At 46.4% G+C, this 70783-nt stretch overlaps 3 protein-coding genes and 1 long non-coding RNA gene across 4 annotated transcripts; all 4 read right to left on the reverse strand.

Moving 5' to 3' along the window:
- Positions 1-16092: 16092 nt before the first annotated feature.
- Positions 16093-22543, reverse strand: LOC122496465 (signal-regulatory protein beta-1-like). The gene is made up of 3 exons (XM_043602720.1): positions 22426-22543; positions 17502-17828; positions 16093-17386 (listed from the first exon to the last, which is right to left on the reverse strand). The coding sequence occupies exons 1-3, from the start codon at positions 22475-22477 to the stop codon at positions 17280-17282; spliced, it is 486 nt and encodes a 161-aa protein (XP_043458655.1). The 5' UTR covers positions 22478-22543; the 3' UTR covers positions 16093-17279.
- A 4263-nt stretch (positions 22544-26806) lies between these two features.
- Positions 26807-39453, reverse strand: LOC122496464 (signal-regulatory protein beta-1-like). The gene is made up of 5 exons (XM_043602719.1): positions 39254-39453; positions 31721-32074; positions 28224-28250; positions 27910-28047; positions 26807-27437 (listed from the first exon to the last, which is right to left on the reverse strand). Exons 1-5 carry the CDS (start codon positions 39417-39419, stop codon positions 27418-27420), a joined length of 705 nt encoding a protein of 234 aa, XP_043458654.1. The 5' UTR covers positions 39420-39453; the 3' UTR covers positions 26807-27417.
- Positions 39454-41630: 2177 nt separating this feature from the next.
- LOC122496466 lies at positions 41631-46645 on the reverse strand. Its single transcript, XR_006300818.1, has 2 exons — positions 45042-46645; positions 41631-41786 (listed from the first exon to the last, which is right to left on the reverse strand). It is a non-coding gene; the product is annotated as an uncharacterized LOC122496466 (long non-coding RNA).
- A 6343-nt stretch (positions 46646-52988) lies between these two features.
- On the reverse strand, positions 52989-58259 carry LOC122496467 (tyrosine-protein phosphatase non-receptor type substrate 1-like). The gene is made up of 3 exons (XM_043602721.1): positions 57346-58259; positions 55032-55343; positions 52989-53496 (listed from the first exon to the last, which is right to left on the reverse strand). Exons 1-3 carry the CDS (start codon positions 57467-57469, stop codon positions 53018-53020), a joined length of 915 nt encoding a protein of 304 aa, XP_043458656.1. The 5' UTR covers positions 57470-58259; the 3' UTR covers positions 52989-53017.
- Positions 58260-70783: the final 12524 nt, after the last annotated feature.

Below are 70783 nucleotides of genomic sequence, written 5' to 3' on the forward strand. Positions count from 1 at the left end.
CATATGCAATCTCAAGGGACCCAAGATCACCAAACAATCCTGGAAAAGAGTGTAGTTGGAAACCTCACATTTCTTGATTTGAAAACCTACTACATAGTATATTAATTAAAGTACTATAGTACTGAAAAGAATAGAGGGATAGAGCAATGAAATAGAATAGAAAGCCTAGAAATAAACCCTCACATATATGGTCAAAAGATTTTCAACAAGAGTGCCAAGACCATTCAATGGAGGAAAGAGTAATCTTTCCAACATGAGACGCTGGGAAAACTGGATATCCACATGCAAACAAAGGAGTTGAACCCTCACCTTACTCTATATAGATAAACAAGCTCAAATTGGATAAAGGGACCTAAATGTAAGAGCTAAATCAATAAAATTCAGAGACAAAACTCTAGGCAGAATTTATGATGTTGGGTTTGGAAATGATTTCTTTAATTTTTTAATTTAATTTTTTAATGTTTATTTATTTTTGAGAAAGAGAGAGAGAGAGAGAGAGCCAGAGCCTGAGCAGGGGAGGGGCAGAGAGCGAGGGAGACACAGAATCTGAAGCAGGCTCCAGGCTCTGAGCTGTCAGCACAGAATCTGACAGGGCTCGAACCCACAGACCACGAGGTCATGACCTGAGCTGAAGTCAGATGCTTAACCGACTGAGCCACGTAGGCAAATATGGCAATGATTTCTTGGATAGAAACCAAAAGTGCACAAAACAAAATAAAAATATATATGACTTGGACTTCGTCAAAATTAAAAACTTTTGTGCGGGGCTCTTGGGTAGCTAATCAGTTATGTGTCTGATTCTAACTCAGGAAATGATCCCATGATTCATGAATTCAAGCCCCACATAGGGCTCTATGCTGGCTATGTGGAGCCTGCTTGAGATTGTCTCTCTGTCCCTCTCTCTCTGTCCCTCCCCTGCTCCTATGCTCTCTCTCTTAAAATAAATACTTAAACTTAAAAAAAAAAAAAACAAAACTTTTGTGCAGCAAAGGGCAATATCAAAAGTGAAAGAGAACTCAGAATGGGAGAAAATATTTGCAAAGCATGTGTCTCAGAAAGGATTAATAGCCAGCATATATAAAGAACTATAATTCAACAACTAAATAATGAACAGCCCAATTAAAAAAAGGACTTAGGACTAGAATAGGCATTTCTTCAAAGAAGATATTCAAATGGTGAGTAAGCACATGAAAAGATGTTGAACATCACTAGTCATTAGAAAAATGAAAATCCGAACCACAATGAGATACCCCTTCATCCCTGAGAATGGCTTTTATCAAACACAACAAAGCAAAACCAAAATACAAGGAAATTAAAAAAATCAGAAAATAAGGATTGAGTAAGCTGTAGAAATTGAAACTCTTGTACATGGTTGGTAGGAATATAAAATGGTGCAGCCACTGTGGAAACAGTGGGTTTTTTTTTCATGAAAATTTAAATATAGAATTACCATATGATCCAAATATTCCAATCTTGGGTAAATACCCACCAAATTACAGGTATGTAATCAGACATTTGTACATCCATGTTCATAATAGCATTATTCATAATAACTGAAAGGAAGGAGGAAAAACTCATTTCTTCTTTTTTTTAAGTTTATTTATTTTGAGAAAGACAGAGAAATCACCAGTGGGGTGGGGAGCAGAGAGAGAGACACACACAGAATCCTAAGACAGAATCCTAATCCACACTGTCAGCACAGTGCCTGTCATGGACCTCGAACCTACAAACCTGTGAGATCATGACCTGAGCCGAAACCAAGAGTCAGACACTTAACTGACTGAGCCACTCCAGTGCCCCAGAAAAAGAACTCATTTCTATCCATAGATGAGTGCATACACAAAATGTTGATAGATATATACAATGGAATTATATTCAGTCTTAATAGTCTGATATGTACTATGATATGGATGAACTTAAATGTCATTCTATGTGATATATGCCACATACAAAAGGACACATATATGATGCCACTTACATGAAGTACCTAGAAGAGACAGATTCATAGATACAAAAAAGTAGAACAGAGGTTACCAGTGGCTGTGGGGGAAGACGGAATGGAGAATTCTTGTTTAATGGATGCAAAGTGTCTGCTTCGGTTGTTGAAAAAGTTCCTGAAATGCACAGTGGTGTTGACTTCCCAACTTTGTGAATGTACGTGAGGCCACTGGCTTATACCTTTAAAAATGGTGAGAGGGCAGATTTTATGTGGTGTGTAGTTTAGCATAATTAGAAATATGGCTTCAGAGAAGGTGATCGCCCCATGTAGAGCCTTTGAGTTGGACTAAATGGCTCGAGGACAAAGAAAATGTGTTGTTCCAGGGACTGGTAGATTTGAGAAACCTGTCCTTGAAGGAGGACATAGCACCATGGGAACACCTAAACAAAGGAAATAGTAGTCTGCAAATTTTTCCATGTTCTGAAAAGAGTTGTGGGAGGTGGCCTATGTCGGGACATTGAGTTATACATTGAAGGGACACAGTCATTTTGGGGGCATTCATTTCACTGCAAGGGCAAGATTTTACAGTTGGATTTCACTGCCTAAGTGACTAGCCAATCTCTCGAGACATAGAGAAATACAAAATATTTCCTTCCTTTTGAAGTGTCCTAAAAACTAGGCAGGCATATACATCAGAGGAGAGGGCTACTGGAAACCACACATACATACATCCTGTGTTCTTTTCTATTTCTTAGCTACTCAGGGAGAAAAGGTGTGGTTCGCTCTCACAGAGTGTGAGCTGGTAAAACCCTGCGCTTAGCACAATTTGAAACCAACCATGCCTCCTAAGGGGGGTACATGCTATCACAGGCAAGTCTTGGGTGTGCCAAGAGCATCAGGTGGTTTGATCTGTAAGTCTGGAGAGGAAAGTTGGGGTCAGGAAGCCGAACTGCTAAGACAAATGGGAAGAAATAGGCATGCATCTTGGGGAAGGAAATGGAGGGAACAGGGGAGGGAGGAGGTGAGAGGGATTAGAGGGTCAAGAGGAGCCAGGGAGAGGTGTAAACTCTGCCATCTGTGTATCTGTAATCCTCATATTTCCATGTCTGGCCCAGGCCTTGCCCTTGAACTCTGGATTTGTATGTCTGACCAGCCACTCACCACTTTACTTCGATAGAGGTAAACTTCTCACAGTTAACTCGTCCCAAACTGAACTCAGTTTCCAACACGTCCTTGTACATCTCAGCTGAGGCACCTTTATTCTCCCAGACGCTCAGGTCCAAAGCCTCGGGAGCCTCTCTTTCCACCCCAAATCCTGTGTGTCAGGAGATCCTGTGGTCTCTCCTTCTGCATGCACCCACAATCTGACCTCTTTCCCTTTCTGTCCTGGCTGCAGTCCTGGTGCACACCATATGTCCTTGTTTGCACGAATGCGGGAAGCTCTTGAATGCTCTAGTTCCTTCTATGTATGCCATGTGATAGTCTAATCTCAACCAAATCCTAGAATAAGTTAAAACTCATGTCGCATCATGCCACTTGTGTCTTCAAAACTGCAATGGCAACCGTTTCACTCAGAGTAAAAGCCCAAATCCTTGAACAGAGCGGGAGGTTCAGGGCATGTGCACATGCTGTTCCCATTTTGTTCAGGAAGGCTTTTCTTCCAGAAGATCACATGGCCCACACCCCCACCTTCTTATAACCTTGCTCAAATCTCCCTTCTCAGTGATGCCCACCCAGGCTGCCTCTTTAAATACATCCCACCCTAAAGAGTCTCTCATTATCTTAGCCAGCTGTACTATCATGTTTTTTTCCTCACACTCACCACTTTCTAATATACCGTTATTTACTTATTTGGTATGTCTATTGTTTCCTGTCCTTTCTTCTGCTACAATATAACTGCGTCGAGGGCAGCTACTTTTCTCTTTTAATAACCAGTATGCCTTAAGTTCATAGCAGCTCCTGACACCTAGTAAGTAGTTGTCTAGTAAATATTTGTTCAATGTGCAAGTTTCCCAGTGCGCCCCTGTCTGAGACATGAAGTCCATTTTCAGTGGAGAATTTCTCAGGAAATTATGAGAAACTGAGTTTCTAATGAAGATGATGTGGGGGGAAACAGTCACTTGCATATGCCCAGTAAGAAGAAGAGCCTGAGAGAAGCAAACTACAAACGCTCTTCCCTACACTGCAACCCACCGCCTCTCCCTGCCCCGCCTTCCCTACACCCACTGGCAGATCTGCAGAAATCTCATGGGATTGATGTGGGGCCATAGGGTTTGAGAAGAGCAATGGTTAGACCCATGAGATCTAGAATCAGACTGCCTGAGTTCAAACCATAGCCCTACTGCAATCCCTATCAAAATAACACCAGCAGTCTTCACAGAGCTAGAACAAACAATCCTAAAATTTGGATGGAACCAGGAATGACCCCAAATAGCCAAAGCAATCCTGAAAAAGAAAGCCAAACCTGGAGACATCACAACCTCAGATTTCATGATGTATTACAAAGCTGTAATCATCAAGACAATATGGTAGTGGCACAAAAACAGACAGACCAATGGAAAAGAATAGAGAACCCAGAAATGGACCCACAAACGTATGACCAGCTAATATTTGATAAAGCAGGAAAGAATATTCAATGGGATACAGTCACTTCAGCAAATGGTGCTGGGAAAACTGGACAGCAACATGCAGAAAAATGAACCTGGACCACTTTCTTACAACCATTCACAAAAATTAACTCAAAGTGGATGAAAGACCTGAATGTAAGACAGGAAGCCCTCAAAATCCCAGAGGAGAAAACAAGCAAAAACCTCTTTGACCTCGGCCACAGCAACTTCCTACTCAATACATCTCCAGAGGCAAGGGAAACAAAAGCAAAAATGAACTATGGGACCTCATCAGAATAAAAAGTTTCTGCACAGTGAAGGAAACAATCAGCAAAACTAAAAGGAAACCGACGGAATGGGAGAAGATATTTGCAAATGACATATCAAGTAAAGGGTTAGTATCCAAAATCTATAAAGAACTTATCAAACTCAACATCCAAAAAACAAATAATCCAGTGAAGAAATGGGCAAAAGACATGAATAGACACTTCTCCAAAGAAGACATCCAGATGGCAAACAGACACATGAAAAAATCCTCCACATCACTCCTCATCAGGGAAATACAAATCAAAACCACAATGAGATACCACCTCACACCTGTCAGAATGGCTAACATTAGCAACTCAGGCAACAACAGATGTTGGCGAGGATGCAGAGAAAGAGGATCTCTTTTGCATTATTGGTGGGAATGCAAGCTGGTGCAGCCACTCTGGAAAACAGTATGGAGGTTCCTCAAAAAACGAAAAATAGAACTCCCCTGTGACCCAGAAACTGGACTACTAGGTATTTATCCACGGGATACAGGTGTGCTGTTTCGAAGGGACACACGCACCCCGATTTTATAGCAGCACTATCAACAATAGCCAAAGTATGGAAAGAGCCCAAAGGTCCATCGGCAGATGAATGGATAAAGAAGATATCATATTACATATACATACATACAAAAGAGTATTACTTGGCAATCAAAAAGAATGAAATCTTGCCATATGCAGCTATGTGGATGGTAGAGAGTACAATGCTAAGTGAAACTAGTTAGTCAGAGAAAGACTTCACTCATATGAGGAATTTAAGATACAAAACAGATGAACATAAAGGAAGGGCAGCAAAAACAATATAAAAACAGGGCAGAGGACAAAACATAAGAGACTCATAAATGTAGAGAACAAACATAGGGGTGCTGGAGGGATTGTGGGATGGCGGATGGGCTAAATGGGTAAGGGGACATTGAGGAATCTACTCCTGAAATCATTGTTACACTATGTGCTAACTAACTTGGATGTAAATTTAAAAATTAAAAAAGAAAAAAATTTGTAGCCCTACCATTCACTACTGAGTGACCTTGGATTTTCTGTGCTTCCTTTTTCTTATCTGTAAGCCAGGGGGAAGAAAATGTTTACCTTGCGTGCAAAGTTCACAGGACATAACAGACACAAGTGTTTCTAAGTGTGTGTGGAACATGGTGAGTGCTCAGGAAATTGGAAAGTGATTACGCATGAGATTTCCTGAGGCCTGGAGGCCTAGGATGGTTGGGATCAGGAAATAATTACAGGTGCAGATCATACAGGCAGGATCCTCGGTATCTTGTACCCCCTTTTATCCTCCCCACTCTGGTCCAGCATGGAGGACCTCCAAGGTAGTAACGCACAAAGTTCTACTCCTTCTACCCAGAGAGAAGTTTGCTTGTCTTAAGAGCTTGGTGGATAGTGAGCAGTACTTTAGAGAAATAGAAAAAGTGGGTGAGGAGCTGAGAGACAGGGAACCAAACATCTGTTCACTGTGCATTTCACGTAGAGTGGACGTGGCGTGAAGAAATCAATAAGAAAGCGTTTTCAGATATCCCATACCCACGTGTGCACCCTTCCTCATGCCCAAACATGTACACACACACACACATACACAAGTGCATTCCCAAGTATACATGAAGTGTGGCCCAGCATGCTAGCATACAGATCACTTTGAGGATTCCATGAAATTGTCATACATGTTAAAAGCCGAGTAAAAGATTTGGCGCATAGGAATCACCCAACACATCGTTAACCAAAGTCTGGGAGGATACACAGCAGAACTGGAACTCTGGAGACCTCGGAGTGTGCAAAGTGATGCCTCTTCTTCTGTTTCCCTCTCTGTATTTTCTGATGTTTGTTTAGTTAGCCTCCACCGAGAAGCCGAGCAGCATAACACGGTGAAAAGAATGAACCGTGGCGCTGGGTGGCCTGGACGTGAATCCCGGCAGATGCACTGACTTAGGTAGCTGACATTGGGCCATTAACTAACTCTGCCTGAGTTTCTCCATCTGCCAATCGGGAGTACAGTCCTAGCTATCAGGCAGGGGTGTTGTGAGAATTAGATCATTTAATACCTACAAACTTGTCCTTGTGACAGATTGAAGCCTCCACTGTCTGGATGCCTCTGGTAACAAGCTGTAGGTGACAGATGCTCAGATCCCCGATTTCCTGCTCTCAGATGACACCCAGTCCTTGGTCTTCTGTGGCAGCCCTGGGTAGCACACCTGTGCTTACCTGGAGGCCCTCCCTTCATGTCCAGGGACATGGGTGAGGTTGAAGGGGTAGGGAAAGGGGATTGTACCCAAGGCAATGCTTACCTATAACTCCCAACAGCAGAGCCAGCAGCAGGTAAGGAGGAGAGTGCGGCCGGGAGGCAGGGTCCGACATTGTGGAGGCCTGGGGACTCTGCACTGTGCAAATGTGTGTGCTGGGGAGAATTGGCCTCTGTTCTGTAGAAAAGAAACCCTGCCTCCTTCCATGATTAAGAGGAAGTGCCTATGATGGGGTGACGTGGCCGTGAGGCAGCAATCTGCTTCTAGATTGTGAAATAGAAGTCAGGCAGAAAAGGCCTCACTTGGTGAGGGGTCCTCTTCTCTTTTTCAGAGAGAGTGGAGAGGCCCAGTAGAAATAATGCTTCCCTTCTGCATGGGGCCTCTGCCCCCCCCTCCAGTGGGCCCTCTCCTCATCTTGAGGCCCCAAATTGGGTGTAAAGATTACTGAAGTCAAATGGATCAATGTTTTCTTTTATAGATTGTGCTTTTCACATCTTATCTTAAAATGCCTCTTTTTTTATATGAAATATTTTATTTCTTGATCAATAGATTTATGTTTCCAAATTAACTAGACAATTATTAGCTAAATGCTCTTTCAAGCATTTGTGCTTTTTCTTTTTCTTTTTTTTTAATATATGAAATTTATTGTCAAATTGGTTTCCATACAATACCCAGTGCTCATCCCAAAAGGTGCCCTCCTCAGTACGCATCACCCACCCTCCCCTCCCTCCCACCCCCCATCAACCCTCAGTTTGTTCTCAGTTTTTGAGAGTCTCTTATGCTTTGGCTGTCTCCCACTCTAAAATGCCTCTTTTTAAAAATTTTTTTTAATGTTTTTATTTTTGAGACAGAGACAGACAGATCACAAGCGGGGGAGGAGCAGAGAGAGAGGGAGACACAGAATCCAAAGCAGGCTGCAGGTTCTGAGCTGTCAGCACAGAGCCAGACACGGGGCTTGAACTCACAGACTGTGAGATCATGACCTGAGCTGAAGTCGGACGCTCAACCAACTGAGCCACCCAGGCGCCCCAAAATGCCTCTTTTTAAAAAAAAAAATTAATGTTTATTTATTTTTGAGAGAGAGAGAGAGAGATAGAGTGGGAGCAGGGGAGGAGCAGCGAGAGAGGGAGACAGAATCTGAAGCAGGCTTCAGGCTCTGAGCTGTCAGCACGGAGCCCGACGCGGGGCTCAAACTCGCTAACTACACAGATCCCGACCTGAGCCAAAGTCAGACGTTTAACTGACTGAGCCACCCAGGTGCCCCTTAAAATGCCTGTTCTAATCCCAGATCATTAACATTTAGGTTTGGGTTTTTTCCTACAGTTTCTTATAGAATTTTTATAGTCTTAGGCTTTAAATGTATGTCTATGATCCACCCGATCATATTAATTTGTCTTAGTATTTTTGTATATATTCTACAGTAATATTTGTATAAGTTAATATATTTTTAGATAATACCAAATTTTGTGTATGTTATAAGGAGATGGTCTTGATTCTCCTTCTCCACCTCCTTTTCCGTCTTCTTCCCCTTCTTCTCCTGCTCTTTCTTCTCATTTTTTTTCCTTGTCTTCCTCATCCTCCTCATCCTCGTCCTTGTCCTCCTCCCCTTCCTCCTCCCCCTCCCCCTCCCCTCCCCCTCCTTCTCCTCCTCCTCCTCCTCCTCCTCCTCCTTTTTCTTCCTCTTCTTTCCTTCCTCTTCTTTTAACATGAATATTGTTCAACACCATTTGTTGAAAAGACTATCCTTTCCACATTGAATTGCTTTGGCACTTTTGACAAAACTCACTTGGCCAAATATGTATTATTTATGGGTCCATTTCTTTTGTTTTTCATGCCAGGGAAAATTCTATTTTTTAATATTTAAACAAATTATTATTAAAGTGACATACAGTGCTCTATAGTTTTAGGTGCACAACATAGTAATTGATTTGACAATTCTGTGCATCTTGCAACACTCACCATGGTAAATGTGGTCACCATCTGTCACCATACAATGTTATTCCAATACCGTTGACTGTATTTCCCTGTGCTATATGTTCACCCCTGTGACTTATAGGGCCGGGTAGTTTTTTTTTTTTTCCAAAGTTTTATTTAAATTTTTGTTAGTTAACATACAGTGCAAGATTGGTTTCAGGAGTAGAATTCAGTGATTCATCAATTACATTTAACTCCCAGTGCTCATCAGAGCAAGTGTCTTTCTTAATACCCAAAACCCATCTAGCTCATCCCAAGCTACCTTCCTTCATCAACTCTGAGTTTGTTCTCTGTCATTAGGAGTTTCTCGTGGCTTCATCCTCTCTCTTTTTCTTTGTTCTCTCCTCCCATATATGTTCATCAGTTTTGTTTTTTAAATTTCACATATGAGTGAAATCATATGATATTTGTCTTTCTCCGACTGACTTCTTTTGCCTAGCGTAATATACCTAGCTCCAGCCATGTCATTGTAAATGGCAAGATTTCATCCTTTTTGATGACTGAGTAATATTCCTTTGTGTATGTACGTATGTATGTGTGGCATATATATGCCACATCTTTTATGCTTGTATTTTTCATTTATTATATCAAGTATTTTGAAATTGATTTTGAAGGATTTATTTATTTATTTATTTAATTTTTTCAATATGTGAAATTTATTGTCAAATTGGTTTCCATACAACACCCAGTGCTCATCCCAACAGGTGCCCTCCTCAATACCCATCACCCACCCTCCCCACCCTCCCACCCCCCATCAGCCCTCAGTTTGTTCTCAGTTTTTAAGAGTCTCTTATGCTTTGGCTCTCTTCCACTCTAACCTCTTTTTTTTTTTTTTCCTTCCCCTCCCCCATGGGTTCCTGTTAAAATTTTGAAGGATTTAACACAAATAGAGGCTCCTTACCAGTTTATCAATCCCAGAAATAATAGAGGTTGAAGGAATAGAGGAGACATTCTTTTCATATTTTGTATAGTTATTATAAATATTCTTAAATAGTTTATTACTCAAAAGCAGTTACTGAACTCCTTCTATACCTAGACTGTATGCTAGATTAACAGATACAGAGATGAATCAAAGAACAGTTGTATTCTCCAAAAGAATCACAGCCAGATTAGAAATTTCCAAGCTATACTACTATATTTCTCTATTGGCTCTTTGACAGTTGCAGGCAACCACATTACCCCTGGAGAAGTGGCACTTACACATCTGAGAGAGCTAAACAAATAGATTCAGTCACATGTTTGGCTCAAATCAGATAGTTATCATTGTGCTGACAGCAAGTTCCTTGCTCTGTATTTATTCCCTAAGTAACGTGATTAAAACCTTGTGTTTAATCACAGTATATCACAATTAAGAATCTTGTTCAATCCTATCTGTGGTCCCCTCAGGACTAAATGATCACTGAAATTTATGTAGCCACCTAGAAAGACAACTCTAAGAACCACGTAAGTTTATTTACATCATAGTAACTAGCTCCATATCTGACTCCTGGTAGGTTTGACTAGTATTTGTTTCATTTTATTTAAAACTGTTCCGTAAAAAAATTCAACTATTTCATAAGCACCTTAAAACCAGAGAAGCTTGAGAAAAGTTATCATCGAGTTTGGAACTTTTCATATATTGTCCCTAGACCTGTACTATATAGGAATACATGGTAACCTGAGTAGGAATGTATTCATTCTTATTTAAAACAAACAAAAAAAATCAGTTTATGAATTGGAGGCCTCTGACCATGCTGAAGAGTTACCTAACCTCACAGTGCAGAACCATGTTGAATAACATTTATAAATCTACTGATTCTGTTTGTGGCGAGCTAGGAAACTAACAGCTAAACTAAACTGTAAATTTAAACATTTTTCTTTGTTTTAACTCAAGTTCAAGTTAGTTAACACATAGTGCAGTATCGGGTTCAGGAGTAGAATTCAGCGATTCATCACTTATATGCAACACCCATTGCTCATCCCAACAAGTGCCCTCCTTAATGCCCATTGCCCATTTAGCCTACCCCCCACCCACGTCCCCTCCAGCTAGCCTCAGTTTGTTCTCTATATTTAAGAATCTCTTATGGTTTGCCTCTATGTTTTCAACTTAGTTTATTTTTCCTTCCCTTCCCCTACGTTATGTTGTGCTTTTAAAACTCCACCTATGTTTCTCTGACTGACTTATTTTGCTTAGCATAATACACTCTAGTTCCATCTACATTGTTGCAAATGGCAAGATTTCCTTCTATTGGCTTCCAAGTAATTTTCCATCGTATATATATGCCACATCTTCTTTATCCATGCGTAAGTTGATGGACATTTGGGTTATTTCCATAATTTGGCTATTATTGATAGCACTGCTATAGACAATGGGGTGCATGTGCCCCTTCAAATCAGCATTTTTATATCCTTTGGATAAATACCTAGTAGTGCAATTTCTGGGTCGCAGGGTAGTTCTATTTTTAACCTTTGGAGGAAACTTCATACTGTTTTCTGGAGTGGCTGCACCAGCTTGCATTCCCACCAACAATGCAAACAACAGAGATCCTCTTTCTCTGCATCCTCGCCAACACCTGTTTTTTCCTGACTGGTTAATTTTAGCCATTCTGACAGATGTGAGATGGTGTCTCACTGTGGTTTGATTGGTATTTCCCTGATGATGAGTGATGTTGAGCATCTTTTCATGTGTCTGTTAGTCATCTGGATGTCTTCTTTGGAAAAGTGTCTATTCATATTTCTTCCCATTTCTTCACTGGATTATTTGTTTTTTGGGTGTGGAGTTTGGTGAGTTCTTTATAGATTTTGAATACTAACCCTTTATCTGATATGTCACTTGCAAATATCTATTCCTATCGCATCAGCTGCCTTTTAGTTTGGTTGACTTTTTTTTTTTTTTTTTTTTGCTGTGCAGAAGCATTTTATCTTAACAAGGTCCCAATAGTTCATTTTTGCTTTTGTTTTCTTTGCCCCCAGAGACATGTCAAGTAAGAAGTTGCTGTGGCCAAGGCCAAAGAGACTGCTGCGTGTTTTCTCCTACAGGAGTTTGTTGGTTTTCTGTCTTACATTTAGGTCTTTCATCCATTTTGACTTTATTTTTGTGCATGGTGTAAGAAAGTGGTCCAGGTTCATTCTTCTGCATGTTGCTGTCCAGTTTTCCCAGCACCACTTGCTGAAGAGACTGTCTTTTTTCCACTGAGTATTCTTTTCTGCTCTGTCAAAGATTAGTTGACTATATATTCGTGGGTCCATTTCTGGGTTTTCTGTTCTGTTCCATTGATCTATGTGTCTGTTTTGGGCCAGTACCATACTGTCTTGATGATTACAACATCGTGATACCTTGAAGTCTGGAATTGTGTTGCCTCCAGCTTTGGTTTTCTTTTTCAACACTACTTTGTCTATTTGGGGTCTTTTCTGGTTCCATACAGATTTTAGAATTGTTTGGTCTAGCTCTGAGAAGAATGCTAGTGTTATTTGATAGGGACTATATTGGATGTGTAGACTGCTTTGAGGAGTATAGTCATTTTAACAATATTTGTTTTTCCAATCCATGAGAATGGAATGTTTTTCCATTTCTTTATGTCTTCTTGAATTTCTTTCATAAGTATTCTATAATTTTCAGCATATAGATCCTTTACCTCTTTGGTTAGCTTTTTCCTAGGTATCTTATGATTTTTTTTAAAATTTTTTTTTCAACGTTTATTTATCTTTGGGACAGAGAGAGACAGAGCATGAATGGGGGAGGGGCAGAGAGAGAGGGAGACACAGAATCGGAAACAGGCTCCAGGCTCCGAGCCATCAGCCCAGAGCCTGATGCGGGGCTCGAACTCACGGACTGCGAGATCGTGACCTGGCTGAAGTCGGACGCTTAACCGACTGCGCCACCCAGGCGCCCCTGTATCTTATGATTTTTGATGCAATTGTAAATGGGATTGATTCCTTGATTTCTCTTTCTGCTGCTTCATTGTTGGTGTATAGAAATGCAACTGATTTCTGGGGCGCCTGGGTGGCGCAGTCGGTTAAGCGTCCGACTTCAGCCAGGTCACGATCTCACGGTCCGTGAGTTCGAGCCCCGCGTCAGGCTCTGGGCTGATGGCTCAGAGCCTGGAGCCTGTTTCCGATTCTGTGTCTCCCTCTCTCTGCCCCTCCCCCGTTCATGCTCTGTCTCTCTCTGTCCCAAAAATAAATAAACATTGAAAAAAAAAAAAGAAATGCAACTGATTTCTGTATGTTGAGTTTATATCCTGTGACTTTGCTGAATTTATGTATAAGTTCTAGCAAATTTTGGGTGGTGTGTCTTTGGTTTTCCATGTAGATTATGATGGCATATGTGAAGAGTGAAAGTTTGACTTCTTCCTTGCCAGTTTATCTGCCTTTTATTTCTTTTTGTTGTCGGATTGGTGAGGCTAGGACTTCCAGTATTGTGTTGACCACAGTGGTGAGAGTGGACATCCCTGTCGTGTTCCTGACCTTAGGGGGAAAGCTCTCAGGTTTTCCCAGCTGGGGATGATATTAGCTATAGGTCTTTCATATATGGCTGTATTGATGTTGAGTTATGTTCCTTCTATCTCTACTTTCCAGAGGTTTTTTTTTTTTTTTTAATCAGGAAAGGATGCTGTATTTTGTCAAATGCTTTTTCTGCATCTATTGAGAGGATCATGTGGTTCTTATCCTTTCTTTTATTAATGTGGTGTACCATGTTGATTGATTTGCAGATATTAAACCAGCCCTGCATTTCAGGAATAATTCCCACTTGATCAGGGGAATAATTCTTTGATGTATTGTTGGATTTAATTTGCTGGTATCTTGTTGAGAATTTTTGCATCCATCTTCATCAGAAACATTGGATGTAATTCTCCTTTTTAGTGGGGTCTTTGTCTGGTTGTGGAAACAAGGTAATGCTGGCCTCATAGAATGAGTGGAAGTTCTTCCATTTCTATTTTTTTGCAACAGTTAGAGAAGAATAGATATTAAATATTTTTTAAATGTCTGGTAGAATTCCTGTGGGAAACCATCTGTCCCAGTTCTCTTGTTTGTTGAAAGGTTTTTGATTACTGATTCAATTTCTTTACTGGTTATGGGTGTGTTCAAATTTTCTATTTCTTCCTGTTTCAGTTGTGGTCATTTTACATGTTACTAGGAATTTATCCATTTCTTTCAGATCACCCAATTTGTTGACATATAATTGCTCATAATATTTTATTATAATTATATTTGTGTGGTGTTGGCGGTGATCTCCCCTTTCATTCATGATTTTATTTATTGGGGTCCTTTCCTATTCCTTCTTGATAAGTCTGGCTAGGAGTTTATCAGTTTAGTTAATTGTTTCAAAGAACCGACTTCTCATTGTGTTGATCTGTTCTACCATTAAAAAAAAAAATTTGGTATCATTGATTTCTGCTCTAATCTTTATTATTTCCCTTTTCTGCTGTTTTTGGATGTTATTTGCTGTTCTTTTTCCAGCTCTTTTGAGTGTAAGGTTAGGTTGTGTATTTGAGACATTTCTTTTTTCTTTAGGATGGCCTGGATTGCAATATGCTTTCCTCTTATGACCACCTCTGCTACGTCCCAAAGGTCTTGACCTGTCTTGTTTTCATTTTCTTTGGTTTCCTTGTACTTTTCAACTTCCTCTTTAATTTCTTGGTTAACCCATTCATTCTTTAATAGGATGTTGTGTAACCTCCATGTATTTGTGGTCTTTCCAATTTTTTTCTTGAACTTGATTACAAGTTTCAAAGCATTGTATTCTGGAAATATACATGGTATGACCTCGATCTTTTTGTACTTGTTGAAAGCTTATACCACATCTTCTTTATGCACTCACCAGTTGGTGGACATTTGGGCTCTCTCCATAGCTTGGCTATTGTTGATAATTCAGGGACATGTAGAGATAGACATGTAGCCCAATGGCAATAATACCTCATAAAAAGAATCACACCTTTATGGAGTGTTTGTTATGTGGCAAAATGGCTGTGCTGATTAAGTTCTCTATCATTTATCCTAAAAAGAGAAAACATATGAGATCCATACCATTCATTCATAACACACACAGACACACACACATTTTGCTCAGAAAAGTAAAGTTGGATAAAAGGTATAAATGGAAAGAGCACAACTTCACCAAAAATTAAAAGCTTTTACTTTGTATTACTAAAGCTTGCAAATGATAAGAATACTACTGCTGTGTGGACTACAACAGAGGAACTAGAGGCACTCTCCCATTGTGTGCCCAAGGAAATAGAAGGAAAAAAATCACTTGTTGCAAAGCTGTATTGCCCAAACAGCAGATAGAGCTTTGATACAATCCTGAGAAGAATCCATAAGTTGCAGCATATTACTGTAATACGTAACCATAGAGCCATGGAAAATTACTAAAATGGAGCTTCTTGAAGAAACCTCACACACGGTGTTGAGCATAAAAAAGAAAAGTTCCAGAGTGCTGTATATAGTACAAGAGCATCTTTATAGAATTTTAAATATGCAAAGTTACATTGTATATCGCTTAAGGATTTATAACATGTTGTAAAATTATAAAAGTAAATTTGAGAATGATAAACACCAAATTCAGGTAAGTGTTTTTAAAAGCAACAGAAGGCCATAACAGCGAAATGTTAATTTTTGCAAAGATAACGTAGTAGGACCAAGGATTTCTTGCATATTTCTTATAAATTTCAGAACCAAAATATGCTTATTCCATGTAGTGATTTCAAAACATATAGGTGTTAAAATCACATCATCCTCGCAGAAAGCGCTGCATAAAAGTAAAATGTGCTTGTCCAAATTATTGGAAGCAGAGCAAATGTCCATCAACAGATGAGCGAATAAAGAAAAGGTGGTCAATATATACAATGGAATATTATTCAGCCGTTAAAAAGAGTGAAATCTTGCCATATGCAACAGCATGGCTAGAGTTAGGGAGTCTATCACTAAAATGTCAGTCAGAGAAAGACAAACACCACATGCTTTCTTTCAGTCATATGTGGAATCAAAGAAGCATAGACAAAAAAAAAAAAAGGTAAAAAAAAAAGAAAGAATCAAACTAAAAAACAGGCTCGTAGCTATAGAGAACAAACTGATAGTTACCAGAGGGGAGGTAAGTGGGGAAGTGGGGAGATGGGTTAAGCAGACCAAGGGGATTAGGAGTACACTTACATTTTGAACACTGAGTAATGTATAGAATTGCTGAATACTATTTTTGTACACCTGAAACTATAATAACACTGTATGTTAACTATATTGGAATTCACATTCAAAAAAGAAAAGTAAAATGTGCTCTGAAATTGAAAGGCTGTTCCTGATCACAGACAGAATGGGAACCTTCTTTTCTTGACCCTCTTGATTGTCTTTGGGGCAGAGGCAGGGCCAGTGTGAAGCTCAGTGCATCAGGGTCTCTGGGTCCTTGAGACCAGGGTCCATCCTTGACTTTGCTCTGAAGAGAGCGGAACATCAGGACTCTGCTCAGAGAGAAGGACCATCAGGAGGGTGTGGGGAAGGGGGCATATCCAGGATGGAAGGCGGGGGATGGGGGGCAGGTTCTCCCCTATGTGAGCCTCTTGCACAGGACAGGAGGCAATGTATTACAGTTCATGCAGGAGCTGTAGGGAAATATTCATTCATTCATTCATTTATTCATTCTTGTATGAATTCCCCAAATACTTATTGAGCACCTTCTATGAGGCAGGCCTTCTATGGGCCTACATTCATGGTGCACATCAGAAATGAGATGCCTGCTCTTACACTCCACCTCCTCTGTCTGAGGTTCTGAACTCCACCCCACCCACATTCATCTTTGCCAGTAGCTAGAGCCTCCCAGTCCCTCGATGGGCTCCATTAGTAGATTTTAGCAATACTTTCTTTATTCATTCCAAAAATCAGTCCCATGAAAACTGACCTATATAATAGTATATGGGGACACTCTTTGGAGTTTGGGGCTCAAAACTTTGACTTTAATCCCAACTCCCCACCTCAGACCCTCACCCAGGATTCCAAGGGACTTCTTTTAAAATCCTCCAACCCAGGGCACTGCTGGATGGGTGAGAGCTGGAAGCCTCTGAGATTTCCAACAGACCTTTGGAGAAAACAAGTGTTTCCAGCCTTTTCTTGAGCCTGGATCTCCCTGGGAGGCACAGTGTGAAACAGTGGCCTTACCCTGGACTCCTCTTGCCAGCCCATGATGGTGACCATGACCTCTCTCCTTATGTACTAAGACCTGCCCCCAACTCACCTGTTACCGGCTCCGCCACCTGCAGATGTAGGTGACTATGAAACTCATCGCCAGCAGCACCTTGAAGCCCAGAAGGAATGCCACAAAGATGAGGGCAGGCATCTCGGGACCTAAGTACCAATGGGCAGAAGGAGACAGCAAAGGGGGCACTGTGAGTTTAAATACCTCACTCCACTCAGGAGACAAAGGTGACCTAGTTGCTCAGAGCAGTGGAGGTGGGCTTACCTGAGCTTCCGATGGGCTTGTATGTGCCGTGTGCTTCCACAGACAGTATGAGGCTGGCCTGGATGGGAGGTTGGGCCTCGTGCTGCACCTTACAGGTGAGCACCTGTTCAGACCCTGGCCCTGACACGTTCACCAAATGCAAGCTTTCCAGGGTGTAGATCCCATCGCTATTCTGCTTGGATGTGAGTTGCTCAGCTCCCTTGATCATATGGCAGTTTTCCGTCCAGGTGAGATGCACACTCCGTGGATAGAATCTCTGCACGCGGTAGGTGACAGCCACCAAGTCCGAGGAGGGTGAAGACTGGGACACTGTCACTGTAGGGGGAACTGACACAGCCCAGAGAAAGCAGACAATTACTACAGGAAGGCTACTGTGGGAGCCTGGGAATTCCTTGACGATGGGTCATCTGCCCAGGGTCTGCCCCAGAGGAGGATCCAGGTACTTGTGAACAGATTCCTGCATAGGTAAATGCATGGCTGAATGAGAGTGTGCTTTGAGTGAATGCATGCTTGATGCATGGTCGGATGGAGGAATGCATGGATGAAAGAATGAATGGGCTTGATGAAAGCCTCCAAAACTTGCTCTCTCTCTCTCTCTTTTTTTCCGCTTTGGCCATGAAAGATGCAAAGATGAACATTAAATGCCATTTAAGAACCTACAAGTCAGTTGACTTCACTCCATGACTTGATAATTCTAACATTTTAAGATTCACAGACTCTACATCTTTGTGACTCCAAGATACTGAGATTTTACATAGGAAGGAACTAGGATTTGGAGAGGTTCCCCATGGTGAGATTCCATCCAAATCCAGAGGATTATATGGAGTGTCTATGGCTTACGTTTGGAGTCAGGAAGTGGGCCAAAATAGATACAATGCATATTCTTGAGTTCAGGTTTGTCCCTAAACCTCAGAAAGGCCAGACAGACTTGTAGGCTCAGTTTAACAACTTTTTGGATCATTCCGTGCACACATGTAGTTGCATTTAACCTACTTGAATATCTTTTGAGTTAGGAGTTTTTCTGGCCCTGTGTTCATGTTGGTAGTTGGGTCATCACAAAGGGCATGGTCTGTCACATGGCTTCATTCAAGAGTGGGCACAGGGCCCAGACTGACAGAAGAGCCATGTATAGAATCCCAGCCTACAGGGTTGTTTGTGGATGAAGGGGCACAGTATCTGGTGTGTTTTGATGATTTGGCACATGTTTCAGATTTTGAAAAATGTAGTTTTACAAACCAAAGGGATGGAGGTTGTCAGACTGTACTCACCATTCACAGACACATAGATGCCTGAACTAGATGCATACCCCACATCAGGAAGCTCTCTTATCAACTTCACACAGTAATAGGTGCCCATATTCTTGGGCAACAATCACTGATGCAGATGGAATAGTTTGTTTGGTTGACCTCTGTGTTTCCACTTGGTTTACTAGGGGAAGTGCCTTCCATTGAAACTGTAGGCCCGTTCTCCCTGGACCACAAGACAGGCCCTGCTGGGGAGTGAGCAGACACGTTGCAGGCCAGTGTAACGATGTCTCCAGCTCTGACTGACAATGAACTTTTCAGCCTGGTTCATCTGGAACTCTTTACCTGAATTTCCTAGAAAGAAACTTTGCAGTGTTTCTCATGTTCTTTGTCTTGGTCCAAGATGTTCTGAGGGACTGGTTCTAGGTCAAGGTGGGGTCTCATTACATACTCTTTTAGCAACATGTACTGGCACCGAAGGATGACAATTACAAATTGGGTTGCCATACAGGATGAGGGGAAGAGGACCAGTGTACAGAACGGGGTGGGTACCTTTCTTCTGCATCATAATATGAGGATGGGCTGCAGCATGGTAGACACTATAATAAACAAGGGAACTTGCCGAATAACAAATGACCACAAGCTTAATGATCTAAGAAAACACATACTATTTCATAGTTCGTGTGAACCAGGATTTCAGACACAGCTCTATCGTGCACAGAGGGAAGTTGGTGTGAGTCACAGGGAGAATGGCATGTACAAGTCTGAGGACCATCTGAGGCTATGAGAGGCTAGGAAAGAGGCCTGGAACAGACTGTCCTTAATACAGTTTGTAGCAACTTTATTTATAATTGCCAAGCTTGAAAGCAGCCAGGATGACCTTTAGTAGTTGAATAGATAAGGAAATTGTGGTACATTCAGACAGTGGGATCTTATACAGTGCTAGAAGAAAGGAGCTGTCAAGCTCTGAAAAGGTATGGAAGAACCTTAAATGCTCATTATTAATTGAAAGGAAAAGCCTGCACACTACGTGATTCCAAGTATATGACATTTTGGAAAAGGCAAAACTATGGACACAGTAAATACATCGGTGATTGTCAGGGGTTAGGGTGGGAAGAGAGAAATAGAACACAGAGGATTTCTAGGGCATCAAGATATAATACTGTATACTCTGTATAATATGTAAAGGAGGATATCGCTATACATTAGTCCAAACCTATAGACTATACAATACCAAGAGTGAACCGTATTGAAAACTATGGACTTTGGACGTTAATGAAATATCAGTACAGGTTCATTGTTTGTAATATATGTACCACTCTGGTGAAGGATATTGGTAATAGGAGAGGCTGTGATGTGTGGGGTCAGGGAGCAGTATGAGAAATCAGCTGTACCTTCTGCTCCATTCTGGTGTGAGCCTAAAACTGCTTTAAAATATGGTATCTATTTATAAGTAAAAGTCATTTCCATATCAAAGATCATCTAGATTTTCTTCTATGATAGCTTCTAAGTATTTTATAATTTTGTATTTTCCATTATATTTATAAAGGCTGTTACATCTGTGTCTAGATTCAGTTTTTTTGCATATGGACGTCCAGATGTCCAACTGTCCCAGCAACATCTGTCGAAAAGGCTACTTTTGCTCCTTTCCCAATGATCATTTTGCTGTATTTATGTGGGTGTTATTTCTGGGCTTTCCATTCTATTACATGGATCTGTGTGACTATTATCTCACCAATGCAGTGTTTCAATAACTGGAGATTTCTAGTAAGTCTTGTAATCAAGTGGTGTCAGTCTTCTGACTTTGCTCTTCTCTAGCATTGTGTGGCTATTCCGGATCTTTAATGCCTCCATATAAACTTTAGAATCCGTTTGTCAATACTCATAAGATAGTTTTCTGGTATTTTTATCTGGATTACAGTTAATTCATAGATGAAATCGTGAAGAACTTGCATTCTAACAATATGGGTCTTTCTATCCATGAACATGGCATGTGTCTTATTTAGTTCTTTTTTGGTTGCTTAGAGTGAGGTGTTTTGTTTTGTTTTGTTTTGTTTTGTTTTGTTTTTAATGTTGGCTTCATCCCCAGCACAGAGCCCAGTTCAGTCTTGAACTCACAACCCTGAGGTCAAGACCAGATCTGAGATCAAGAGTGTAAAATTTAACCAACTGAGCCACCTAGGAACTTCTGAGAGCTGTAGGGTTTTTTGCAGATGTTTTAAATCAAGTTGAGGAAATTCCCTCCTATTTCTAGTTTGCTGAGAGTTTTCATCACTAATGGGTGTTGGATTTGTCAAATACTTTGCATCAATTGTTATCATCATGCAATTTTTCTTCTTCAGCCTGTTGTTGTGATGGGTTAGAATGATTGATTTTCAAATGTTGGAACAGCTTTGTATGCCCAAGATAAATCCTACTTAGTCACATATACATAGCTTTACACTTTGTGAAATTCTGTTTGCCGACACTCGGTTGAGAATTCTTGCATTTAGATTCATGAGAGATATTGGTTGGTAGTTTTCTTTATGTACAGTCTATGAGGTTTTGCTATTGAAATAATAATGGCCTCATCAAATGAGTACAGAAATGTTTCCTTTTCTGTTTTCTGGAGACGACTGTATAAAATTGGTCTTAATTCATTTATTTTTTTATTTTTTTTTTTTATTTATTTTTTTTTTTTAATTTTTTTTTTCAACGTTTATTTATTTTTGGGACAGAGAGAGACAGAGCATGAACGGGGGAGGGGCAGAGAGAGAGGCAGACACAGAATCGGAAACAGGCTCCAGGCTCTGAGCCATCAGCCCAGAGCCTGACGCGGGGCTCGAACTCACAGACCGCGAGATCGTGACCTGGCTGAAGTCGGACGCTTAACCGACTGCGCCACCCAGGCGCCCCGGTCTTAATTCATTTTTAAAAGTTTGCTAACTGGGCCTGAGTGTCTCAGATATGTTACTCATTCCTAAAACATCCAAACTTTATTTCTCCTTCCTTCTACTAAGATAATGGTCTTGGTTTCCTCTTTCATCTGATCTAACCCCCTGCAGCCATCTGCTCTATCAGAACTCAAGTCCTCTGCCCAGATAGATCAATGGCCTTAGGGAAGAGACTTCACATGCTTGCTTAGCAAGCAAAGGCAGAACTACTCAGTGTTGCGGAACCTGCAGGGTTCAGCTCCCGTCACTTACCTAGTGAGACCCAGTGACCACTTCCAGCTAACGTTCCCTGAGCACACAGACCTCTGCCATCTTGTAACAGTGATTCTCTTAGATGAAGCATTTGTGGATCCTTTCCTTGCTTCATAATTTCATGTTTTCCAACATGTTTTTGTCCATTGAGAGGTGGTGTCTGTGTAGTGGTAATAAGTGTAAAACTCAGGTTTTACACTTCCAATATGGTTCACTCTTGGTATTGTATCCTAGGGGTTAAGGGATGAGAGCTCTCAGGTGTGCTGTGTTGAGCCCTGTAACCATGGGAGGTGTGTCCATTATCTGAACAAAAAGGTCTGGAACAGACGTGACCACTGGGAGATTTCGTGAGCTAAGGACCATTCCAATTTAGTTCTGTAATTTCTGGCTGGGAAAGAGAAAACCCTCCCCCAAGAAATTCTAGGGAAACAGGTAAGGAGAACAGTAAAGAGGCATGGAAGAACCCCCACCAAACATACCTGAGACCCCACTCACCTGTGAATCCTGCAGCAGAGTCAGCAGCAGGGATGGCAGAGAAGGGCAGCATAGGGAAGAAGGGACAGACATCATGGTGGACCTTGGAGCCTTCTCTGTCTGAGTGTTGTCCTGGAGAGACCTGGGACTCTGTGCTTCGAGAAGAGAAGACACTCCCTGCTTCTATGATGTCAGAGGAAGGGGATTGTGATGAGAGGAAAGACCATGGGACTGTAACACCTTTTCTTTGTTGAGCAGACAAGGTGGTTACAAGCTGAACAATTGCTACTGGAAATGTGTGGGGTTTCCAGAGTTAAGACCATGACACCCCAGGCTTGCGCTCATTCCGAGCCTTGTCCCATCTGAGGTTCTCGCCAACCCACAGCCCTGCCAGTTTTAGAGGCCTCAGAGACATGGTGTGGGGAAGAGGTTAGAGTTTTGGACATGGCAATGATTTGTGCTTTAAAGGATGGAGGAGACTGCAAGAAGGTGGGGCTCAGGGAACACTCTCCAAGAGGGAAAGCAACATAACTAGAAACACACTCAAGAAGGTGAGGACTGCCTTTGCTGTCTGTGCTGGGTCCTAGGCCAGCTTGGAAGGAAGGGAGTGGAGGGATTCAAGAAATGCTCTCAGAAAGAGAAAGGAACCAGCATGCTGGCCTCCGTCTCTCTCACCTCTGGAATGAGCTATACCCAAGCACCAAGGTTGTGTTTGGAGGCTCTTCTAAGTCCACACTCAGCTGGTGACCCTTTAATGTCCATGAGCCCATAGTCATGCACTGACGGCTAGGGCTATTTTGCTACTGCTTCCTTTGAGCCCTGCCTCCTCTTAGGGATATACAGGATGTTAAGGCCAGGAGGGGTGGTGGAGGAAGAGGCGAATGCCAGGCAGGCCCAAACTGCCTATAGGAGATGCCAAGACTCCCCTCCACCAGTGATGTCACCATTGTATCACATTTTTCTGGAAGGACGAATTCCATGCTGTGAAGCTATCCATGCCCCCTGCTGAGAGTTGGACAGAATCTTTCCCCCAGTCGCCAGCATCTCTCCCTTCCCCCCACCCAGGAGACTTCACACCTTCCATCAGACTCTAAACTCTTCAGAGACTGGGATTTTTAGTGCCTTGATGGTCAAGAGCACTGGCTTTGCAGCCAGATGCAGTCAAGCTCCCAATCCTGAATCCACTTCTTGGTGATTGAGCTATATATCCTTTGACTTTGAAATTTTCATTTGTATGGCTCAGACATTCCAAACTGAGTTCATAGTCTGCTCTCAGACATTCTCTTCTCCCCTCCCACCATGTTCAGTATGTGGCACATCCTCTACCCATTTGGTCAAACCAAGAAGGGACCCATGTTCTACACCCTCACTTGTCCACTCTTGTCTGCCTGCTCGAGGCCCTGCTGGTTTTACCTCCTAAACACCTGTGGAATCTGTTTCTCCATCACGATCATCTCTTGCCCGAATGAAAACTATTACTTCCTAAATGGCCACCCCCATCTTGTTTTGCCCAGTGTCAGCTCTGCCTTCTCCTTCATCCAAGGTGGTCTTCTACGACACAGATCTGATTATACCCCTTTCCTGCATAAAGAGTTTTGTGGTTTCTCATTGCTCTTGTAAAGTCAGAGTGCTTGGTATTTTGTAAATGGTAATGGTGTATATTACACCAATATACATATATTACATTGGTAATATACATCCTTTAAAGCACAAATCATTGCCATGTCCAATATACAATGGTATATTGTATATGGCATGAGGTATATGGTATATGGACTATGGCTTATAGTGTATGGTATATGATATGTGGTCCATCCTTCCATGACTGGCTTGGCCCCTAGAGTCAAAAGGCTTCCCACCTTTACTGGTACCAATGACCACACGGGAAACGGTTATTAAGATGAATATTAACAGGCGGGTCTTTTCAGGGAGTACTTTCAGGACCAAACATGTGGAAGGGAGGAGAAGGGAGTAGGAATGTGTAAAAGAAGTTGAGCTGCCGTGAGGTCCCAATGAAGATTCAGCCGATCTCCTATGTGATCTGGTGCTAGGATGTGATTTCAGAGTTGTCCTGAGCTGGGGTGAGCGGGCTGGGCCTCTATATCCCCATGTTGAAGAGCCCCTGGATGTGGCAGGTTACCGGGCATGACCTGGGGCAAGGTGGCTGTCCTCAGCTGAGGCCATCTCAGAGAGGGTCACAGCCCAGGGCCACCTCCCGAGACCTGGTGCATCACAGCATCCACCTTGCTCTGCAGAGCCCCTTCGAACTCTGTTCCTTGACGTCAGCACATGGATTAACCCCCCTTCCCCCCCACCCCATTGAGGTCCTTACAACTACCCCACTCATCCAGGGGCCTAGAGGTCTCTGAGCACACCTGGACGAACTGGGCTTTACCACTTGGAAAAGTTTAGGATGAATATCATGGGGGACTGAGAAGTAGCTCCTTCTGGGATCTCTGAGTGCCTGGCTCTGGAGTGAGCTGTGGCAGAGGACAGAGGAAGGAGGAGAAGAAACCTCAGACCTGACGGGAGATAAAACCTGGATATAAACACAAAACCCCCCCACCACTCATTTCCTTGCAGTGTCCCCCAGCAGGGTGCAAAAGGAAGATAGAGAGCTGAGGACAAGATGTTAAAGTTTTTTTTATTGGACTCAATTTTGTGAAACAGTTTTACATTTAGAAAAAACTTGGAACAATCCTTCAGAGTTTCAATATACAGCTGCACAGAGTTTCCCCTCTTATTAATGTCTTACAGTAATCTGGTATATCTGTTATAACTTAATGAACCAATATTGGTACATTATTATTAAGCAAAGTCCATAATTTTTCTAGATTTTACTTGACTTGGGCTACTAGAAGAAAACACTGTAAACTAGATGCCTTGAACAACAGGAACTTCTTTCCCACTGTTAAGGAGGCTGGAAGTCTGAGATCAGGGTGCCGTGATCATTGGGTTGGGATGTGTGTTTGCCACAATAGCAAAGCAGGTGGTTATGTAGTCTCCTGGTTTCCCGCGATAAACCTGCGTGACATTGTACAAAAGTGAAGAAATGGCAAAAGGGAATGGGCACAAAGCTGAAAGTGCACAGGAGAAAGGAGAAAAGATGAGGTTAGAGGTCAAGTTCAAACTGAATGTGAGAGGGGTTCATGAAGCCATGGCGGCCTTCATGGGAATGCTGCCGGGAATACCGTTGCCCGAGTCGAGATATGCACCCAGAGGAGCAGAGTGAAGATAAACTTACCACGTACCTGAGGAGGTGGGGCTGGGGGTGGGGGCGGGGACAGAGAATGTCCCGGAGGGAGTGACACCAGCATATATTCACATTAATATTGTAAAGATATCGCAGCATTGGAAGTGCAAGGGATGGAATGTTAGAAACTGATCCCAACTGAGAAAGGAGTGACACTGTGGTTAGAAGAAGGCAAGCCCTCTGCAAACTACTCTTGATAAGTCTTTACAAAAGATAAAACACTTCCCTTTTCAACATTTCTAATGTTTGCAATGACCCCATACCAAATGAATAACAGCTTTACTTTTCTTTTTTCATGTCCTTATGTCCTTATACATTCCTAACTGATAGTTGGAGGGCTTCTAATGTGTTGAAAGAAGTTTTTAAAGGTCACAGAAAAATTGTTACTTTTCCCCTCTGATTATTGAGATCACTTCGCTTGCTTTCAGTGGCGCTGTCATTGCCTAAGTCCTGCGTCACTGTGCAAAGTGAGCACTGTCTCCGTTTATCGTGTCAGCTGATCTTAAGTTCTAGGGAAACAACTCAGTTTGGGTTTGAGCTGTGAAAACACACAGTGAGAGACAGGAATTGGTATTTTATGTGGGTGGTTTAAGGAAGGTGCTTTTCATAAAGTGACTGGTCAGCAGAGCTTGAAAGGGGGAGAGACCAAGCCGTGCACATCTGTAGGGGAAGAAGCACAGAAGGGAGACAATTTGACCTCCATTTCCAAAGGGTCACTGTGGCGGAACCCGGAGAGTCTGTTAGGCACGTGGCAATGGCCCAGGAAGGGATGCTGGTGGCCGGGACCAGGGGCCAGCCCGGGAGCGAGCAGTGTGCAGGTACTGGGTGGAGCTCCCTGGTGGGCGGGAGGAGGCTTGCCCTCGCTCCTGAGAGCTTTCCAGGAATTTTGCAGGCTAGTTATTCCACTGTTGGCCGCTTGAAATTGGCCGCATTGGAAGTGTAGACACCGCAGAAGTGGACAAGCACTACAAATCGGGCTTCTTTTTCCCCCTGAGAAGTGGATTGTTGAACATTTACCATGTCACCACTGGACATAGCATTATGAAGGCAGAATTGAACACGGGGTATAAAGAAGGAAACCAGGGAAGGGTCCAGGTTTCTGGACTGCCAGCACCTATACACGAGCGGGGGGATCAGGAAAGAGTGTCCCCGTCACAGGGAGAGGAAGGAAACCTCTCTACTTTGAGTAGAAGGACATGTAGGCAAAGCGGAAAGAGAATCATTTCTCTTCTTCCACCCAGGATGGGATTCATTTGCATTCAGGAGGCATTGGAGAACCTCACTGAGGCTGGTGAGTCTGGGGGTTGGCAGGAATGGCCCACGAGAGCACAGCCTTGAGTGTGTACTTAATGGCCACGGTCCCCAGGAAATGGATGAGAGACAGCCTGGTACACGTACACGTGACTTGTTTCTCACATTCTAGGAAGATACCCGTGTGTCAGTTTCCAGAGCACGTTCCCATGGCCCCTGCTCAGGACCAGGTATGAAGACCAGCTCTGGGGGCAGCAAGGACTGGGAGAGGAGCAGCAGGAACTGTGGGCAGGTGGGTCTCTGGGGAAGCAGGCATCTGGGGCAGGGTTGTGGAAGCTTCTAGTTGTTCCTTGTCTTAGGCTGGGCCCCTCAGGGAAGGAAGGAGGCAGCAGAGACCGAGGATGGCATGTAGCAGGGGAGGAAGGAAGGAGCCGTGGACCCATGTTCACATTTCATTATCTGCTCATCATTCCAGAAATGTTCTCCCCATGTCTCCTATGTCCTTGGTGCTATTTTCCTCCTGGGTCTCCTGTAGTGAGAGGACAGGCAGTCCCTGACATGGACTGTGCCTCCTCAGCCTTCCTCCCTAGGTCCTGATCCCCCTTCCCCATCCTCTCCAGTCTGTCCCACGGAGGGTCAGAGCGGGAGCCGTCCTCAGAGCAGCCAGCGGGCACCTGTCACATTCCTCTAAATGTGGACACCTTGCGCCCAAATAATCTAGAGATGGTCTCCACGGGGTTTCCCACCATCCAGCCCCTCTACCCACTTCCTTCCAAGAAGCCCTAGGACTCTGTGCACATCCTTTGACAGCCCTTGACCCCACCTACTTCCTGCAGGACCCCCACGGTCTTCTTGGGAGTTGGGAACCTCTCGGAACAATCCCTGAGGCTCCAGAGGGTGTGGACGGAGATGCGTCACCTGCTCTTTACTCCAGGTGGGCGCTGACCCTGTATGACCTGTGGGCTGCCCCTTCCACTGACCTGGCTCCTTCTAGGACTGACCTGGCTCTGTCCTCCTTGTCCATGACTCACAGTCAATCCATCGCTTCCTGTGGCCATAGATGGCAGAGACAAAGACGAGTAGCAGCAGCTTGGGGCCCAGGGAGAGAGCCACCAAGAGTGAAGGAGAGAGTTCTAGGTCTGAAAATGAAGGGACAGGAGGCAGCATCAGAGAGGGATCCAGGAGTCCACTCCCAGGGGCCTCCACTTACCCCAACCGAGGGAACCTGGGCCCATCAATGGTCTGAAGCTCATGAATTTCCCCTGTGAGAGCCTCGAGGCAGAATTCATGGTAAGAAGTACTTCCTTTCACTCACCTTTTCCCGGGCTGCCAGCTCTCCTTCCTGAGGGAAGACATGGGGACAATGAGAACTCAACAACATGCAAGTGAGCTTTACTGACTTGTTCCCCACACCCCATGGGGCAGGTCTGACACTCTCCTTCTGAGGAGGGAACAGGCTCATAGTTTACGGAGGGTCACAAGATGAGTGGGAAATCACTCACTGCTGTCCCGTAGGGTGAATCTGTGACCTTGTCTTTGGACCAGGACATGTCCAACCTTTCAGGGTCATAGCAACGAATATCAGCCCAGCCTCGAGTACAGTTAGGACAATGTCATGGTGAATGAGGTGCAAGGCGGTCCTGCTTTCTTCCACGCACGGGCCTCGATGACCCCGTGTTCTCATGTGTTGAAGGTGCCCTCAGGGTGACCTGACCTCACAAGACCTGCTGCTTGGACAACACCCTAGAGAGGTAAGAAATGGGGCTTCAAACACCATCCAGCCCACACAGACCCTGGTGCCAACATCAGGGAACATCTTTCTGTTGCACATAGATCACTGTTCTGGATGCATAGCTTCAGATTCTTTGCCTTTTTATGATGATTGCTTTTTGCTCTTAGATTTACATCAAGAAGTCCCAGTAAGTTTTTGAAATATACGGAATAATCTTTGAGGAAGAGGCCGAGACACCATTTTTACCCCTGGCATGTTGGCAGATGGTGGGTCCTAGCTGGGTGGCCTATACTCAGTTGAAAGAGGTGCATTGCCCATGTTTGCACCTGCTTCTAGAGGGCAGCCTGCAGCAGAGGCCTGGAGGAAGAGCGGGTACAGAGGTTTCGCCCCTCCGCTCCATTTTAAAAAGTCAAAAATAGCATCCGGCTCGTCCAAGTATGACTCTTCTGTGCTGCCTTGTGTTCGCTATCTCCCTTTGCCAGTCTTGCCTCCTTCCCTGTCTCACACGCATGTGAATCGGGCAGCGCTCCACAGTGAGCTGTCCCCTTTCTCGTATATCTTAGAGGCTGCTTCCCAAGGCAGGTGACCTGCGGAGTTTGTCTGGGAGGGGTCTGGAAACCCAGCTCTAAGGTGCAGAGACAGACCTGGGTCTCAGTCAGCTGACTGGCCAAGAGGTCCCCAGCCTGGTAGTGGGGCAGGGGTAAGGCCCAGCCGTCCCTGCTATTGTCACTGCTAAAACCTCACAGTGGTGACCTGGGATGATGTGAGCAGAGAGGATGGGAGTACCTGGAATCTGGAATCTGGAAATGAGTTGGGAATTACAGGAACTATGGGATTGGATGGGTGTTGCTGGGCTGATGCCTTTCAGAGAAAGACGATGCAAACTAAGACCAATGAATCACACCTGAAAGGTCAAGTGTGAAAGAGGACATCCGGGCAACATTGCAGACTCACACCTCCTAGAGCCGGAGGGAAGAAAAAGCTAAGGACCTAATTGGGTCCACCATCACCACAAGAGCGTCGGCACTAGAGAAGATTGGATTCTCAGTTTCAGTGCACCTGCTTTGCCAGAACAGGGCCATGATGGGGAACGATGGGAGACAGATACTGAGATATGTGGGATAGGGACTTTGGAGACAGGGCATTCAAAGCCCTCAGGGCACTTGTGTCTGCTGAGGACAAGGCAGCACCTTAGTTACTCATCTCTGAATAGAACTTCTAAACCCAAAGGAAAAAGAATAAAAGGACAGTAAATTCTATGGAAATCTGGTTCTCAACAGTCCTCGAAGACAATGCCCAACCTTCAAAATCTCTGGGAGACAAAAGAGAAAATTCACCAAATCCAAAAGCTCAGTCACCTACACTGCTGCCCTCCCACCCTCACCAGCCAAAGGAAAGGGCAGGTGAAGGGGCCAAGGAGCCTGAAAGTTATTTAGAAATCCCACTGCCAATATTAAATCCAACTTAAATTAGAAAATATTGAAATATGTCCCGCACATCAGGACACAGATTATAGGAAACTGTTTCAAAGTATGCCCGACTTGGGACTTGGGATGGTTGGCCAAGATCCCTCAGAGTCTGTGAATAGGGTACATTCCATGGCAAGAGAGACTTGTGTGGTCATTAGGTAGGGTTTTGAGTGGGTCGTTATTTTGGATTATCAGAGTGGAGCCAACTTAATCACAGAGACCTTTACAAGTGAAGGAGGGAGACAGGAGAGTGGGAGCAGGAGGCATATTGACCGCAGCAGAAATAGGTCAGGAACGGGACCCTAGGCGCTGGAACAGCAAGGACACCGACTCTACCCTGGGGCGGCCAGAAGGAACACTTCCTGACAACTCATTTCAGACTTTCTGCCTCTGGAAATGGAAGAAAGGAATGTGTGTCATTTTAAGCCACTGAGAGTGTGCTCATTACTATTGTAGCCATAGGAACCTGAAACAGGGAGGCAGGGACATTTTAAGAGAACCGTGCCAGAGTATCAAGAAGACGGTTGGAGCTTTCTTCCGCTGTGACCAGGACAGTGAGTGTGCAGAGAAAGCAGGGCTGTGCCTCAGGCTGCTTGGCATTTAACCTTGGCTCCTTGTTTTCCTGCTCGGGTCAGATCCCCTGAGCCTCGGTGTCCCCATCTATGAACAGGGAAGACGAGGCCCCTCCCTGTAGCTCTGGTGATACGGAGTAGCTTTCATGATGAAGATACAGTATCTGGCCTGGTGCCCCCCAGGGTCCTCCTTCATCGGTTCTCACCTGAATGGGAAGCTTGGGGAAGAGGAAGAAGCAATCTGCTAAAGGCACAGGTCTTCCTGATGGTGGAGTCAGGTACTAAGCTGTGGTGCTGAGACAAAGGATGCACCCCTGGGACCTTCCGTAATACCTGCACCATCAGAAAAGCCACCTTCCCTGCCTATGGCCAAGGGATGTGCAAAGACTCAGTTGCTGTTATGTGAGTTAGTGCCTGAATCGCACGAGGGTTTTCTGGACAGACCCACAGCCAATACCCAACCTCTGGCCTCTCCTCCAAACTGGACTGTCTGTGGAAACAGGGAGCCTGGGCTGCTTCTCACTGTGACTTTTCTGAAGGTGAAACAAAGACGTTGTCCTGCATCCCTTCCCTGACGTAAGTTTCATGAGACAAAAGCCGTCGCCTGTTTTGTTCCCTGCGACTTCCACAGCACCCAGAGCAGGGAATGCACCCAGCAGGTGCTGAGTAAGTGCTGAGTAAAGGGAGTGCTGGCCACATGAAGCAGAGGTCTCTCCAGAGGCAGGGGTGAGGTGAGGCCTTGTAACTGGGAAAGTCGCTCAGACTTTCGGTCCCTCATCACTGGAACCAGAGGGCTGGTCAGGATTGGAAAAGGGAAGATCTGGGAGCCTGCAGGCTGAGGTTCCAGATTTTCCACCAATTACCAGCCATGGGGCCTTGAGCAAATAGCACAACCTCTCTAGGCCTCAACGTCCCTGATCCATGGAAGGGGCTGATTCAGGGGCACCCATAACAGCACCTGATCCTTATCTGTTGCTCAAGTGATGGAGGACATTCTTATTGACTTGTTGTCACAACCAGGAGACGGAGTGATACTCACCGCTCACAGTGACCTGGGTGCCTGGTCCAGACTTAAACTCCACCTCACGGGCCCCTTTCTGGAACTTCACACAGTAGTAGGTTCCAGCGTCTGCTGGGGTGATGTTACTGATGCGGATGGAAAAATCCATGTTGTTTCTTCTTGTGGCGTCTGAAACATTTGTTACGCGGGGAAAGTGGCCTCCTCCGAAACTGAAGATTAACTCCCGGTCTGGCCCCGTCCCCCTGAACCACCTGATTTTCCCAACGGGGACCAGGGAGGTCAAGGTGCAGTGCAGAGTGGCTGTCTCTCCGGCTGTGACAGACACCAGCTTCTCCGGCTGGATCACCTGCAGCTCCGCCTCACCTGCCACACCTGGAAGGAGAACAAAGCAGGTATTTAGCACCCTTGTGCGATCCTGTCCATCTGCTCAAGTGTTTATCCACAACAGCTTTCACTGAGTGCACACCGTGAGCCCAGCCCGCTGTGTGTACACGGCATGTAGCCCTCGCGATGAGCCTGTGACATGGGACCCTGTTACAGACGAGGAAAGGAAAACACAGAGAGATTCAGTGATACATATATCACATTTTCTTTATCCATTCATCAATAATGGACATTTGGGCTCTTTCCATACTATTGTTGATAGTGCTGCTATAAACACTGGGGTGCATGTGTCCTCCAATCTGTGTTTTTGTATACTTTGGAGAAATATCCAGTAGTGCAATTGCTGGCTAATGGGGTAGCTCTGTCTCTAACTTTCTGAGGAACCTCCATACTGCTTTCTAGAGTGGTTGCACCAGGTTACATTCCCACCAACAGTTTGAGAAGGTTTCCCTCTGTCCGCATCCTGGCCAACATCCATTGTTTCCTAAGGCGTTACTTTTGGCCATTCTGACAAGTGTGAGCGGTATCTAATTGTAGTTTTGTTTTGTATTTCCCTGGCGATGAGTGGTATTGAGCATGTTTCTTCACGTATCTGTCAGTCGTTTGTACGTTTTCTCAGCCATCCAAAGGAATGCAATATTGCCAATAGCAATGACATGAATGGAACCAGAGTGTGTTATGCGAAGGGAAATAGGTCAGTTGGAAAAGAGATACTGAATGATTTCAGTGATAGGTGGAGTTTAAGAAACAAAACAGATGAACAGAGGGGAGGGGAAGGAAAAGTAAAATAGGATAGAAATAGAAAAGGAGCGAACCATAAGAGACTTTTTAGCTATAGAGAACACTGTGGGTTTCTGGAGGGGAAGTGGGTGGGGGGATGGGCTAATTGAGTGATGGGCATTAAGAAGCAGAATTGTCGTGATGAGCACTGGGTGTTATATGTAAGCAATGAATTATTAAATTCTATTCCTGAAACCAATACTACACTATATGTTAACTAACTTGAATTTATTTTGTTAAATATAATTTATTGTCAAATTGGTTTCCATACAGCATCCAGCGCTCATCCCAACAGATATAAATAAATGGAAAAACTTCCTCTGTGCGTGCATTGGAAGACTTCATATTGTTAAGATGTCAATACTACCTAAAGCGATCTACAGATTCAATACAATTGTTATCAAAACCCCCATGGCATTTTTTTTTTTTTTTTGCAGAAATGGAAAAGCCCATTCTAGAATTCATATGCAGTTTCCAGGGACCTAGATCACCAAACAATCCTGGAAAAGAAAATAGTTGGGAAACTCATACTTCTTGATTTAAAAGCCTACTACATAGTATAATAATTAGAGTACTATAGTACTGAAAAGAATAGAGGGATAGAGCAATGAAATTGAATAGAAAGCCTAGAAATAAACCCTCACATATATGGTCAAAAGATTTTCAACAAGAGTGCCAAGACCATTCAGTGAGGGAAAGAGTACTCTTTTCAACATGAGATGCTGGGAAAACGGGATATCTACATGCAAAAAAAGAATTTGAACCCTCATTTTACTCTATATAGAAAAATGAGCTCATTGGATGAAGGGACCTAAATGTAAGAGCTAAATGTATAAAATTCAGAGAAAAAACCGTAGGCAAAACTCATGATATTGGATTTGACAATGATTTCTTGGATAAGAAACCAAAGGAACACATAATAAAATTAAAATATCTGTAAATTGGACTTCATCAAAATTACAAACTTTTGCGTAGCAGGGGACAATATTAAAAGTGAAAGAGGGACACCTTGGTCGCTCAGTCGGTTAGACATCCAACTCTTGATTTCAGCTCAGGTCATGATCTCATGGTTCATGAGTTCAAGCCCCAGGTTGGGCTCTGTGCTAACAGTGCGGAGCCTGCTTGGGATTCTCTCTCTCTCTCTCTCTCTCTCTGCCCCTCCTCCACTTGCACTCTCTCTGTCTCTCTCAAAATAAACAAATTTACAAAAAAAAGTGAAAGAACTCACAGAATGGGAGAAAATATTTGCAAAGCATATGTCTCAGAAAGAATTAATAACCGGCATATATAAAGAATTCCTACAATTCAACAAAAAAATGTCAAATAGCCCTGTTAAAAAATGGACCAAAGACTAGAATAGACATGTCTACAAAGAAGATACTCAAATGGTGAGTAAGCACAAGATATTGAACATCACTAGTCATTAGAAAAATGAAAATCAAAACCACAATGAGATACGCTTTCATCCCTGAGAATGGCTTTTATCAAAAACAAAAGAAAGCAAAACCAAAATACAAGAAAATTAAAAATCAGAAAATAAGGATTGAGTAAGCTGTGGAGAAACTGAAACTCTTGTATGTCGATGGTAGAAATATAAAATGGTGCGGCCGTTGTGGAAACAGTTGTGTTATCATTAATCATTAAAATTTAAATGTAGAATTTGTATGATCCAACAATTCCACTCTTAGGTAAATATTCCCCAAATTACAGGTAAGCACTCAAATACTTGTACATCCTTGTTCATAGCAGCATTATTCATGATAACCGAAAGGTAGCAGAAAAAATTCATTTCTATCCATAGATGAATGGATAAACAAAATATTGCTGTATGTATGTATGTGATATATATATACACACACATACACACACATATATATGTATATATATGGAATTTTATTCGGCCTTAGTAAGCATTAATAAGCAATGATAGTCTTGGGGTGCCTGGGTGGCTCAGGTGGTTGTGCGTCTGACTTCGGCTCAGTCATGATCTCACAGTTTGTGAGTTCGAGCCCTGCATGGGTCTCGCTGTTGTCAGCAAAGAACCTGCCTCGGGTCCTCTGCGCCTCTCTTTCTGTGTCCCTCCCCAGCTCACACTGTCTTTCTCAAAAATAAACAAACAACAATAACAGCAGCAACAACAACCAAGAGCAGTGATAATCTGATATATACTATAATCTGGATGAACCTCAAAAGTATCATTCTAGGGTGACATATGCCAGACACAAAAGGACAGATATATGGTTCCATGTATATGAAGTACCTAGAAAAGACAGATTCATAGATACTAAAAATTAGTTGCTGTGGGGGTGGAAGGAATGGAGAATTCTTGCTTAACGGGTACAGCGTCTGCTTAGGATGTTGAAAAAAATCCTGAAATGTGCGGTGGTACCAGCTTCACAACTATGTGAACACTGAATTGTATCCTGAAAATTGTATCCTGAAAAATGGCTGAAATAGTAGATTTCGTGTTATGTATATTTTAGCACATAAGAAATATCTACTCAAACAAGGTGATCCCCCCCATGTAGAGCCTTTCAATTGGACTAAATGACTCAAGGAGAAAGAAAATGTATCGTTCCAGGGGGTCATGCATTTGAGAAATCTGCCCCCGAAGGGGGAGATAGAACCATGGGAATGTCTAAGCAGGGGAACTAGTAGGCTACAAAATTGTTCATGTTCTGCAAAGAGTTGTGGGACGTTGCCTATGGCTGAACATTGAGTTATGCATTGAAAGGATGCGAACCGCCTTTGGAGCAATCGTTGAACTGCGTGTGCCAGACTTTGCAGGTGGATTTCACTGCCTCAGTGACTAGCCAGTCTCTGAAGACACAGAGAAATACAAAATTATTCCTTATTACTGGAAGTGTCCTAAAAACTAGGCAGGGATATAAATCAGAGAAATGGGCTGTTCTGGCACCACACACACACCTGTGTTCTTTTCTATTGCTCAGCTACTCCTCGGGGAGAAAATTTGTGGTTCACTCTTGCAGAGTGTGAGCTGGTAAAACCCATGCACTTAGCACGATTTGCGACCGAGCATGTCTCCTCAGGAGGGCACGTGTTACCACAGCCAGGTCTTGGGTGTGCCAAGAACATCAAGTGGTTTGGTTTATGAGTTTGGACGAGGAGATTGGGGTGAGGAAACTGAGCTGCTAAGACAAAAATGGGAAGACACAGGAATGCATTTTTGGAGGAAGACATGGAGGGACCAGGAGAGGGAGGAGGTAAGAGGGATCAGAGCATCAGGAGGAACCAGGGTGGGGCGCCTGGGTGGCTCAGTCGGTTAAGCGTCGGACTTTAGCTCAGGTCATGATCTCACGGTTTGTGAGTGTGAGCCGTGCGTTGGGCTCTGGGCTGACAGCCCAGAGCCTGGAGACTGTTTGGATCCTGTGTCTCCCTCTCTCTCTCTCCCTGCCCCTCTCCTGCTTACACTCTGTCTCTCTCTCTTTCTCTCTCTCAAAAATAAATAAATACTTTTTAAAAAACCTTCAAACAAACAAACAAACAAACAACAGGAACCAGGGAAAAGTGTAAACTCTGCCATCTGTGAAATCTATATTCCTCATAGATTTCCATCTCTGGCCCAGGTCTCGTCTCTGAACTCTGGATTTGTATGTGCAATGAGCCACTCAACAATTTGCATAGATAGAAGCAAACCTCTCACTGTTCACACTGCCCCAACTGAACTCCTCGGTTTCCCCCACATCCTTGTACATCTCAGATGAAGCACCTTTATTCTCCAAGATGCTCAGGTCCAAGCCCTTGGGAACCTCTCTTTCCACCCCAAATCCTATGCATCAGGAGATCCTGTTGTCTCCCCTTCTGCATGCACCCACAATCCGACCTCTTTCCCCTTCCTCTCCTGGCTGCTGTCTGGGTGCAAAATGCTTTTCCTTGTTTGCACGAACACGACGAACTCTTGAATGCTCTAGTCGCTTCTGTCTGTGCCCTATGGTGTCTAATCTCAACCAAATGCTAGCATAAGTTAAAAGTCATGGTGGATCATGTCATTTCTGTCTTCAGAACCTTGCAGTGACAACCATTTTACTCAAGAGTGAAAGCCCAAACCCTTGAACAGAACAGGAGGATTCTACTCTCCTGCTGTTCCCGTGCTGTTCGGGAAGGCTCTTTCCCCAGAAGATCACATGGTTCACACCCCAAATTCTTGTAGTCTTTGCTCTAATCTTCCTGTTCAGTGATGCCCACCCAGGCTACCTCTTTAAATACATCCCACCCTGAAGAGTCTCTCATTGTCTTCTCCAGCTGTACTGTCATGTTTTTCCTTAACACTCATCACTTTCTAAATTGTTTTTTCAATATATGAAATTTATTGTCAAATTGGTTTCCATACAACACCCAGTGCTCATCCCAAAAGGTGCCCTCCTCTATACCCATCACCCAGCAGCCCTCCCACCCCCATCAACCCTCAGTTTGTTCTCAGTTTTTTAGAGTCTCTTATGCTTTGGCTCTCTTCCACTCTAACCTCTTTTTTTTTTTTTCTCTCCTTCCCCTCCCCCATGGGTTTCTGTTAAGTTTCTTAGAATCCACCTAAGAGTGAAAACATAACACTCATCACTTTCTAACATACTATGTTATTTCCTTATTTGGTATGTCTGTTGTTTCTTTTCCTTTTCTCCACTATGATATAACTTCCACGAGGGCATCTACTTTTTCTCTTTTAATAACCAGTATGCCCAAAGCTCACATAACAGTTCTTGGCACCTAGTAGTTACCCAGTAAATATTGGTGTAATGTGTGAATTGCCCAGTGTGATCCCTGTCTGAGACCCTGCCCTCTATTTTCAGTGGAGAATTTCTCAGGAAAATATAATGAGAAGCTGAATTTCCCATGAAGATGACTGTGGGGGAAAAAACTACTTGCATATACTCAGAAAACGGAAGAGCCCAAAAGAAACAAACCACAAATGCTCTTCCCCCCCACCCTACCCTTCCCCCCCACCCTACCCTTCCTACCCTTATGCAGATCTGCAGAAATCTCATGGGATGGATGTGGGGCCATAGGGTTCGAGAAGAGCAATGGTTAGACCCGTGAGATCTAGAATCAGACTGCCTGAGTTCAAATCATAGCCCTGCCTTCACCACTGAGTGACCTTGGGCTTTTCTGTGCCTTCTTTGCTTATCTGTAAGGTAGGGGGACAGAAATGTCTACCTTGGGTACAAAGATCACAGGACATAACAGACACATGCATTTCCAAGTGGGTGTAGCACATGGTGAGTGCTCAGGAAATTGGAAAGTGATTACGCATGAGATTTCCTGAGGCCTGGAGGCATCAGCTGACACTAGATGGTTGGGATCAGGATATGATTACAGGTGCAGATCATACAGACAGGATCCTCGGTATCTTGTACCCCCTTTTTTCCTCCACTCCGGTCCAGCATGGAGGACCTCCAAAGTAGTAACGCACAAAGTTCTACTCCTTCTACCCAGAGAGAAGTTTGCTTGTCTTAAGAGCTTGGTGGATAGTGAGCAGTACTTTAGAGAAATAGAAAAAGTGGGTGAGGAGCTGAGAGACAGGGAACCAAACATCTGTTCACTGTGCATTTCACGTAGAGTGGACGTGGCGTGAAGAAATCAATAAGAAAGCGTTTTCAGATATCCCATACCCACGTGTGCACCCTTCCTCATGCCCAAACATGTACACACACACATACACAAGTGCATTCCCAAGTATACATGAAGTGTGGCCCAGCATGCTAGCATACAGATCACTTTGAGGATTCCATGAAATTGTCATACATGTTAAAAGCCGAGTAAAAGATTTGGCGCATAGGAATCACCCAACACATCGTTAACCAAAGTCTGGGAGGATACACAGCAGAACTGGAACTCTGGAGACCTCGGAGTGTGCAAAATGATGCCTCTTCTTCTGTTTCCCTCCCTGTATTTTCTGATGTTTGGTTAGTTAGCCTCCACCGAGAAGCCGAGCAGCATAACATGGTGAAAAGAATGAACCGTGGAGCTGGGTGGCCTGGACGTGAATCCCGGCAGATGCACTGACTTAGGTAGCTGACATTGGGCCATTAACTCTCTCTGCCTGAAATTCCCCATCTGCTGATCAGCAGTACAGTCCTAGCTATCAGGCAGGGGTGTTGTGAGAATTAGATCATTTAATACCCACAAACTGGTCCTTGTGACAGATTGAAGCCTCCACTGTCTGGATGCCTCTGGTAACAAGCTGTAGGTGATGGATGCATAGAGGCAATGCTCAGATCCCCGACTTCCTGCTCTCAGATGACACCCAGTCCTTGGTCTTCTGTGGCAGCCCTGGGTAGCACACCTCTGGTTACCTGGAAGCCCTTGATGTCCAGGGACATGGGAGGTGTTGAGGATCAGGAAGAGGGGATTGTACCCCAAGGCAGTGCTTACCTGTGAGTCCCAACAGCAGAGCCAGCAGCAGGTAAGGAGGCAGGTGGGGCCCGGAGGCAGGGGCCAACATTGCGGAGGCCTGGGGGCCCTGCTCTGTGCAAATGTGTATGCTGGGTAGAATGGGCCTCTGTTCTGTAGAGAGGAAAAGCCTTCCTTCTCCTGTCATTAGGGGAAGTGCCTATGATGGGGTGACATGGGTGTGGGGCAACAGTCTGCTTCTAGATTGTGAAAGAGAAGTCAGGCAGAGAAGACCTCACTTGGTGAGGGGTCCTCTTCTCTTTTTCAGAGAGTGGAGAGGCCCAGGAGAGATAATGCTTCCTGCCTGCATGGGGTCTCTGCCCCCCCAGTGGGCCCTCCCCCCATCTTGAGGTCTTCATGGTGATTCCCCACTTGGGAGCCCCAGACCAAGGTGGATCTGCAGTTGGGGGCTGTGTCCCAAGCTCCTGAGCCCAGAACACTTAAGGGTGGCTGGCTTGTGGCCTCAGGCTCCACCAGCCTGCCAAACGACAGGGGAGATGTCTAGAAGTGAAGTAACTCCATGCTTTGGAGTTACTCAGCAGGAAGAAAAGTGGTTCACCAGAGCCTGCCCAACTTTGTGATTGAACGAGGTCTATTCCAGAACTGACTCCGCATTCCAACCCTGTATGTTGCAACTGGTAAAATTTCACCCAAAGGCATAGTACAGTGTGGACCTCTGAAGTTGTCTGTGCTTGGGGCACCTGGCTGGCGCAGTCCACGGAACGTGTGGCTCTTGATTCGGGGACTGTGGGTTTGGGACACACCCGTGCAGATTACCTAAAAAAAAATATCTGAGAATAAAAAAAAAGCAGTTGTATGTGCTTACATCATTTTCTCTCCTCTTTCAGGAGAGGCAGTGGGTTATAGGTCCTAGAAATCATCACACTCCCAGGCATTTATCTGAGTGAAATGAAAACCAGGACCTCACAAAAACCCAAGTGGGAATGTTTACAACATCCTGTAATGACAAAAAGCTGGAAACATCCCAAACGTCCAGTAATAAGGGAAGGCTTGAATGAACTAGAGTGCATTCATAGCAGGAACTACTACTCAGCAGTAAGAAGGAATAAATTATTTACATGTGCACAACTTGTAAGTTTCCGAAGGCATTATGTTGAGTGAACAAAATCACTCTCAAAACGCCACGTACTGTGGGAATCCACTTACACAACTTTGTCGAAGTTGTAGAGAACAGATGGGCATGTGCCAGAGGTTTGGTGTGGTGGGGCAGGTGGGCACTATGAAAGGGTAGCACAAGGCAAACCTTTGCGGCCACGGAGTTGTTCTGTACCCTGAATATGGTGGTGTTTACACCAAATACACATGAGCGGAAAGACGCAAACAAAAGCTGGGAATGTTACAAGACTGAGCTATAAAACACAGTGCCGTTGTCATTCTAAGGTGGACACCCACTATGCCGTTATCTAAAATTAGCATATTAAGATGATGGGATAGAAATGTGCACGCAGGGTGTGGGGTCCGGAATACCAGAGCATTGTATCCCCATCATTCATAGTGGGATGTCAGTGAACAATGCCTATGGGGGAGATGTCTAGAAGTGACAGTGTAAGCATGCTATATGAGATCTGGCTATGACATCTAGAATAAGCAGTTAAAGATAATCAATTAAAAGAGTGGAAAATGGTTGCCTCTGACGGGTGGAAAATAGTGGAAAGTAGGGAGATTCCGGTTTTAATATGTAGAACATACCGAACTCTTTGCCTCTTAAACCACGTGTATATGTAACTTTAATAAAGGTAAAATCTAATCTAGGTGAGTAGATCGATAAGAGCTACTCATAAAAGAATGTCCACACGATAAGCGGTAATACAGACTTGATAAGCTTTCTGAATATAAGATCGATGTTCAAAACTCAATTACCATCCTACACAGAGGCCCAAAACCCAGTGCAAACAATAATAAGAATTTTTAAAGATTCCATAAACTAGAAAGTTAATACTCTAGTTAATAGCTCTAACTAGGGATGCATAAGAACCATAACGGAACAAAAAGCCCTATAAAATGGTGAATTAAAAGTCATCAAAGAAAACCGAACTTGAGGTGTCTCATGTCCATGAGTGGCAAAACTCATTGGAAGATGTCAGTGCGCCCAAATGAGTACATAAAGTCAGTGTAACCAAATCATAATCATAAAGGTGTTTATAATGAAAGTTGACAAAGTGATTCTCAAATGCGTGTGGGCCAAGGAGAGCCTGGCCGTTCTGAGAAACCAGGACCAGGTGAGAACGTTTGCCCAAAAGAGGTATCGAAACATGTTCTACAGCTATTCTAATGAAGACAGTTTTTTGTTTTTGTTTTTTAACGCATTTTATTTTTTGTTCTTTGGTGGAGCAGCTCGTCAAATCATTCATGCACTTATAAAATGGGATTGTTTGTCTTTAAATATTGTCTCTCAGGCGTTGGCGAGCTTTGTCTTAGATGGCCGGACAGTAAATGCTTTATGCTTGTGGACCGTCAGGTCCGGATGGCAATTACTCCTCTCTGACGTTTCAGCCTAAAAGAAGCCACAGAATAAAACTTGACTCGCACAAACAGGGGGTTGTACCTAGCCCACCTGTGTCCCAGATACAAGTCCTTGAGTAGATTCGTTTGACAAATACTTTCTCATCGGTCACCTTCCTTTTCTTTTTATCAACAGTATCTTCTGAAGAACAAGGTTTAAATTTTTATAAAGTCAAAAGGATCAATGTTTTCCTTTCTAGATTGTGCTTCCCATGTCTTACCTAAAAGAGTCTCTGCTCACCCAAGATCATAAAGATTTACTTTTGTTTGTTTGTTTGTTTTCCTCCAGTTCCTTCCAGAAGCTTTATAATTTTAGGTTTCAAATTTAGGTCTAGAAAAAAAATTTAGGTCTGTGATCCCACTGACCACATTCATTTGTTCCGAGTATTTTTGTGTGTATTGTACGATAATCTTTCTATAAGGTAATATTCTTTTAAGACCGTATTAAATGTTGTGTATGTTCTAAGGAAATGGTCACATCAAAAGTTGGGGCGCCTGGGTGGCTCAGTCGGCTAAGCGTCTGACTTTGGCTCAGGTCACGACCTCACGGCTTGTGAGTTTGAGCCCCACCTCGGGCTTTCTGGTGTCAGTGCAGAGCCCGCTTCGGTTCCTGACTGCCTCTCTCTCTGCCCCTCCCCAGCTCGTGTTTTCTCTCTGTCTCAAAAATAAATGAGAGCATCGAAAACTTTTTGAAAAAAAAAAAAGTCATCAAAAATGAAGAGCTTTGGGGTGCCTGGGTGGCTCAGACGGTGAAGCGTCCGGCTTCGGCTCAGGTCATGATCTCGAGGTCTGTGAGTTCAAGCCCCGCATCGGGCTCTGTGTTGATGGCTCAGAGCCTGGAGCCTGCTTCGGATTCTGTGTCTCCCTCTCTCTCTGCCCCTCCCCCGTTCATGCTCTGTCTCTCTCTGTCTCAAAAATAAACGTTAAAAAAAAAAAGAAAAGCTTTTTTTTTTTTGTACTAGAAAAGCTCCCAAATGACACTAATACAGCTGCTGTGTGGACCACAGCAGGGGAACAAGAGGGACTCTCCCGCTTGTGCCCACAGAAACAGAGAGAAAAATGCTCATTGCAAAGTTGAATTACCCAAACAGCAGATAGAGCTTTAATACTATCCTGAGAGCCAGCCCTAAGTTGTAGAATGTTCTTATAATATTTTTTTAATGTTTATTTATTTTTGAGAGAGAGAGAGACAGACAGACCATGAGTCGGGAAAGGGCAGAGAGAGAGAGGGAGACACAGAATCTGAAGCAAGTTCCAGGCTCTCAGTTGTCAGCATAGAGCCTGATGCGGGACTCAAACTCATGAGCCGTGAGATCATGACCTGTGCTAAAGTCGGATGCTCAACCGAGTCCCCCAGGCCTCCCAGAGTATTCCTAGAATAGAGAGCCATGGAGCTGTGCAAAGTTAAGAAAATGGAGCTACATATACCAACGTGAAGAAATCCCACATGCTACGCTGAGCCCAAAAAATAAAAGTTCCAGAGTGCTGTATACCATATAACAGCATTTATATAAAACTTACAACATGCAAACTAAAATTGTGTATTCCTTAAGGATTTATAACACGTTGTAAAATTTTAAAATCCACTTTGAGAAGGATAAACATGAAATTCAAGACCGTGTTTTTAAAAGAAACAGGAGACCGTATCAGCAATATGTTACTATTTCGCAAAGACAGGATGGGTGGGACCAAGGATTTCTTACATATTTCCTATATGTTTCGGAACCAAAACAGGCTCATTACATGCAGTAACCTCAAAACATACAGGTGTCAAATAAAATCGTACTTGCAGAAGGTGTGTATGAAAGTAAAATGCGTTCCTCCAAAATAAGGAAGCAGCTCAAGTGTCTACCAAGAGATGAATGGATAAAGAAGATGTGGGTATATGTCCACATATACACTGCACATATACACACATTACTCAGCCATAAAAAGGAATGAAGTCTTGCCACTTGCAGCAACATGGATGGGTCTAGAGAATATAATGCCAGCTGAAAGAAGTCAGGGAAAGACAAATACCATATGATTTCACTCACATGTGGAATTGAAAACAAAACAAACGAACGATTTAAAAAAAGGAGGCAAACCGAAAAACAGACCCTTACCTGTCGAGAACAACCCGATGGTTACCAGAGGGGAAGGTGGGGGGTGGGGGGTGGGGAGGGGGATGGGAGAAATAGGTGAAGGCAGTAACAGTACACTTAATCGTCATCAGCCGTGATGAATGCATAGAATTGTTGAATTCCTATGTTGTGCACTTGAAACTGAAATAACACTGTATGCTAACTGCACTGCAATTCACATTTTAAAAAGAAAAAAGGAAAGTAAAATGTGCTCTGAAAATGAAGGGCTGTTCCTCATCACAGACAGAATAGGAACCTTCTTTTCTTGACCCTCTTGATTGTCTTTGGGGCAGAGTCAGGGCCAGTGTGAAGCTCAGTGCATCAGGGTCTCTGGGTCCCTGAGACCAGGGTCCATCCTTGACTCTGCTCTGAAGAGAGCGGAACATCAGGACTTGGCTCCGAGAGAAGGAACATCAGGAGGGTGTGGGGAAGGGGGCATGTCCAGGATGGAAATGGGGGCGGGGGGCAGCTTCTCCCACCATGTGAGCCTCCTGGACGGGGTGGGAGGAAATTCACTGCAGAGCATGCAAGAGCGATCGTGGAAAAATCATTCATTCATTCATTCATTCTTGTATTAATTCCCCCAATACTGCCTGGATTCATGGTACAGATCAGAAATAAGACCCCTACTCACTACACCCCAGCCCCCTCTGTCTGGTATTCTGAACTCCCCCCACCCCACATTCATGTTTGCCAGTAGTCTGAGCCTCCCTGTGCCTCGATGGGCTCCATTAGTAGATTTTAGCAATACTTTTCTAATTCATTCCAAAATAAGTCCTACGAAAACTGGCGTATATAACAGTATATGGGGGCACTCTTTGGAGCTTGAGGCTCAAAGCTTTGACCTTCATCCCACCTCCACACCTTGGATCCCCACCCAGGGTTCCAAGGGACTTCATTTAAAAGCTCCAAACCCAGGGCACTCCTGGATGCGTGAGAGCTGGAAGCCTCTGAGATTTCCAACAGACCTTTGGAGAAAACAAGTGTTTCCAGCCTTTTCTTGAGCCTGGATCTCCCTGGGAGGCACAGTGTGAAACAGTGGCCTTACCCTGGACTCCTCTTGCCGGCCCATGATGGTGACCATGACCTCTCTCCTTATGTACTAAGACCTGCCCCCAACTCACCTGTTACCGGCTCCGCCACCTGCAGATGTAGGTGACTATGAAACTCATCGCCAGCAGCACCTTGAAGCCCAGAAGGAATGCCACAAAGATGAGCGCAGGCATCTTGGGACCTAAGTACCAATGGGCAGAAGGAGACAGCAAAGGGGACACTGTGAGTTTAAATACCTCACTCCACTCAGGAGACAAAGGTGACCTAGTTGCTCAGAGCAGTGGAGGTGGGCTTACCTGAGCTTCCGATGGGCTTGTATGTGCCGTGTGCTTCCGCAGACAGTATGAGGCTGGCCTGGATGGGAGGTTGGGTCTCGTGCTGCACCTTACAGGTGAGCACCTGTTCGGACCCCGGCCCTGACATGTTCACCAAATGCAAGCTTTCCAGGGTGTAGGTCCCATCGCTATTCTGCTTGGATGTGAGCTGCTCAGCTCCCTTGATCGTATGGCAGTTCTCCGTCCAGGTGAGATGCACACTCTGTGGATAGAATCTCTGCACGCGGCAGGTGACAGCCACCAAGTCCGAGGAGCGTGAAGACTGGGACACTGTCACTGTAGGGGGAACTGACACAGCCCAGAGAAAGCAGACAATCACTAGAGGAAGGCCACTGTGGGAGCGTGGGAGCTGCCTGAAGATGGGTCATCTGCCCAGGGTCTGCCCCAGAGGAGGATCCAGGTACTTGTGAACAGATTCTTGCATAGGTAAATGCATGGCTGAATGAGAGTGTGCTTTGAGTGAATGCATGCTTGGTGCGTGGTCGGATCGAGGAACGCATGAAGAAAAGAATGAGTGGGATTGATGAAAACCTCCAAATCTTGCTCTCTCTTTTTCCGCTTTGGCCATGAAAGATGCAAAGATGAACATTAAATGCCATTTAAGAACCTACAAGGCAGGTGACCCACTCCATGACTTGATGATTCTACGAGATGAAGATTCACGGACTCTACATCTTTACGACTCCAAGGTCCTGAGATTTTACATCGGAAGGAACTAGGATTTGGAGAGGTTCAGTAACCTGCCCGAGGTCACAAGTGGCAAAGCTGGGGTTACACCAGACACAGCGTGTTTTACTGTTGTGCTAGTCGGACACCCCAACTTTCAGGCTCTATGCATTTATGATTCCCGGCTTCTGAAATCATGATCCAACGACTTCTAGACCTCTTTGCAACTGGGTTTTCAGCTGGGCAGTAGAATGTATTCACAATGAGGAGACTTTGGAATATGTTTCAATAGGACACAAGCTTGTATATTTCAGTGGAATTCATATGGCGGCCCAGCGTCTAACACTAAACCAAGGGAGATCCCGATTGTGGGCCCTGCACTTGACAGCACAGCCAGATGCAAGAACTTGTGTGAGTCACTTTCCCTCTCTCTCCAAAACTCTTAAATTATGCAATTGTCTAGGGTCAGATCATGTTTCAAGGGTCTAGCTGAGACAGATTTCAGCCCTTGGTGTAAGGTAGAGACAGGACTCCTTACGTAGTGCAACTAGAAGAAACAAAGGGCATCTGTCCCCTAAATGTCCTCCCTTCATACTCAGCCCATCCAGATGGATCATTTCTGTCAGTGCTGCTTAAGAAATGGGTGGGACAGGGGCACCTGGGTGGCTCAGTTGGTCAAGCATCCGACTTTGGCTCAGGTCATGATGTCGCGGTCCGTGAGTTCAAGCCCTGCGTCGGGCTCTGTGCTGACAGCTCAGAGCCTGGAGCCTGCTTCGGATTCTGTGTCTCCCTGTCTCTCTCTCTCTCTCTCTCTCTCTCTCTCTGTGCCCCTCCCCCCTCATGCTGTCTCTCAAAAATAAGTACATGTTAAAGTTTTTTTAACATTTAAAAGATGAGTGGGACAGCCAAGGCAGGACGCCGTCTCCAGAAGTCATTATCTGTACTCAGCCTTTCCCCCCTCAGCACACAGGCAAGGATTACTCCCAAGCAAAGAGGAAGAAGTGGAGAAGGGAGCATTCAGGATGGAGGAAGCCTGGGGTCCAGGAAGGATTGGCCAGGGTAAGTAAGAGGGCGTTAGAGGATGCCAAAGACCACAGAAAGGAGGGACAGGCTCAGCTGCCCTTTCTAGCCACCAGGGAGCTCTCCTGGCTGTGTGGTATCCAGGCAGCGTCCGGAGGACAGAGACCCAGGCCCAGCGGATGATCACTGTTTCGACACACAGAATGGCAGTGCATGTGTGGTCCCCTCTAATCCTCACAAAACCACAAGAGCTGAACAGGGCATATGCTACCTAGTATCAGAAAACAACAACAAAAAGCCACTTAGAAGGAACCTGTACCAAACAGGCCCCGATCTCATAAAAATTCTCAAGGAAGAACTGGTTGAAACTTCATCTGGTAAAACGTTTCAGTGATGAAACTAATTTTGTTTAATTTACATCTTAATTCAATATAAAATATAACCACAGCGATGCGCCGACTCTTGGAAGGAGCGAGTGCTGCGAGTCTAAGGAAGTAGAGATAATTTCCCCCCAAACCTGACTCTACGTCCTACCAGTGAAGCCATACGGTACCTGCACATTTCACATTTGCGGCACCATCATTAAAAGGTCGTTGAAAAATTATTTGAATGTCCTGTCGATTTTCACAAGGGCCTCTTTCAATCAATGCGTTCTCTCTTTAAGTTTTTAATGCTTATTTATTTTTGAGACAGAGAGAGACAGAGCACGAGCAGGGGAGGGGCAGAGAGAGAGGGAGACACAGAATCCGAAGCAGGCTCTGGGCTCTGAGCTGTCAGCACAGAGCCCGACGCGCGGCTCAAACTCACGGACCACGAGATCATGACCTGAGCCGAAGTTGGACGCTCGACCGGCTGAGCCACCCAGGCGTCCCAACAATGTGTTCTCTTTTGAAGTGCCCAAGGAATGATGAGTATCATGGATCTTCTTCGTTTTCCATCTGGAAGCACTCAGAGGCTTTGCCTGTGATGCCTGCGGTCCCCCCCATCATTGGCATCAACTTCTCCAAATACAACTTTTGCAAGATCTCTGATTTCATTTCACAATGGATGCAGATTCCTTCTGCATAGCGTGGTCTCTAGCTTGCCACGTTTCAATCAAGGCAAGACTGATCTAGAGCAGAGGGTTTCTAGACTACGCACCGCCTCCCCCAGCTGCTGGTTCAGAGCGGCCGTGCTGGGAGACTTGTCCCTCCTCGAACTCCCATGACACTTCCCGCATTCTCTGCCTTGGGATTTCTCCATAACCACGAAATGTCACCCAGACCATGCAAGCACATCCCAGTTTCCTTCTCCCCACCACCCCCCAAGGGAGAATCCCCAGGAATGGTCTACCCAGTTCCTGAGAGGGTCCCAGTGGGGCTGAGCCTCATTTGCCCACAAGGGCAACCATTCAATAACTCACCCTTTCTTGAGTGTCCTGCCTTCCCTGTCTGACCCTCCCCACCCCTTATCCCAACCTCTGTGCCTCTGTGGATCCCTTCCCAAACACCTGCACCTGGTCCTGGTTTCAGGCTCTGCCATCAAGGGAACCCAGATAAAGACACCCACAGTGGCATTTCTGGGACGGGAAACCCAGCAGAGGTGCAGCCAGTGTTGAGCAGCGAGGGGTTTGAGTGGGGGCTAGTTTTACAAGTAATTCATTTGTGAATATCTGTATTTTCTAGGATTTTTGCTTTCCTACACAATTGTCCTAACTCCAGGGAGTTATATAATAAATACTCAGGTAATGAAGAACCCTCTGAATTATCATTTTCCTACTTTACGCTCAAATGTACCGAGGCTGGGAGAGCCTAAGTAACTAAGCAGGCAATCCCATACATGGCAAAGAGTGGATAAAAGCCTGAGTTCACCTCTTGCACTGCTGGTGGGAATGCAAACTGGTGCAGCCGCTCTGGAAAACAGTATGGAGGTGCCTCAAAAAATTAAAAATAGAACTACCCTACGACTCAGCAATTGGACTACTAGGCATTTATCCAAGAGATAGAGGTGTGCTGTTTCGAAGGGACACATGCACCCCCATGTTTACAGCAGCACTACTGACAATAGCCAAAGTATGGAACGAGCCCAAATGTCCATCGATGGATGAATGGATAAAGAAGATGTGGTATATATATACAATAGAGTATTAATCACCAATCAAAAAAAATGAAATCTTGCCATTTGCAACAACGTGGATGGAGCTAGAATGTACGATGCTAAGTGAAATAAGTCAGTCGGAGAAAGACAAATATCATATGATGTCACTCATGTGCGGATTTAAGATACAAAACAGCTGAATGTGAGGGAAGGGAAGTAAAAATAAGACAGAAACAGAGAGGGAGACAAACCACAAGAGACTCAAATACAGAGAACAAACTGAGGGCTGCTGGCGGGGTGTTGGGTGGGGGGGAAGGGCTAAAGGAGTGAGGGGCACTAAGGAGGGCACTTGTTGGGATGAGCACTGGCTGTTACATGTAAGTGATGAATCACTGAATTCTATTCGTGAAATTATTATTACACTCTATGTTAACTAAGTTGGATTTAAATTTAAAATAATAATAATAATAATAAAAGAAGCCTGAGTTCATATGAAAAATCTCTCACTCACTGGCTTTGCAACCTGGGGCTGACTTTACTTCTTTGAACCCGAGTTTCCTTCTGTAAATCCTCAAGGGCACAAAGAACACGAGGCAGTGGCACACCTTTAATTCGTCAACCCACATGAGTGTGCTTTACTGACTGTGTGGTGTGCTCATTTGAGGTGTTAATGTCAGTATTTTTATTCGTGTAAAATGATGTCTTTCCTGCCACAACAATAGCGAAAATATTGACGAAAATATTTTGTAGACTTTAAAGTCCGATGCACATTTAAGGAATTAAATATTACTGCTGTGCAACTTTAGACCACTCACTTGCCTTCTCTGGGGGTTAGACTCGTCATAAACAACGGGATGCTTGCTATAATTCTTCCTAGGCATGATGCCCATGACCTCACCGAATTTATAGACCTGCCAAGCATGGGTCCAGGCCAGGAAAATCGACAACAACAAAAAAAATCAGATGACACATTGGGCCCTTACCTAAGTATGAGTAATCGTCCAAAGACGACACAGTCCCTAAAATTTAGAAGCTGCAAACACTTACATCCTCTTCATATAAAACAGCAATAATAAAAACATGAACTTCCTGGAAGATACTGTTCCCCATTTTACAGATGAGGAGACTGAGTTCAGAGAGGTGACGTGAATGGTACAAATAATAATTCGTAGCCACCCCAGCGACTGCCACCCTGAACGGTTAGTACGAGCAAGGCACTGTGTTGTGCGCCTTACAGGTGTCATTTCACTGCACCCGTGCCACCACCAAGTGAGGGCTGTGCCATTTTCAGAGGAGGAAACGGAGGCAGAGACATCCACAGCCCAACTCTGCACGGACCCACCTGAGCAGCGAGAACGCCCTTACCACGGAGGTACTGGTCCAGGCTGATGGCTTTCTGGAAGACCAGTGTGGATTTATGACTGACGTGGCATTGGACGAAGGAGAGCACATCGTCCGCTTGCAGCGGGACGAGCACTCGGCTGGTCACATTGTGTGTGTCCCCACTGGGGTGGACGTGGGTCTGCGTCTTTGGGAGCTCGTGGTTCTTTTTAAACCAGGTCACGGTAATGTGGCGCGACGGGAATCCGGAGGACACGTAGGTCAGCTGGATGCTCTTCCCCGGCTCAGATCGCTGAAGGGGGCCTTGCAAGGAGTAGGAATAGGTGCTCCGGCCTGCAGGGAGAGACCACCCCTCCCATGAGAGGCACGGAGGTGCCCAGAGACCACGGCTCCATGAGAAGCCCCATCGCGTCCCCCCCCTTAGGGTGTAAAGGTAAATTCCAACAGGAGTCGGATTCTGAAGCCGACATCGGAGGCCCGGCAGTGACTAGACAGGGAGCACAGCAGTGTGTATGGGGCCGACTCCCACCCACACCCCCTGGCCAACACCCGCATCGCTGGACTCATCTCCATTTCACAGATGAGGAAACTGAGGCCCAGACAGGCTAGGTAACTTGCCCACGGTGCCCAGCCAGTCAGTGGCAGAGCCGGGGTTCTAAGCCAGACAGTCTGGCCCCAGGGTCTTTGCGGTCTCAGCTCAGGCGTGTCCTCTATCCCCGACAAGGGAATATCACGTCCATGCGCAAAACTCCCGGGTCATAGAAAAGCAGGTGGCACAGAGAAGACCTTAAGAGCACAGGCGTTGGGGGTCACACTGGGCTGGGCGCCCCGGCGACTGCAAACAGTCCGGATACCAAGCAAAGGTCAAGGAAAGGAATCCCCAGCAGGCCCGGCGAGCCCCACAGGTGTCAGGACACAGATGAGGAACTGAGCCCTGGGCAGGCGGTGCTTTGCCCGAGGGCTCAGATGGTTGGTGGCAGCCTTGTGATGGGACACCGATCTGCTCAGCTCCAGAGTCTGGCCACCTCTAAACACGAGATCCAGAGTCCGCTTCAAAGGAGCGAGGGTCCCGTCAGCAAGCAGACGGAGCCCCGTAGCAGGAGGCCCCACGGGAAAGTGCCACTGTGATGACTGAACCATGGTGCACAGCGGGGCCGTTCAGGGACAAGGACAAATCAGAAACAGAGCACGTAAGCCTGAGTTTGAGAAGAGACGTGAGGTAACACTGAGGTCTATCTTCTCCGGCAGGATGGGGGAGAAAAATACAAAAGAGCACAGTGAATTTGAGACAGACTGCCCTGCCTTTTGACCCCAGCTCAGACCTCTCAGACCTCGGCCCCTCCGCTGCCTGTCCTGTCCTATGTCAGCCAAGCTACGCGAGCACGACTGGGACACGGTAAGTGTCCTACAGACGTCAGCCAGATGCAAACGGAGGGCCGAGGTGGGGATACCGAAGAAGGGCTCTGTGGGCCAGACCGGGGAGGTGTTGCTGTGCAGGGGCACTCACACCGAACGGAAGGGGCCCTGGACGCCAGAAAAGGAAGAAAGATAAGACAGAGAGAGGAAAAAACTCGGGAGTGAGTAAAGAAGTGATTCAGAATGAAATAACGATACTTGCTTTTCCGAGGACAAAAGACCAGTTTGGAGTTTTCTATCCAGATCTGTGTATCCCACTGGGGGGTGGGGGGGGGGGGCACTTCTCTTATTTCTGCTGGACGTGGACAAAAAAGAACCTGGAGAAACTGAATGGTGAGTAGGATCATTCCCCAAGAATTCTTACAGCAGGCAGATCAAGGCCGGATCTGTCCGGGAGAGACAGGATGCAGGGTTGAAGCCCTTGCTGGGAAGATGGGCTGTTTTGCCGGCTCGGCCTCCATCCACCCTTTGCTGGGAGCGGCAGGGACCCTGAGACATGTGCACAGACGCAGCCGTTCACACCTGCGCACACCTCCTGTAGGGAGCTGTCCTCTCCCACTTAGGGCGGTTCTGGAGAGCTGTCAGTCCTCACTGGGGCTCCCCTAGGCCAGGCCAATCATGATACTCTCTTCTCTTCCCATCCCCACATCCCCTCCTGGCCCGTCATTCATTCTCCCCAGCTGATCCAAGCTGGTCCAGGAGAAGCAGCTTGCGTGGCTGGTGTGGGTCTGAACTGCGAGCAGGCAGCTCCCCCTAGTGGACACAGTCACGCGCGGCCACAAAGGGCGAGAGAAGGGGAGCTTGGAGAGGATTAGGATGGGCGGAGGGAGGCGAGGAGGAGAGAGAAAGGAGGCAGAGAGAGAGAGAGAGAGAGATTGAGAGAGAACAGAATAGGAGAGAGGAGAATCTTGCTCCAGCACCCACTCTGTTTCCCAGCTAAGGGAGTTGAGAATTCTGGCCTCTTTGAAATTGACTCTCAGAAACTTCCAGCTGAACCAGTCTTGATTAAAAACCTTTGGTGCCCAGCAGTCCATCATCTCTGCCATTTCCTGCACTCAAGTGTGAAGGCAGCAAACTTCCTACCAGAAGAGTGCATGGGACTGGGGAAGGGAAGTCCTGCTCCTTGTTGGTGGGGGGGGGGGGGGGGGAAGGAGGGAGGGAGGGAACTTAGGGGTGAATGGCTCCGAGTTTTATCACCAGCCCAGGGAGCCCTCCCTTCCGTCACCTTCATCCAGTGCCACCCCGAGCCCCTGACCTACTACAGCCTGCACCCCAGGCCCATGCTTGGTGTTTTCATGCCTGACTCTCCCAGCCATGCCGCCCAGAGGGGCCAGCAAGAGACCGCACCCACCTTTCCCCAGCCTGGGTGCCTGGGCCCGCAGGGTGATGTTGGCCCGGACGGGTGGCTGCTCATCCTGGACCACCCAGCAAGCAAACTCGCTCCCGTCCAGCGTGGCCTCCGCCTGCCACGTGTGCTTCAGAGAGTAGGTGCCATCTGGGTTTCTCGTGACCTGTGGGGACTCCACCGTGTGGACCTGGTGTCTGTTCTCCATCCAGGTGAGACGTAGGTGGGAGGGGTAGAAGTGGCTCGCGTGGCAGGTGAGATTCACTCTCTGTTGCACGTGGATGTACGTCCCGGAGGTCTTGGTGGTGATCTTCAGGGTGGGGACAACTAGACAACCAGAAAGAAACATCTGTTGAGATTACCCCTGCCCAGCTGGCCTCTTTCCTTCTCCCAAGAACCAGACACGAGACCTGTCACTCTCATCCGTTACCTTTCTTGTATGCTTAATGTAAGGCAAATAAAGTGAAGTGTTAACATTCATTAAATATGAGTAGGGGTACCTAGGTGTCTGGTGTGTTATTTTTTGTATGTTTGAAATATTCACTACCATGAAATACAATTTTAAGAATCACTGGAGCACCTGGGTGGCTCAGTCGGTGAAGCGTCCGGCTCTTGATTTCAGCTCAGGTCATGATCTCACTAGTTCGAGCCCTGCATCAGGCTCTGTGCTGACAGTGCAGAGCCTGCTTGGGATTCGCTCTGCCCACCCCCTGCTTTGACTCTCTCTCAAATTAAATAAACAAACAGTTAACAAATCAAATTAAATTAAGTTAATAAAAAGAATTACTGGGGCACCTGGGTGGCTCAGTTGGTTAAGTGTCCAACTTCAGCTCAGGCCATGATCTCACGGTTCGTGGGTTCGAGCCCCGTGTCGGGCTCTGTGCTGGCAGCTCAGAGCCTGGAGCCTGCTTCTTCCTCTCTGCCCCTCCCTTGTTCGTATTCTCTCTCTCTCTCTCTCAAAAACAAACATTAAAATTTTAAAAAACATATTAAAAAAAAGAATTGCTAAAATATGCCCACAAGGACAAGGATTTAATTTTACTCGTTGCTGTATCTTCAGCACCCAGAACAGTGCCTGGCACGCAGTCGATATTCATTATTTGTTGAATGAATAAGACATTTAAAAAATTTTCTTTAAATTTACATTTATTTATTTTTGAGAGACAGAGAGAGAGGGCACAAGGGGGGGAGGGGCAGAGAGAATGAGACACAGAATCCGAAGCAGGCTCCAGGCTCCAAGCTGTCAGCACAGAGCCCGACGCGGGGCTCGAACCCACGAACCGCAAGATCATGACTTGAGCCGAAGTCAGACGCTTATCTGACTGAGCCACCCAGGTGCTCCAGGACATTTTTTAAATTTAAAAATAATAACAATGATATTAATAGAGCAATGATATTAATAGACGCAATGATAGTAGCAGTGATATTAATCGCAATGATATTAATAAATATTAATAGAGGTGTTTAGGATGGAAAGTTGAGACAAGATCATGAGATAATAGTAAGATTATCATCATTATAATGATGATGGTGATAAATGGAAAGTTGGGACCAAACACTCATCAACAACTTCCTGTGTGCCAGGCACTGTTCTAGGTACTTCATAAGGAATGACTCATGTAATCCTCACATGAAACCTACAAGGGCTTATTTTTATTCCCACTCTAGGAGGGGACTGAGGCCCAAAGAAGTTAGGGGACTTACCCAAGATCACACACGTCGTAAAGTGGTACAGCCAGGATTAAACCCAGACGGCCGCCCCCGGTCTCCCGGGGGGGTTGGGGGGGAGAATGGGACTTTGGGCAGAAGACCGATGCTGCTGGGAGATGACACCCCTCCCCCCACACTTCCTGCCCACCCACCTTGGAGCACTTGGGAGAGGTTCATGGTCTTTCGCAGAGGTTCTCCCAGCGCCCTGTGGGTGACTTCACAGGTGATCTCCAGTAAGAGATCCTGGAGGGTCAGTGTCACCCACACCTTACTGGTAACGAAGTAGTTGCCTTGGTTATTGGTCACCAGGTGCTGGGCTGAGGCTGGATGCTCATCGCTGCCCTTCATCCAGGTGACATTGAAATCCCAGGAGCTGAAGGGGCCGGCCGTACAGTTGAAAGGCACTGGGTTTCCCGGGGTCGTCCTCCGAGATGGGCCCGTCAGAGAGATGAAGGGCCGCCCGGCTGTGAAAGAGAGCTTGTGACCATACAAGGCGCATCCGACACTCAACAGCCTGTAAGGGCTGCCGGTGGCACGTCAGGCCTTGGGGACTGACTGTGTGCTGTGTCTTGTTCCGGCCTTGGGGAGCATAGGACGGATGATGACAAGTAAACAGACAAACATAGCATTCTAACTGGGGCTCAACCTCAGGGAAACAGAGTGCTGAGGTTAAAAAAAAAATGCCAGAAGGCTTATTCTAGAAGAAAATAGTAGTCTATGGCCATACCACCCTGAACGCGCCTGATCTCGTCTAGAAGAAAATGAGAGAAGGCTTCCTGGAGGAGGTGACATTTTGAGCTGAAGCTGAGAGATGGATAGGAGCCAGCCATGAGAAGGGGCATGGGAAGAACATTCTAGAAAGTGGGAATGGCAGGTGAGAATATGTTGAGAGGCTGAGAGATCTGTAGGACTCCAGCATCATGGGCAAAGAGGTCCAGATGGGGAAAAGCCTGTGGTTCAAGGTAATGCTGCTGACTCTATTCTGAGTGCGACCGGAAGCCATTGGAGACCGTGAACACAGGACCAGGTGGCCTCGCCGACGTGGTTTAAAAGGATACTGTGGTCGCCGTGTGGAGGATGGAAAGCAGGTGGCAGGATGGGAGCAGCGACAGCAGTGTGGAGGGGACCCAGGACTGCCTGGGCCAGGCCGGTGAGCGATGGGGGGGACCTGAGACCCGTTCGGCAGAAACAGCCAGCAGGACTCGGTCACAGACTGGACACAGCGGGCTATGGGGAAATGTGTCCCAGGCTTTTCTGTCGGGCATCCGGGCGGACGGTTCTAGGTTCGGGGAGAGGTGTGGCGAAGACACAAAGATCTCCCTTTTGGACACCAGTGTGACATCGAGAGCCACTGCGGGCAGGGATGGCTGGCTCTCCCAATCAGGTCCTTTCCGTCCACATCTCTGCTTGCTCAGCTCTGGGGACGCGGCACTCTCTCCACCTGAGGCAGCATCCCCCTTCCTCTTCTAGCCTCCAGTCTGTGCCCTAGAGTCATCCCAGGGCACCTGCAGGACCGGGCTCCCTTCCCCCTCATGACAGCCTGCAGGGGCGTGACAGCCGTGACCTCTGCAAGTCTTCACTGCCCCCAGCCTCCCCCCGCCCCCCGCGCCCCTGCGCTGAGCCGGTCTGTGAGCTGGGTGCTGGGGACACAGACAGGTGTCAGACAGGACCCCTGTGCTGGAGGAGCATCTGGTCAGGTGTGTGGGTGTGGGGAGGACAGATAAACCAGCACTGACAACACAGGGTTCTGGGTGACGGAGGGCAGCTCGGGCGGCTGTGGAGCGTATCCTCTCAGCACCCAGCTCCGGAACCTTCTGCATCATGCTCTCTTCTCAGTAGACCCTCCTGATCATCATCACCCCACTGCACGGGACACCCTGTGGCTCATAGAACGTTTCCAGGTGTGTGTTTATTCTCATCCGCATCCCACTGCGGGAGGCTGGTACTGTTGTCCCCGCTTTCCAGAAGAGGAGACAGCCACAGAGAGGTTTAGTGACTTGTACGAGGTCACACAGCCTGCGGGGGGGGGGGGGGGACGCTAAGGAGGGAGGTTAAGCAGTCTGACTGAGAACCCTGCAATCTTCCTTCGAGGCCAGAGGCGCCATCACTCGGCGGGGGGGGGGGGGGGGTCCTCCCTTTCTGTCCCTCCCACCTCACACCCTCTCTGACCTAGATGTGTTAGCCACTCGGACCAGAGCTGACATCAGGGAGACCGGGTGGGAGGTGGGCTCCCCCTTCACCCCCTGCCCTCCCCCAGTCTGTCGTCCTTGTGGCCTCCTGGCCCCAACCCCCCATCACCTTTGTTTCTCACAGGTGAGGACAGGACACGCCCTGGCAGGTAGGCAAAGGGCCCCGCTAGGTCCTGTGGGCCCCAGACCCCTGCAACCCAAGGCAGCTGCATGTAGTAATCCCCGAGGGCCTCCCTGCCAGGTCTGAGGGTGTCTCGGGGCAGCACCCAGGACTTACCTGTGAGTCCCAGCAGGAGGGCAGGCAGGACGGAGGTCAGGACCTGCCCACACTTAGCAGCCATGGCGAGGAGGCTCCAGGTCCCTGGTCTTGCTGGGCACCAACCCCGGATGAGCCTCTGCATGAGCCCAGGAGCCACTGCCTGGTCTCCCGACAGCCGAAGGCGGGCCACACGCTTCCTGGACACTCTCCCACCCCGGGCCTGAAGCAGTGGCTTGAGCCACAGGGACAGAAGTGGTCACTGTGGCCCAGGCCTCTTTCCAAACCCCAAACCATCAGGCCTGGGGTGTGTAGCTGGGGAGGCGTCTATTGCCTCTGGCCTGGGTGCTGACTGTCCCCAAGGCCCCACGAAGGGGACCCAGAAGGGGCTGGGCTCCCCCCACCCTCACCCCAAGCTGGGAGCCACACAGCTCCCTGTGATGTGGTGAGAGCCTCCTCCGTGCTGAGCAGATGTGACTGACAGTCTGCTGTGGCCAGCCCATGGTGGCTCCTGGGTCTACAGAACGGGTTGGCTGGTAAAGTGAGCTGGGACATCCATGACCGAATAAAACCAAGTAAGTGCACAGACTTGGAAACCCAGCCGCCCCCCTCCCCACCCCCGCCCCGGGGCTGGCACAGCGTGGCTGGGATTCTCTTGTTGCCCAGAATCCTCTAGGAGCCCCTGGGGTGGGGGTGGGGGGAGCTGAATGCTACCAATGCCCTGACCTCTCCCCTGGGTCACGCCCGGTCCCCTTACGCTGCTAGATTTGGCTTCTCAGTGCTAGCCCTGACATGTTTACTTACTTATTCCTGATCCCTTTCCCCCATTAATAACGATTGGCCGTGGGGTGCCTGGGTGGCTCAGTCGGTTAGGCGACCGACTTCGGCTCAGGTCATGATCTCCTGGCTGGTGAGTTCCAGCCCCACGTCGGGCTCTGTGCTGACCGCTCGGAGACTGGAGCCCATTTCGGATTCTGTGTTTCCCCCCCTCTCTCTCTCTGCCCCTCCCCTACTCACACTCTGTCTCTCTCCCTCCTTCAAAAAATAAATAAAATGATGATTGGCCGTGACGATTGCTGTCTTTCATTCATTGCTGTGACCAGCACCTCACGCTGTGCTGGGCACATAGTAGGTACTCAACAGTAACAAACGGGACCGGGTATGTTCTCCGGCCTAATAAACAGCTGAAAAGTCTGGCTGGGCCCCAGCGCTCCCACCTCCCCCATGCTCTGTTCACCCAGCTAACTGTGGGAGGGGAGATGTCAGCCTGGGGGAGACAGATTTGGAATCTGTCCCCTCACTGCCTCCACCGAGCAAGGCGCTCCCCAAAAACAACTCCTCGGGACTGGGGTGCCTGCGGGAAGAGGAAGCCGGTTTTCTCCCCTCCAGATGTCTCCTGTGGCTGGCCACGCTGGCAAGAGAAAAAGGAACTGAAACCAGACAGGATGGTGGAGGTGCGGCCTGAACTTCCCCCATGGGGAGTGGCGGCGGGGGGCGGGCGGTGGGGGGTGGGGGTGGAGGGGGCGGAGCCTAGTCCTCACCCCTCACCCCCACCAAGGAGGACGATGGCCAAGCTTAGAGCATGAGGTTAGCAGCCTACTCAAGAAGGCCCCAGAAGCTGCGGGATGGAGTCTGGGGACGCGGGCTGCAGAGCGGGAGCAGACCATGCAGAGGGGGCTGTGCCGTGGGTCCCCCGCCACCACGCACACGTGCACGCTTGCCCACGCATGCACGCACACGAGGCCCACGCCTGGGACCCGATTCAGGGGGCGGGAGGAGAAACCGAGGAGCCCCTTTGCCTCCGCGCCTTCCAGATCCCGAAGCAGAGACGGGGGGGGGGGGGGGGGGTGCCAGGCCGTAGTGAGGGAAGGTGTGATATCCCTACACTGGACGTAGTGTTGGCATCTGGAAACGGCTCTGGTTGGGCTGGGCTATAAAATAGGGCCTGCCTGACACAGGAGAGCTTTTTCATAAAAGTTTGATGAAACAGTTCGTCCATGATCATCCATTCGTTCAACTATGGCAGAGCATCTTTCAACACGTGTCCAGAAATGTGGGCGCTGCCTAAGAGACAGAGGGGCCGGCAGAAGAAATATGATAGAGCCAAGCTGGAAGCAGGGAAGAGATCAATCAAACCGGTTCAGGCTGGCGCCCCTGAAACGTTCAGGCTGTTCAATGAGGGGGTTGCACCAACCACAGGACCTTGGTCAAACCCGGGCCTCGGTTTCCTCGTCTGTAGCAAGAGGCCAGTGATACCTGCCTGTGAGTGAGTCTTATGCATGTAACGTCTGAAGTCCTGAGCATAAAGCAAAAGCTAAGTAAACGTGAGTTTCCATCCTGAGAAACTAGACCCCATCCTGATAGCTCTGATGAGTCTTCTACCTGTTAACCCCTCCTACTCACCTTTCTTCTCTGAGCTCAGCTGTCTCCATGGAAATACAGCAGGAGCCACAGGGAGTTTTAGATTTCTAGTATCCACGTTGAAAAAGTAAAAAGAAACATGAAATTAATTTTAGCTAACACATTTTAACCCAACATCTGAAATAGTATCATTAACACATGTAAACACTAGAAAAATGCTACGATATTTTACATGAGTTTTTCTTCTAGTCTTTGAAAGTTTCAAGTGAAATGTAGCCCTATTAAGGCAATAAAGCTGTGTTAATATAATAGACATATTTTTACACTGCTTCAGTTTTTAAATTTAAGTTTAAATTAATTAAAATGAAATACAATCAGGGGCGCCTGGGTGGCTCAGTCGGTTAAGCGTCAGACTTCAGCTCAAGTCATGGTCTCACCGTTTGTGGGTTTGAGCCCCGCGTCGGGCTCTGTGCTGACAGCTCAGAGCCTGGAGCCTGCTTTGCATTCTGTGTCTCATTCTCTCTCTGCCCTTCCCCCACTTGGGCTCTGTCTCTCTCATCTCTCAAAAATAAATAAAAATGTAAAAAAAAATTTTTTTTTAATATTTAAAGCAATACAACTAGAAATTCAGTTTCTCCACCAACCGCATTTTTCACAGAACTAGAACAAATACTAAAATTTGTATGGGACCACCAAAGACCCCAAATAGCCAAAGCAGTCTTGAGAAAGAAAAACAAAGCTGGAGGTATCACAATCCCAGACTTTAAGATATACTACAAAGCTCTAGGAATCAAAACAGTATGGTACTGGCACAAAAACAGACACATTGATCCATGGAAGAGGACAGAAAGCCCAGAAATAAATCCACGCTTATATGGTCAATTAATCTACAACAAAAGAGGCAAGAATATGCGAGGGGAAAAAGACGGTCTCTTCAACAAGTGGTGTTGGGAAACTGGACGTCTACAGGCACAAGAATGAAACTGGACCACTTTCTTACACCATACACAAAAATAAACTCAAATGGATTAAACACCTAAATGTGAGACCTGAAATCATGAAACTCCTTAAAGAAAACATAGGCAGTAATCTCTCGGACATCAGCCTTAGCAACATTTTTCTAGATCTGCAAGGGAAACAGAAGCAGAAGTAAACTCTTGGGGCTACATCAAAATAAAAAGCTTTTGCACAGAAAAGGAAACCACCCACAAAATGACAAGACAACCTACTGAATGGGAGAAGATATTTGCAAATGATATATCCGATAGGGGGTTAATATCCCAAACATATCAAGAACTTCTACAACTCAGTATGAAACCCTCCCCCACCCCCCGTTAAACACTCTGATTTTAAAATGTTTGGAAACATTTTTTTCCAAAGAAAACACCCAGATGGCCAACAGACACATTGAAAAGATGCTCAAATCACTCATCATCAGAGAGAAGCGAATCAAAATAAAATGAGATATCACCTCACACCTGTCAGAATAGCTAGCTAGTATCGACAGGACAAGACTAGTATCGACAGGACAAGACTAGTATCAACAGGACAAGACGTAACAAGTGTTTGTGAGGATATGGAAGAATAAGAACCCTTGCGCGCCGTTGGTGGGGATGCAAACTGGTGCAGCCACTGTGGAAAACACTGCGGGAGTTCCTCAAAAGATTAAAAATAGAACTATCACACCATCCAGTGATTCTACCATTGGGCATTTACCCAAAGGAAATGAAAACACTAATTTGAAAAGATAACTGCACCCTTATATTTATTGCCTTATTTACAATAGCCAAGATATGGAAATAACCCAAGTATCCATCCACAGATGAAGAGACCAAGAAGATGTAATGTATATACACAATGGAATGTTACTCAGCTGTAAAACAGCATGAGATCTGGCCATTTGCAACAACATGGACGGGCCTAGAGAGTATGGCGCTAAGTGAGATAAATCCGACAGAGGAAGACAAATACGATACGATTTCACTCGTATGTGGACTTGAAGAAAGAAAGCACATGAACGAGTTAAGGAAAAAAAGACAAACCAACCAACCCCAGACTCTTGAACACAAAGAACAAAATGGTGGTTGCCGGAGGGGAGGTGGGTGAAATCCGATGGGTGAAATCGTTAAAGAGGATAAGAGGACGCTTGTCATGATGAGCACTGAGTAACGTGTGGAATTGTTGAATCATGACATTGCACACTTGAAACTAGTATAACGTTATGTTTGCTTCACGATATATATACATATACATTTAATTTCATTTCCTTTGTGGCACTGGCCACATTTCAAGTACTCAGTAGCCCCATGCAGCTACCGGCTGCCATTGTGGGCAGTGTCGTGTTGGGTGAAACATTCCTTCCTCGGGAAAGCCGTCCCTACACTGACGCCCACGCCCACCCCCGCCCACCACATAGGTTCAGGTACATGTTTCGCATAGCATTTATCACAGCTGTGATTCGTTTTTAAATTTGCAACTAGCCGCACAATTCCCCTTTTTAGACTGTAAGCTCTGTGAAGGCAGCGGCCATGTTTTTGGTCACCACTGTGAACACGTGCTGGGAGCTTAGTAAGTGCTCAGTAAATGTTTGTTGGTTGGATGGATGGACGTTTGGATAAACAAACAAACAAGAGAGGATGTGCACTCTGGGCGTAAGGAAAAGGAGGAGGCACTAGTAATGAGAAAGCACAGAAGGCTTCCCGGAGGAAGTGATTTTGTCTTCAAGGGCCCTGCTCTGCCCTTAGGCTTCAATCATGCCATCTACAAGAAAGGGAGGGACTGGCAACACCAGGCTGGGGCTGTAGGGGGTGGGTAGCCATGGGCAGGGTGTCATGTGGAGCTGGAAGGCTTGAGGAGAAGTGGGAGATTGGAATCCTTTCGGGGGTGGTCTGAGGAGTGCCAAGGTACCCACAAGGTTCACCCAGGCTGGGCCTCATGCCCACCGGGCGAGGCTGGGTTTCCTGAGTGGAGCACGCCAGTCTTCTTCCTGATTCCAGCGGCAGCAGGAAGCGGGTCTCAAACAATGCGCAAGCACGTCTTATGGGTGGAGGGCCCCAAAGGAGCTCATCATACGGGTGGACCCCAGCTTCGGCCTAATGGGCCGAGGAACCCGGGAGACAGAGACTTCCTAGTTCCTCAGAAAAGGGACGATGGTCCCCCAAATCCACCCCCTAACTGCGAGGACCCATTCCCACTCCCCTTCACCTCATCTTCTTAGACACGGCTTAGGCTCGGCTTTGCCAAGCCACCCCTGTCGCCCTACTGCTCCTCCAAAGATCTGTGTTGCCCCAAGACGGTGAGCCAACTCCTTGAGGGCAGGCACCATTGTCCGCTTGCTTCACATCTGAGTCCTCTGTGCCCGGCACAACACCTGGCCCAGAATAACCTGCGAATACGCTTGCTAAATGAATTCATTTCATTATGAGTCTGTTCATCCCTTCAACAGCTCTTCGTAGGGCGCCAGTGACGTGCGGGGGGCCAGCAAGGCACCATGCAAGCGAGCAGGGTGCAAGACAGGTCTCCACCCTCCGGCAAGCCATGTTCTACAGGGGATCCTGAAAATAAAGGAACAAATAGGTACCATCAGTTCAGGGAGGGTTAACTGGTATGAAGGACCGCACGGGAAAACCTCCTGGGGGCTGAGACCTGAATGAAGGGAAGCCAGGGGGCCATCGTGGGGAAGAATGCTCTAGAGAAGGAATCGGCATGCAGGGTGGGCTTGAGCTGGGTGCAGCTGGACCATAGCAAGGTCACCGTGTGGGAGCAGAGGGCAGGGGGCAGACGGTCACGGGAGAAGCCACGGGGCCTGATCTTGTGGGCTGCGGCAAGGAGGGGGATCGCAATCTGTATGCAGTGCGTCGATGGGCTGAGGGCAGAGGTGCCACAGGACCTGATCTGTAAGTTAAAAACTCACACTCAGGTGGCTCAGGGAGTGGGGCGGGAGGAGGGTCAGAGAGGAAGCGTAGGGGGTGGTAGGAAGAGGAAGCAAGAGGCTACTGCAGCGGTGGAGTCTGGAGCTTGGGGAAAAGACGGCGGAGAGGGGAGAGAGACATTTGCAAGGTGCCGTCAGCATGTGACGGGTTTCGGTACAGCATGGGGCAGGGGTGACTGGAAACAAATGGAGAGGAGCGGCAGGGGTGGGGGGAGGGGGAAGGATCCCAGGGCTGGGGTTGTGATTCAGCTCTGGAACCAATTTGCAGGATGACCTCGGGCCATCTCTCTGGGCCTCAGATTCTGTAACTGGATATGGAGGGGTTTGGGCCAGGTGACCTCAAAGGTCCCCCTTGCCTGACCTTTCATGAGCCGGGTTCATTTCCTGCAGTCTGGGGTCCCAGCCCCACCCAGGCCTCCCTCACACAATGTCTGCTGAGCCTGCTTCCCCAAAGGGCAGGGTCGGCATCACGGGTACCAGATCCCTGCAGCTGGGCCGGGCCCACACTGGGACAGACTCACATTCATTGCTCTGCCCTCACTGGCTTAAACACTTCGTTTTTGAACACTTTTGAACAAGGGGCCCTGCATTTTCAGCCCGCACCGGGCTCTGTTCGGTGTGTGGCCTGAGCCGCCACAGGCCCTTGGCCTCCTCGCTGAGAGGAGGTGAGCTTCCCCGGAGGTTGCAGGCATCCCGCAGCGGGGTGGCGACAGGGAGGAGAGGAGGCCGCTCAGGACCGGCGACCCTGGCTGGGCCCCTCTGTGGGGCCTGAGTCCCTGCCGTCGCCGGCCCCTCTCCACCCCTCCAGACTCTCTGATATCCCCCACAGTGCCAACAGCTTCCCTGTTCCGGGACCAAAGACTTTGACCACTTGGATGGATGGACTCCAGTGACCCCACTCCCGTAAAGCAAAAGAAAATAAAAGCAAGTAACAGGAGATGACAGGTGAAGATCAAGGCCCAAAGAGTGGCTTTGATGATGGACTCGCGGGCTCCGTGCACTTAGGGAGGGGGGCACGTGCGTGGGAGCAGGAGGAAGAAAGCGAAGCCCGGGGAGGAGTGATCGCCTTCATAGAGACCCGCAGCCCCACAGGAGCCAACGGGGAAGTTCCAGGGAGGTGAATTTCACCTTCGGAGGAAGAAGGGCTTTCTAACATCGAAGGCTGCTGTCCAATAGTGAAACCTCTTACCTTCTGAGGGGGGACTTCCCTTCACCAGGGGCGCTGGATGCATGTCACGGATGCTGGAGGGAGGTTCTGGCAGAGCCGTGGGACGAGGAAAGGGCTTTTCAAACCATGGGCCACGATGCAACCTTGGGACATGAAATCAGTTGAATGGACCCAAAGCAGTAGTTGTTTTTTTTTTTTTTTAATGGAAAAGATAGGAGATCTTTTAATGGAAAAGATAGGAGCCTGGGTGGCGCAGCCGGGTAAGCGTCCCACTTTTGGTGTCGGCTCAGATCATGATCTCACGGTTTGTGAGTTCGAGCCCCCCCGTCGGGCTCTGTGCTGACAGCTCGGAGCCTGGAGCCTGCTTCGGATTCTGTGTCTCCCTCTCTCTCTGCCCCTACCTGGCTCTCTCTCTCTCTCTCTCTCAAAAATAAATAAACATAAAAAAATTTTTTTAATCAAATAAAAGAATGGAAAAGATAGGAGACGACATAAGAGAAGACAAGAGGAAATGTCTGGGTTTATCCCACATAGTTAGGAAAAACGCCGTTTCATGAAACTTTCTGTGCGTGTGTATGTGTGTCTAGGCGTCTGTGTGTGTGTGTGTGTGTGTGTGTGTGTGTTCACACTGGACAGCGACATAAAGTGCATTACTAACGGTGGATGCTAGTCAGAAAGATCAACAGCCTCAGAAAGTTCTTCTCCAAGAACCTCCCATCTTTGCGGTCATGTGAGGCAAGGGTCTTCGATTTTATGTGTGGAATTATGAGACTAGAATTCTGAGACTCATTTATTTCTTTTTCATTCATTTACTTCACATTTATTTAACAGCTCTTGTAACCGCGCTGGGTGCCGGAGGCACAGAGATAGATCAGAATCAGTCCCTGCCCTCAAGTCAAGTGAGGGAGACAGACATTTAAGCAGATCATTATATACAGCGTCGTATATAATGACACTGCGCTTCAGTAAGCATTTGGGCAAGGCGTGTGCATATTTCATCCAAACCCATGAGGGGGGTGCTTTTCTCAGCACCTGTTCTGCAGGTGAGAAAAAAAAATCAAGGCTAAGTTGGTCACACAAAGGATTAATCAAGGACACTCAGCAGAGCCCTGATTTTCCCCCAAGACCACCTGCGGGTACAGGTCAGGGGTATGGGGGCTCGAGGATGAAGGGTCAGATTGGGGCGGCTGGGGTGGTGAGGGAGAGCCCAGGAAAGCATCACAGCAGAAGGGACTCTTGAACTACCTCTCGAAGGAAGAGTGGGAGTCTGATGGCTTGGCAAGGTGGCAAAGGCTTTCCTTCCCTCAAGAGACAGCCAGGAGCCATGCTGAGAATAGGAAAGGGTAGGATTTGAGAGGAAACAGACCCGGTTTGAACTTTAGTTCCAGCTTTTACTAGCTGTGTGACCCTGGGCAAGCCACTTAACCTCTCTGGTTCTCCATTCTTTTCATGGAAGGTTATCATGAGAGTAGAGATCCCGTACGTATGTAACACATCTAGCATTAGCACAATAGCAGAAGCTTCATGCTGATTACAATCCAGTGACGCACTTCCCCTGAGTTCAAATCCCAGCTTTGGCACTTACCATCTGGGTGACCTGGGGTAAGGTGCTCACCTCTCTGTGCCTCATCTTTAAAAGGGGAATAATGAAGAGTACCTGCCACGTAAGGCTATGAAAATAGAATAAATCACTATATGTGAAGGTTCAAGGTGCACGGTAGAGACTGGCCACTGACAATACTTGCTCGCGCTACGGGCTGTGATAAGAGCTTTATAATTGTATTCATTCATTAGAATAACAAATGACTGTTGAGGGATCGCCGAGTTGCAGGCAACGTTCCAGGTGCATCAGAGAATCTCACTTAGTTCAGAAGCACAAGCTGGACCCCTGAGTGTGACATTGAGTTCGTCTTGTGGGGGGAGTGGCAGCGGGGACAGGATTTGGGTGGTGAGAGAGGAGGCTGGAGGGATGGGGCAGGCCATACTGAAAAACATTTTATGTCACATTTACAATCATTTCATGAGCACCCTGTAAGCAGTGGAGAGCCCACGGTGATTTTCAATCTGGGGAATTTTTATTCTTGGAGTTTATGATTCCCCAGTTGCAAAACTCTATGTGCCAATGTCTTTATGATCCCAACATTATAGCCCTATGATTTTGTGACCCTTCATAATTTCGTACTTGCAGTGGTAGATTGATATAAAAAATGGCCACAACAGGGGCTTCTGGTGTCAAGTCTGACACGTAAAGTGCTGAAAAGCCATTGCTTCTGTCTTAACCATAAGCAAAAGCTAGGTGAGCTGAAAAACAATGACTACTCTTGAATCCACCCGAGAACTGAGGTTGCAAGGCACACTGGGACCCCAGAATCTGAGCAGTCAGGCACATCCAGAAAGATACGGCACCCAAGACTGGCTTCCAACTGCTGAAGGCGATTTGGGCACCAGCATAAGAGACAGAAGTCCCCGGGGACCCTGGTCATGGGCGGTGGGGAAGACCTCTTACTTTTGCAGCTTTTTCCTCCAGGAACCTCACCAGGTTCCAATGGGGGAGGGTCTGAGAGAGCTCCCCATGTGGCTCTGGCGGGGAGAGGCAAAGAGAGGCCATGGTAAAGTCCTCCCGTGACCTTCCCCCTCAGCTCTGGTGGATAGGACTTTGCCAGAAGGCAGTTCAGAGACTTTATCACAGCTAAGGCAAAAGGAACTCTGTGCCTCCTCAGTCCTCTCCAGACTTCCTGTTTCACTCAAGGTGTTGGGGGGGGATACCCTAGACAACAGAGTGAATAGGCTGGGCTGTTTTAGCCAGAGAAGACACCAGAAGCAGGGGGAGGGGAGCGCTACCTCGGGAGGAGGAATAGAAACACTCCCAAAAGGCCATGCTCCTGAGATAAGAGGAACCCACTAAAAGCCTGAAACTTCATTAGAAGGTCAGGGATGCCCCCACCCCCCGGCTTTACCATCACACCTGTAAGGCTCCAGAATCATAATAGTGCATGACGGCTGAAATTACGGCAAACCACAGGGAAGCTCCAGAAATGAAAAAGAAAGAGAGAACAAGGACACAGAGGAACTTGAAACCTATACTTGTGCCTAGAGCTACAAGTATTGAGTGCAGCTCAGCTCCTAGAAAGATTAGCGCCAGTCCTCAGTATTTATCATTCTATACAACGTGTCCAGCTTTCAACAAAAATTTACAAGGCAGGCTTGCGTTAGTTTCCCGAGGCTGCCGTAATGAATTACCACGAATCCAGTGGCTTAAGACAACAGAACTTGGGGCACCTGGGTGGATCAGGCTGATGAGCGCCGGCCGACTCTTGGTTTAGGCTCGGGTCACACGGGATCCCAGGGTCGTGCGATCAAGCCCCGGGTCAGGCTCTGCGCTGAGTGTGCTGCCTGTTTAAGATTCTCTGTCTCTCTCCCTCTGCCCCCCCACCCCCATTCGTGCCGGATCTCTCTCCCTCATAAGTAAATAAGTAAATAACAAAAACAGAAATGTTATTTCCTTACTGTCCTGGAGGCCAGAAATCCATAATCAGTGTCACTGGGCTAAAATGGCAGCTGGACTGCCACCGTCTGAGGGTTTGAGAGGAGAAGCGCTTCCTTGCATCTGGCGGCGGCCGCCATTCTCTGGCTTACGGTGGAGAGTCTATTTGTCTTCTCCATGGTCCCATCGCCTTCTCCTCTTCTGTGTGATTACACGATGGCTGTGATTGCATTTACCCTGGACAATCCAGGATGATCTTCCCGTCTCCAGATCTGGTTCTTCAGCCTCCCCCAGGGAAAGGAACAAAAGGCAAGGAAAAATGCAGACTTCGGAGACAAAACAGACATCAGAAGCAGACTCAGATATCACACTGATGTTGGAATGATCAGACAGGGAATTTAGAATACCTGCGACTATAACGTTAAAGATTCTAATGGAAAAACATTCTCCAGGGTTCCGTAGGTTAGGCCACAGAAAAAAAGTCTTACTACGCTTTAGAAGATTGAAGTTATATGGAGAACAGATAGTCTCTTGACTGCTGCTAGAACCATATGCAGAAGAAAAAGATCCTTCGTATAGACCTTAGACTTTACATAAAAGTAACTAAAGTGAACTCATATCACAGACCTAAAGGCAAAACACAAAACAATAAAAGTCTAGAAGAAAACAGGAGAAAATCTGCTTGACTCTGGGTTTGGTGGTGAGTTTTTAGATGCAAAACCAAATATGCAATCCATGAGAGAAAAAAGTTGCTAAGTTGGACACCTGTTAAGCCTTTGCTCTGTAAAATGCACTGTTGTTTATAAATGTTTTTATTTATTTTGAGAGAGAGGGAGAGAGAGAGAGCAGGGGAGGGAAAGAGAGAGAGGGAGACAGAGGATCTGAAGTAGGCTCTGTGCTGAGAGCAGGGAGCCCTATGTGGGGCTCAAACTCATGAACGGCAAGATCGTGACCTGAGCCGAAGTTGGATGCTTAACCGACTGAGCCACCCAGGTGCCCTTGTAAAGTGCACTGTTAAGAGGATGAAAAGACCCCAGCCACAGGATGGGAGTAAATATTTACAAATCATGTATCAGATAAAAGATCATATCCAGAATATGCACAGAACGTCGCAAACTCACCAGGAGGAAGAAAACAAACAACCCAATTTTAAAATGGGCAAAAGGTATGAACAGACACCTCAGCAAAGAAGACACAGGTGGCAAACAAGCCTACAAAAAGATTCCCAGCCTCATTTATTTTTGGGGAAATGCAAATTAAAATAAAGTGCAAATGTAAACAACAACTACACGCCTATTCAAATGGACAAATCCCTCCCCCCCAAACTGACAAAAGCAAGTGCAGATGCAGATGCGAAGCAGCGGCAACTCTTACTCGTTGCTGCTGGGAGTGAAAAATGGCACAGTTACTTTGGAAGACAGTTTGGCAGTTTCTTACAAAGCTACTTCTCAACTTACCATATGACTCAGAAGTTTACCCAGCTGATTAGAAATACTACGCTCGCACAAAAGCCCGCACACAAATATTTATAGCAGCCTTATATTCCTGACAAAGCTGGAAGCGGCTAAGAGTTCCTTTCATAGGTGAATGGATAACAGTGGTACATCCATCCATACGATAGAATACTATTCAATGATCAAAAGGAAGCCGCTGTTAAGCCGTACAACAGTACGGATGCGTCTTAAATGCATATTTGCTAAGTGAACGAAGCCCGTCTCAAAAGCTATACACTGTTTGATTCCATTTATATGAATAACAAAAAGGTTAAACTATAGAGAGCAAAGACAGACCAGTGGCTGCTGCAGGTTTGAAGAGAGCGGGATAGCCGATTAGGTGAAGCACCATTCCAGAGCCGTGAAACCATCCTGCCTGGCCCTGTAGCAGTGGGCACGTGACTATCCACTTGTCAGGACTCAGAGACCTTTACGAACAAGAATCGAAGCGAATCGTAATGCAGGCAGATTTGAAGAAAGAGTTTAACTGTATCATAAACGTATGACATAGTCTCACCGAGTGATGTGGGCAATAGGTGTGCCGACCTAAACAACTTTGGGAATATCTGGAGACAACACTAGAGGCCAAAGAACCGTCCGTCCATAAGCACTGTACTCTAGTTGGTAAAGTTATTTCTCATGGGAGCACGGGTTGAGAATTCCGAAACTCCCATGCATGTGTGCTGGAATTGCCCAATTAAATAAATTAGGACGCCAGATGGTGGGAGCAGGTGTCTCGCTGTTGAAGTGGGGGATTCTAGATAAGCAAGAGGAGAGAGATAGGATGAACGCTATGAATGGGGTTGAGTGGGAGGCATTAGCATGAAGTCATGTTTCGCTTAATATAGATGCTAATGAACAGATATAGAAATACAGTTATGTGTATATACGTGTGTGTGTGTGTGTGTGTTACACATAGTACCCCCTGAGAATGGACTCCAGTCACAACAACCACACCCAGGGTACAGACCTTGATTAAAAAAAATTTTTTTTAATGTTTATTCATTTTTGAGAGACAGAGT

The sequence above is a fragment of the Prionailurus bengalensis genome, chromosome A3 (assembly GCF_016509475.1).
Source record: "Prionailurus bengalensis isolate Pbe53 chromosome A3, Fcat_Pben_1.1_paternal_pri, whole genome shotgun sequence".
Classification (NCBI taxonomy): domain Eukaryota; kingdom Metazoa; phylum Chordata; class Mammalia; order Carnivora; family Felidae; genus Prionailurus; species Prionailurus bengalensis.

Bases quoted from the DNA above. Each gene is read 5' to 3' on its own strand.
- LOC122496464 (XM_043602719.1), bottom strand. From the start codon at position 39,419: ATGACAGGAGAAGGAAGGCTTTTCCTCTCTACAGAACAGAGGCCCATT. The intron at 32,075-39,253 runs GTAAGCACTGCC...TTCTCCTTCCAG, and splicing joins TCTGCTGTTGGGACTCACAG to GTGTGGCAGGTGAGGCGGAG. The intron at 28,048-28,223 runs GTGAGTGAAAGG...CTTCATTTTCAG, and splicing joins AGCTGGCAGCCCGGGAAAAG to ACCTAGAACTCTCTCCTTCA.
- LOC122496465 (XM_043602720.1), bottom strand. From the start codon at position 22,477: ATGCTGCCCTTCTCTGCCATCCCTGCTGCTGACTCTGCTGCAGGATTC. The intron at 17,829-22,425 runs GTGAGTGGGGTC...GGGCTGTGTCAG, and splicing joins CTCTGCTGCAGGATTCACAG to TTCCCCCTACAGTGACAGTG. The intron at 17,387-17,501 runs GTAAGCCCACCT...ATTGGTACTTAG, and splicing joins CAAGCCCATCGGAAGCTCAG to GTCCCGAGATGCCTGCCCTC.
- LOC122496467 (XM_043602721.1), bottom strand. From the start codon at position 57,469: ATGCAGAGGCTCATCCGGGGTTGGTGCCCAGCAAGACCAGGGACCTGG. The intron at 55,344-57,345 runs GTAAGTCCTGGG...TCTCTTTCACAG, and splicing joins CCTCCTGCTGGGACTCACAG to CCGGGCGGCCCTTCATCTCT. The intron at 53,497-55,031 runs GTGGGTGGGCAG...CTGGTTGTCTAG, and splicing joins CCTCTCCCAAGTGCTCCAAG to TTGTCCCCACCCTGAAGATC.